The following is a 66,612-nucleotide window of genomic DNA, read 5'->3' as shown; positions in this document are numbered from 1 at the left end:
TTTTCCCTCAGTCACTAGGGTATGGTAGTGGAGGAGACGTAGAGGTGATAGGAGAGGAAGCAAAGAGGGAGGGGGAGAATAAGCACAGACAAGAAAGTTCAGAGAGAAAATGTAGTGGAAGATCTGTAGAAGGGGGAGGCATGAGGAGTTGGCACTCATTAGGTTCAGAAGCCTTTTTTAAAAAGTTTAGAGACAATCTCTAAAACTTTACTTCTTTTTTTTTTTTTTTAAAGGAATTTATCTGTGCTCCTCCTAGGAATTCTACAGCCAAATCTTGATTCTTGGATGTCTCCTCTCAAACAATTCTCTTCTCAACCCAACAACCCTTTCATGCTGATCCCTATAAAATCAGTCATGCCTCTCTCAGGCGACAAAAGAGAGAATACATGACAATGAGTCAGTTTACCACTAAGCCTCACATTGTTAACACCTCACGCGTTCTGCTTTTGCTGCCGCTTATTATTATTAAATTACTTTTACTGTACATTTCCTTTCCTTTTTGTTAAATTTTCATTTATATTTCATGTCCTTTTGTTTTTAAAGTGTTTATTTATAGACTAAAGAGTACATTAGACATGTACTGTATATAAGAAAGGTTAAAATGGAATCATTTGGTGATCTATAATGAATTAATGCAATTTAAGTTATTTCTTTTATATATATACTAGAGGCTCGTTGCACGAAGATTCGTGCAATAGGCCTTCCTTCCCCTGGCTGCCAGCACCAGTTTTCCTCCAGCACCTGAGACCCAGGCCTTCACTCTGGCGCCGCCTTCAATGTTCGCTCCGGCCGGAGCCTTCAGTCTTCACTCTGGCCAGAGCCTTCAGTCTTCTCCACTCCGGCCGGAGCGCCGCTCCTGTAGCTCCCTCCGCCCCCTGCCCTCCCCCTCATAGCAGGCGTCCCGCCCCGCCCAGCCGCTCTGCACCTGCATATGCAAATTAACCCACCATCTTTGTTGGGTTAATTTGCATACTCACTCCTGATTGTCTGGTAGGCGTCATGGAGGTACAGTCAATTTTCTCTTTTATTAGTGTAGGCTAGAGGCCCGGTGCACAAAATTTGTGCACTGGGGGTGGTGTCCCTCAGCCCAGCCTGCGCCCTCTCCAATCTCGGACCCCTCGGGGGATGTCCAACTGCTGGTTTAGGCCCAATCCCACCTAAACCAGCAGTCGGACATCCTCTCACAATCTGGGACTGCTGGATCCTAACCACTTGCCTGCCTGGCTGCCTGATTGCCCCTAACCACTCCCCTGCTGGCCTGATTGACACCTAACCGCTCCCCTGCTGGCCTGATTTGACACCTAACCACTCCCCTGCTGGCCTGATTGACACCTAACTGCTCCCCTATCAGCCTGATTGCCCCCAACTGCCCTCCCCTGCCAGCCTGGTCACCCCTAACTGCCCTCCCCTGCAGGCCATCTTTGTGGTGGCCATCTTGTGATGACATAGGGGGTGGCCATCTTGTGATTACATGGGTGTGGTGACCTTGTGGTGGCCATCTTGTGATGACATGGGGGCGGCCATTTTGTGATGATGTGAGGGTGTGAGGGCCACCTAGGCTTTTATTGGTATAGATATCCTCTGGAGGATATTTTTTCCATTGACTTTTTTTTTTTTTTTTTAGAGAGTGGAAAAGAGGGAAGGAATGAGAAAGAGAAAGAAAGAGAAGCATAGATGTGAGAGAGAGAAACATCAATTGGTTGCCTCCTGCACATGCCCAACCAAGGCTGGGGATTGAACCTGCAATCCAGGTGTGTGCCCGTGACCAGGAATCGAACCTTCAACCTTTTGGTTAGAGGGCCAGTGCTCTAGCCACTGAACTACATCAATCAGGGCAATGTACATTATTTCTTTTTTTAAATATTTTTTTTATTTCAGAGAGGAAGAAAGAGGGAGATAGAAACATCAATGATGAGAATCATTGTTCGGCTGCCTCCTGCATGCCCCCTACTGGGGATCAAGCCTAAAACCAGGCATGTGCCCTGACCAGGAATCAAACCATGACCTCCTAGCTCATAGATCAATGTTCAACCACTGAGCCACACCCTCAGGCTACATTATTTCTAATGGGGAAAAACTATTCCATTTTCAAACAGCCTTCCAGAATGAATTAAGGTCAAGAACTGAGGTTCCACTGTAATTTCCAGCCAAGATAAGCTTTCCATTCATTCAGCTTAAATTTAGTGCCAACATTTTCTAATTTTGCATGCAAAACTTAAATTAGGCACCCAAAGAAAACTGCATTTTGTCTATCTTGAATTTATATATTTTTTAATGTTTTTACTGATTTTAGAGAGAGAGGAAGGGAGAGGGGTAAATAGAAACATCAATGAGAGAGAAACATCGATCAGTTGCCTCCTGCACACCCACTACTGGGGATAGAGCCTGCAACCCAAGCATGTTCCCTGACCGGGAATCAAACCGGTGACCTCTTGCTTCCTGAGTTGATACTCAACCACTGAGTCACACTGGCCAGTGCAAGGTTGATATAATTTTTAGTTAAATCTTCCCATTACTGTAAAGTACATGCCAGTAAAGGCTTCCTACTTATTGTGTATCTCCAGGTGTATTAATAGGGGCTGGGTAGTGGGAGTTTCAGGCCTTGAAGGCAGGATTTCTCGTGTTAATTTTATTTTGGGATCTGTAGAGTCTGAACAAATTTCTACGAACATTGTGTAGTGGGTCAAAGTGTGCTACTTATGGGTTGAGCTCCACAGGGCTCTCACCTCCTGAGAAGCATCAACCCTCTTATGTGTTTCAGATTTTCTCCCTGTCAGTCTAATACAGCCATGAGGACTCAGAGTCCTAGGTGACCAACCTGTATATGCACATCCCTGGATGAGTCAATTGCTAAATACAGTTGAATTGGAATTCCCTGTGAGGCTCCTGCACATCATAGGGGATGCCCCCTCACACCTCCACAGAGATTCCTAGTCACCTAAGAATACCCAAGATTTGAGCTGGAGTGGGGAACTGCCCCTTCAGACACAAACAATTTCAGGCTCTCATTTATTCAGCAAAAGGTTTTTTGCCTCCAAGGCCAAAACTTCCCACCCCCAGCCCCTATCCCCCATTAATACTCCTAGAGATATATAATAAGTAGGAAGCTTTTACTTGTAAGTACTTTACAGAAATGGGAAGATTTGACTAAAAATTATATCGACTTAAAATGGCCAAAGTGCAGTTTTCTTTGAGTGCTTAAATTAATTTTTGCATGCAAAAATTAGAAAATTCTGCTTCTAAAATTAAACTGGATGAATGGGAAGCATATATTGATTTGGAAATTAGAATCTTCTAGGAGGAGCACAGATAAAATCTTTTTTTTAAGTTAATAAGATATTTTAGAGACTATCTCTGAACTGAAAAAGGCTTCTGAAGCTAATAAATGCCAACACCATATTTCTTCCCCTTGTACTAGAATAGCTCCTCCACTATATTTGCTCTCTGAGCTTTCTTGTCTGAATTTGCCCTCCCCCATCTTTCTCCTTCCCCTTCTATCTCCTCTATATCTCCTCCATTAGCACTCCCTATTGGCCCAGGGGAAATAAGAATGGAAAGTAACACAAGGATATCTCCATGTGTCTTTGGGACCTGTCACTGTGGCAGTCTCCCTTCCTAGCCATGGAAGAGCATTTTCTTGTTTATTGGCAAAGCTGTCACCATTTAATTGGTATCATATTCTGACTTGCACAAGTAACATTCTTCACTTTTAAAACCCTGGAGGGTGCCTGGGCTATTGCGCAAAGGTCTGTTTTTCAAATGTTTCTGCGAAGCTGAACTAAATGTTGCAGTGGGTGATGGAAATATAAGGGATCAAGAAATCCAGGGACATGGGTGAAGTCTCCTATAGCTTCCTGCAGTGCACAGGACAAATGTGATTTCAAGTCAACAGCTCCAGGATTGAGTGGGAAATGATGTGATTAGAACAAAATAATGTTCTGGAAATTATAGAGGAAGTATTTTCAGTACAGGCCTGAATGTTTTTGTTTTTTTTTTAAATATATTTTATTGATATTTTTACAGAGAGGAAGGGAGAGGGATAGAAAGCCAGAAACATCGATGAGAGAGAAACATCGATCAGCTGCCTCCTGCACACCCCCCACTGGGGATGCGCCCGCAGCCAAGGTACATGCCCCTGACCGGAATCGAACCCGGGACCCTTCAGTCCGCAGGCCGACGCTCTATCCACTGAGCCAAACCGGTTTCGGCCTGAATGTTTTTTTAAGTAACGAATAAGTGAGTGCTTGTTATCTATATTAATAATAGCCTAGGTGGTCGTCACGCCCTCACGCATCACGCCCTAATGTCATCACAAGATGGCCATCACAAGATGGCCACACACACAGGGGAGGTGGGGCCTGGCAGAGGAGGCGGGTCGCAGCAGGGGAGGGCAGTTGGGGGCGATCAGGCCAGCTGGGGAGGGCAGCTGGGGGCCATCAGGCTGGCAGGGGAGGGCAGTTGTGGGCGATTGGGCTGGCAGAGGAGGGCAGTTGGGGGCAATCAGGTGGCAGGGGAGCAGTTAGGCATCAATCAGGCCAGCAGGGGAGCAGTTAGGGGGCCATCAGGCTGGCAGGCAGAAGCAGTGGCAATCAGGCAGGTGGGCAAGCTAGCAGAGAGGGATGTCCCAGATTGGAGAGGGTGTAGGACGGGCTGAGGGACATCCCCTCTCTGTGTACAAATTTTTTAAAAATATATTTTATTGATTTTTTTTTACAGAGAGGAAGGGAGAGGGATAGTTAGAAACATCGATCAGCTGCCTCCTGCACACCTCCTACTGGGGATGTACCGCAACCAAGGTACATGCCCTTGACCAGAATCGAACCTGGGACCTTTCAGTCCGCAGGCCGACGCTCTATCCACTGAGCCAAACTGGTTAGGGCATCTGTGTACGAATTTTGTGCACTGGGCCTCTAGTAATTAAATACAATGCTTGGTTCATCTGGGAAAGAAAAAAAGACAAGGATAATCCAGCAATTCTGGCAGCTTTCTTCAGGGAAAAGCCTGTCTCAGGCAGAGGGCGAACAGCTATTGTATATGTTCCTTGGACTAGAGCAGGAATAAGAAATTTAACTGAAGGTTTCCCTGACCCCAATGGGTTTGCAAAGGAATTTGATTTAACTGTTAGAAGATATGACCCCAGCTATTCTGACCTATTCCAATTAATACACCTTCTGGTTTCTGAGATCAATGAAACAGAAGAGCTGACTAAGGTTTGCTGGCATACTCCTGTAGAGGATTTTTTAAAATTAAGTGTATTGGAGTGACATTGGTTAACATGAACAAATAGGTTTCAGGTGTGGGTTTCTCGGTTATAAGATCTGTATATTGCACCATGTGCCCACTACCCAAAGTCAAATCTTCTCCTGTCACCATATATTAGGACCCCTTTCTCTTCTCACTCCCTTCCCTCTGGCAACTACCACACTGCTGTTTGTGTTCTCAAGTTTCAGTTTTATATCCTACATATGAATGAAAGCATATGGTTTTTAGCTTTTTCTGACTGACTTATTTCACTTAGCATGGTGTTCTCAAGGTCCATCCATGTTGCAAAACTCCTCAAGGATGAGAAGCTGCCACTATCAGATGGACACAGCTATCCTCAGATATCACCAAGGCCTGTATACCAATTGGGAAATAATGATTTTTTTTAAAAAATATATTTTATTGATATTTCACAGAGAGGAAGGGAGAGGGATAGAGAGCTAGAAACATCAATGAGAGAGAAACATCGATCAGCTGCCTCCTGCACACCTCCCACTGAGGATGTGCCCGCAACCAAGGTACATGCCCTTGACCGGAATCGAACCCGGGACCTTTCAGTCCGCAGGCCGACGCTCTATCCACTGAGCCAAACCGGTTTCGGCGGGAAATAATGATTTTAAAGGAACTTTCACAAGAGGCAAATAATATTGAAATTGAACATTGGTTGCAGGACATTCCAATGCAACTTTGGACCTGGCAACTTGACATTGGTAAAAACAAGTCAGCCACTTATGTTAAAATAACTATTGAGCCTGGCAAGTGTGGCTCAATGTTTGAGCATCAGTCCATGCACCAAGAAGGGTCACTGGTTCAATTCCCGGTCAAGGCACATGCCCTGGTTGTGGGCTTGATTCCAAGGAGTGGCGTGCAAAGGCAGCCAAGCAATGTTTCTATCTCTCTCCCATTCTCTCTTTCTAAAAAATCAATAAAGCCGAAACCGGTTTGGCTCGGTGGATAGAGCGTCGGCCTGCGGACTGAAAGGTCCCGGGTTCGATTCCGGTCAAGGGCATGTACCTTGGTTGCGGGCACGTCCTCAGTGGGAGGTGTGCAGGAGGCAGCTGATCGATGTTTCTCTCTCATCGATGTTTCTAGCTCTCTATCCCTCTCCCTTCCTCTCTGTGAAATATCAATAAAATATATTTAAAAAAATAAAATAAAAAAAAATAAATAAAAAATAAAAAATCAATAAAAACATATTTTTAAAAAACATGACTATTGATAATATTTGCCTCTACCTAATATTCATCAATATCTTTTAAGACCTGATGAGACTTATAATTTTATGTACAAGACCCTGAAATTCTCCTATCCTTCCAGTAAATAAAGCAAATAGGAAAGGATGGAGATTTGTATAGGATCTCAGAGCTATAAATAAGATGGTTATTCCCAGACATCCTGTAGTTCCAAATCCTCATATGTTCCTTATTATCAGCCATTCCTCTGGACTGCCAATATTTTTCAGTAATAGATTTATGTAGTGCCTTTTTTCAGCATTCCAATAGAAAAAGACAGTCATTATCTCTTTGCCTTCACCTGGGAAGATCATAAGTTTACTTGGACAGTAATGCCCCAGGGATATACAGAAGTTCCACCTATTTCTTCTAGATATTAAAAGCTGATTTAAATGATGTTAAATTTCCTAGATATTCCACTCTGATCCATTACGTGGATGATTTACTTTTATGCTCTAGAACATTTCTAGACTCCCAAAAGGGCACAATATAGCTATTACAACAGGATATAAGGTCTCAAAGGATAAGTTTCAAATTTGCTTATCTCAACTAAAATATATTTAGACATGTCATATCTAAAGATGGGCTACTGATTAACTTTGAAAGACTCAGGAATCCTATCTTTCCCTCTCCCAAAAAAGAAAGCAGCTTAGAGGATTCTGGGGTTTGACCTGATATTGTCAAAATTAGGTTCCAAATTTTCATTAATAGCCCACCCTCAATATACCTTATTAAAGTCAGATACACCTATGCTCAATTAATATTTGACAAAGGAGGCAAGATCATACAGTGGAATAACGATGGTCTCTTCAATAAATGGTGTTGGGAAAATTGGATAGATATATGCAGAAAAGTGAAACTAGACCACAAATTTACACCATACACAAGAATAAACTCAAAATGGGTAAGAGACTTTAATGTCAGTCAGAAAAACATAAAAATCCTAGAAGAAACCATAGGCAGAAAAATCTCCAATATCTCACATAGCAGAACCTAGGGCAAGAGAAACAAAGGAAAAAAAAAACGAATGGAACTACATCAAACTAAAACGCTTCCGCACAGCAAAAGAAACCAGCATCAAAATGAACAGGGAACCAACTAGATGAGGAAACATATTTGCCGCTGTTACATCTGATTAGGGGTTAATTTCCAAAATACATAAAGTACTCATACAAGTCAACAAAAGGAAGGCAAACAATCCAATTAAAACATTGGCAGAGGACCTGAATAGACACTTCTCCAAAGAGGACATACAAATGGCCAAGAGAGATATGAAAAAATGCTCAACACCACTAATCACCAGAGAGATGCCAACTGAAATGACAATGAGGTACCAGCTCACACCTGCCAGAATGACTACCATCATTAAATCAACAAACAACCAGTGCTGGTGCTGGTGAGGATGTGGAACAAAGGGAACCCTAGTACACTGCTGGTGGGAATACAGACTGGTGCAGTCACTATGGAAAACAGTGTGGGGTTTCCTCAAAAAAAGCAACTGCCTCCTGGCTGGCATGGCTCAGTGGTTGAGCATCAACCTACGAATCAAGAGGTCAGGGTTCAATTCCCTGTCAGGGCACATGCCCAGGTTGCAGGCTCAATCCCCAGTATGAGGTATGCAGGAGGCAAATGATCAATGATTCTCTCTTATCATTGATGCTTCTCTCTCTCTTTTTTTTTAAATTTCTTTATTGATTACCTTTTACATATGTTTCTTTATTCCCCCATTCTCCCCCCGCCCCCCCCCCCCTCATGCCCTCACCCCCCTGTTATCTGTGTCCATTGGTTAGGCTTATGTGCATGCGTACAAGTCCTTTGGTTGATCTCTCCCCCTTACCCCCACCCTCCCCTACCTCTGAGGTTTAATGGTCTGATCGATGTTTCTCTGTCTCTGGATCTATTTTTGTTCATCAGTTTATGTTGTTCATTATATTCCATAAATGAGTGAGATCATGTGATATCTTTCTCTGCATGGCTTATTTCACTTAGCATAATGCTCTCCAGTCTCTCTCTTCCTCTCCCTTCCTCTCTGAAATAAATTAAAAACTTAATTAATTAATTAATTAATTAATTAATTAACTTAAAAATTTTTAATGGTACTGCCATTTGATCCAGTGATCCCACTTCTGGGAATATATCCTAAGAAACCCAAAACACCAACCAGGAAGAATATATGCACCCCTATGTTCATAGCAGCATTATTTACAATAGCTAAGATCTGGAAACAGCCCAAGTGCCCATCAGTAGATGAGTAGATAAAAAAGCTGTGGTACATTTACACAATGAAATACCATGCAGTAAAAAAGAAGGACCTCTTATCCTTTGAGACATCATGGAGAGACCTGGAGATTATTATGCTAAGCAAAATAAGGCAGCCAGTGAAAGACAAATATTACATGATCTCACTTATATATGTAATCTAATTAACAAAATAAACTGATGAATAAAATAGAACCAGAGGCATGGAAACATGGAAGAGACTGACGAATCTCCAAGGGAAGAGGACAAGGAGGAGGGAAGGGATTAACCAAACAACTTATATGCATATATGCATTGTCTGTGGACAGACAAACGGTGGTGAAGGACTTCGGTGGTGTGGGAACCAGGTGAAGGGGGGCAATAGGGGGAAGGAGGGACATCTGTTAATACTCTCAACAATAAAATTTCAAACACACACACACACACACACACACACACAAATGAAGTCAGATAAAACTGATCCAATTCGCTCTAGCTCAGCAGATAGAGCGTTGGCCTTTGGACTAAAGGGGTCCCAGGTTCAATTCCGGTCAAGGGCACATGCTGGGGTTGCAGGCTCAATCCCCAGTGGGTGGTGTGCGGGAGGCAACCAGTCAATGATTCTCCTCATCATTGATTCATTGATGTTTCTGTCTCTCTCTCCCTCTCGCTCTCCTTTCCTCTCTAAAATCAATAAAATATATATTTTTTAAAAAACCTGATCCAATTCAATGGAACTCTGAAGGGAAACAAGCTGCAGTGTTGAGGCTCTAGGAAGTATCACCTAAAGCACCTGCTCTGGGACATCCTAATTATAAACTTCCCTTCTTCCTTTTTCACACATGAAAATAAAGGAAATGCTTTGGGAGTTCTAACTCAGAAACATGGACATCATGATAGACCTATAGGATATTATAGTCAGCAGCTAGACTCAGTAGCAAGAGGGCTCCCTCCCTGTATGAGGGCCACCTCTGCTATCGCCATGTTACGTAAACAAATAGAAGAGAGAGTTATGGGCTCTCCTTTAACTATTCATGTTCCTCATTCTGTTGAATATTTACTGAACTCTCATCACACTCAACACTTCTCTGTCAGTTGACTGGCTTCTTAGGAACTACTCCTGCTCTTTGCACCCAATATTACTTAAATTTGGTGTAATCATCTTTTTTTTTTTTTTAAATACATTTTATTGATTTTTTTACAGAGAGAAAGGGAGAAAGATAGAGAGTTAGAAACATCGATCAGCTGCCTCCTGCACACCCCCCACTGGGGATGCGCCCGCAACCAAGGTACATGCCCTTGGCCGGAATCGAACCTGGGACCTTTCAGTCCGCAGGCGGACGCTCTATCCACTGAGCCAAACCAGTCAGGGCTGGTGTAATCATCTTAATCCTGCAAATTTGTTTCCCTCTTTACAGCATAAAGACACCCACAATTGTGTCTTGCTTACTGACCACCTTCTTGTTCCCAGGAATTGTTTACAGGAAACTCCTATTAATAATGGTGACTTAACTTGGTTTACAGGTGGATATTATTTGAGAGATGAATAGGGAGGGACATTACTGAGCTGGATATGTAATAACTTCCATGGTGGACATAATCGAAAGTTCTTATTTACCTGAAATAAATCTGCCCAGCAAACTGAACTAATTGCTCTAACTTGGGCTTGTCAATTGGGCAAAGATCAAGTAGCCAATATTTACACTGATAGTCACTATGCATTTGGTGTAGCTTATGACTTTGGAATGTTTTAGAAGCAGCAAGGCTTCTTAACTTCCACAGGGCAGCCCACAAAAAATGGAAAACTGGTTATAGAATTATTAGATGTCATATAGCAACCAAAACAATTGGCAATTATCAAAATTCCAAGGCATTGTAAAGGAAATCATTTTACCAATGCTAGGCAGGCAGCATTGAACGGTCACATTATCCAGTCCTGAGAATGCTCTTTGCTTTCTATTAAATCAATAAAATATTATCTTTTGTAATTTCAACAGACAGCTACAGAAGAAGAAAAGAGAGCATGGCGACAAAAAAGGAGAACCTTTGACTCAGACAGACAGATAGCTATATCTTGGACCCAATCAGAAACCAATTGTACCTATAGCGGCCCAACTCCCTGTACTTCAACATGTACATGAGCTAACACATTGGGTTCCTAAAAAGACGATTTCATGGAGTAAGCAATATTACTGGAAACCTTCCCCTACTACAGCTCATAAAGTGCACAGCAGATTCTTTTGTTTCTTTGTTGTTTTTAATATATTTTTTATTGATTTCAGACGGGAAAGGAGAGGGAGAGAGAAAGACAGAAACATCAATGATGGGAGACAATCACTGAGCGGCTGCCTCCTGCATGCCCCGCACTGGGGCTGAGCCCTGACTGGGAATCGTACCGTGACCCAAGAGTGTGCCCTGACAGGGAATCCAACCGTGACCTCCTAGTTCAACCACTGAGTCATGCCAGCTGAGCAGCAGATGTTTTATCCGTCAAAAATATAACCCAGGAAAACCACTCCATTGATCCCAAGGACATCTCCCACTTCCTTTAGGTCTATTTAAGGCAGTAATTGAATTTTGTCCAAATGCCACCAGTTCAAGAATACAGATGCATGTTAGTCATGATTTGTACATTTTTCTCCCTGGGTTGAGGCATTCCCTTGCAAGAGAGCAACAACCTTAATGGTTGGTAAATTGTCCTTAGAATAAGTAATTCCCAGTTGGGGAATTCCCTCTGAGTTACATAGTGACCAAGGGACTCATTTCACTGGGCAAATAATAAAATCTGTCGGTAACATTTGGCCTATTCTACAGCATTTTCATTGTGCCCCTCACCCCCAGTCCTCCGGATTGGTGGAACATATCAATGGTACAATCAAAATTCGACTAGCCAAAATTTCAGAAGCCTTTAATCTCCCCTGGACAAGGGCTCTCCTTACAGTGCTCCTCAACCTGAGATCTCCTTTTGGTAAACATACGTTTTCTCCTTATGAAATAGCCATTAGCAGCCCTATGCATCTGGATGAAGGGGCATATGAACCAATTTTGCTAAAAGGAGACATTTTAGCCCTGGCCAGTTTGGCTCAGTTGGTTGAGCATTATTCCGTGCACTGACAGGTCACAGGTTCAATTCCTGATCAGGGCACATGCCCAGATTTTGGGTTCAGTCCCCAATCATGCAACAGGAAGCAACCAATTGATGTTTCTCTCTCACATCCACGTTTCTCTATCTCTCCCTCTCCCTACCTCTCTCAAAAATCAATTTTTTAAAAAAGGGAGGCATTCTACATTATTGTTGATGGTTTGTTAAGCAGCTTAAAGAAATTAGTAACTGATTCATTTCACAGTCCACTCCCGGGAGATAAAGATTTTAAAGATCATGGCTTATAACCAGGAGATTTGGTCTATTATAAAAGACATCAGCCTGGCGGGCATGGCTGAGTGGTTGAGCATCGACCTATGAATCAGGAGGTCACGGTTCAATTCCTGGTTGGGGCACATGCCTGAGTTTCAGGCTATTTCCGCGGAGAGTGGGGGAAAGGGCATGCAGGAGGCATCGGATTAGTGATTCTCATCACTGATGTTTCCTTTCTCCCTCTCCCTTTCTCTCTGAAATCAATATATATATATATATATATATATATATATATATATATATATATATATATATATATATCAAGTAAGAGACTCTCTCCAGTCTTGTTGAAGGGACCTTACCAGGTATTAGTAAGTAACCCATGTGCAGCCACACTCAAAGGATTTAACTCATGGATTCACATTTCTCATTTTAAAAAGGCACCTGACTATAATGAACATCCACTCTTGTCTCTGACACTCGCCTCTGTCTACAGTGGAGATCAAAGGCTTTTCAAGGATGAGAAGCCACTAACACGGAAAGCAGACAGCTATCCTGAGACACCAACCAGGCCTCTATGCTCACAAATTAATGCTACTCATACCTTGTTCTTATATAACCTAATTGTTATTAATTCAGTAAACATAAAATGATTTTTGTTGTGTTATTATCCTCCCTATGGTTTCCTAATGTAAACAACATCTGTCTCCCCACACCTTCTCCCTTATTAGATATGAAAATTTTAATTTGTGTACCTGCTAGTCTTTCCCACCTGCTAGACAATGATATTCTGATTATCAGTTGTGATAATGAAGTTAACGCTTTGTTGGCCACACATTGGTCTTCTCCTACTATTAATATTAGCTTTAGTACTTTTTTTCTGAAAATATCGATTAATAGGACCTACTTTGGGCAAATACCTCCAAGAACATCTCCCTAATAATTCCCCTGATATAATTATATATAGCTCTTATCTCGATGAGTATTGTATAGCTACAGGAATGGATGATGAAAATCTAAGAAAAATACCTGGATATGATGGGAAAAGGCTTGCAGCAACCTGTCCTATCTGTCATAGCATATCTTGTCCTCAGACCCACCAGCCATGCTCTTGTGAAACCAGAAAAAAATCAATGGTTCTCGATTTCAGAAATTATCAGCATTACTGGGTGCGTAGATATGTCTGTAACTACCCCACCCTTCTTGCACCCTGGGCACTTGTGGAGAGCCCTGTGGAATACTCCAACTCTAGCTCATTTTGGAGCTACTGCTACCCATTTAACCATAGCATGAGAAACTCAACATTTTGAGGTGCATTCTGTATACCTCAACTGCCCCCAAGCCATAGCTACCCAATGGCAACAATATTCCTGGCCCAACAATATTGGCTCTCTAAAAGAAATAAAAGGGGAATACTTGGAGGAGTAGTGTCAAGCATTGATATTCTGGGACAAGCTGAACTGGTAGTTAATTTAAAACATTATTCATTAGAAAAATGAATTAATTATTCATCTAAAATAGGTCCTATAGAAGGAATGATGTTTCTAGAAGAAGGGAAAGGGTGGGAAGCAGCATGGGAAGACAATAAGGCCTTAGCTCAATGGGTAGAACAGATTCAACAGACTATTAAAACTCATGCACAAACTCAACAATGGGAACATGCTTGTTCCCTAATTCATCAGGGCCTATTGTCTATGCTAAGGCGAATGGGATCCGAAGAGCTATGAAACAATGGCCAACTATCCTGGGTGCAGAAGCCCAGGCTAGACATTTATGGACTCATATGGCTCCCTTGGATTTTGGACATTTTTGCTGGAAAATGTGATCTTCTACTTTGTATCTTAAAACCCAGGCACCTCGGTTAGATCCCAAGCTTAAATTCTCAGTGCAGTAAACCCTCAATTTTGTGGACCTAGGATTTAATGGACTTAGGATTTAACAGACAAAATTTCTGGTGTGTATGTCATATGCGAAAATTAAAACCCTGTTAATTTTAAAAAATTTTTAATTAAGATTTGCTTAAAATTAAATTAACAGGTTATTTTTTGTTAATACTTCACTGTTATTTTTAACAAATTTTAGCAAATAGGCCATATGTTGGAAAAAACACTGTAGTAATTTTACTGACATAAATAAATATGACATATCTACAACTATAATCTAACATATTTAAATCCAAGAATCATCTCTCATAAACAATACTCGGTGAATGATTAGCAAGTGATCACATCACATCCTGCTTGGTAATCAGTTTTGTTGCTGCTTCGTATGACTTTCTGCAGCAGTTTTTGTTATTATTGTTAATCCTCACCCGAGGATATTTTTTCATTGATTTTTAGAGAGAGTGGAAGAGTGAGAAGGAGGAGGAGTAGTAGGAGGGGGAGGAGAGAGAAACATTTATTGATTGGTTCCCTCCCACATGCACCCTGACCAGGGCCAGGGATTGAACCTGCAACCCAGGTACATGCCCTTGACCAGGAACTGAACCCTCAACCCTTCAGTGCCCTCTGGGGTCGGGGTGGGGGGGGGGGGGGACACTCTAACCAGTGAGCAACACTGGCCAGTGTGTCTGCAGCAGTTTTAATGGCGTGCTGGCCTATGTTCCAATGTGTGCTAAGCCAGGCCCCAGCTGTGTGCATTTATTTACCCGCAGTGACTGGTGAATGCACCCATGTACTAGACCTACTCAGTATAGATTTAAAATTACAGTAATACAGCCGAAACCGGTTTGGCTCAGTGGATAGAGCGTCGGCTTGCGGACTGAAGGGTCCCGGGTTCGATTACGGTCAGGGGCATGTACCTTGGTTGCAGGCACATCCCCAGTGGGAGGTGTGCAGGAGGCAGCTGATCGATGTTTCTCTCTCATCAATGTTTCTGGCTCTCTATCCCTCTCCCTTCCTCTCTGTAAAATATCAATAAAATATATTTAAAAATAAATAAATAAATAAAAATAAAATTACAGTAATACATATAGAAAATTTTTCTGTAAAATTAAACTTTTCATACATGCTTAATTTTAATTACACAAATGCGTCTAAATAACTAAAAACAGGGGAATTAGCTAATTTGTCAATTTTCTAACATATGCATTTGGAAAACCTACTTTATTATAAAACAGGCTTTTGGCTTTAACAGACACCCCGCCACCTGAATTAGTCCATTATATGGAGGTTTAACTGTAGTTCAACTGGCTGGCTTAGGGACTATTCTCAATAACACTAGAATACTTCCAATGGGAAGGCCGGTGTGCTCAGTGGTTAGAGTGACACACCCGCCCTCCCCTCCCCCCCCACCCCCCCATCCCTAGGCACTGAAGGGTCGAGGATTCAGTTCCTGGTCAAGGGCACGTACCTGGGTTGCAGGGTCCTTTGTCTTGAGGCTTCATCTCTCTCTTGCAGACAGGAATCTTACGGGAGGTCTCAGGGAGGGTTTCAGTGGAATATTCATCAGTTTCTAGGTGTGCTCCTTCAGGGTCCTGGTCTCCACTGATTGGTCAGTGTTAGGGCAGGAGGTCATCAGTCATTGCAGCTGGTGCTGGTGTCAGCCACCTGGTTTTACTGCTTTTCTGGGCCTGGAGCTGAAATATTATCTCTAGGGAGGTGACCTTCTGTATCTGCTATAAATTGCTGTCCGTTTGTTCAGCTATCTATCTCGGTTTCCCTGTTCTACTTGTCCTGGCTTACTGGCCTGTCTCAACCTCACTGACCTCACTCCTACATTCAATCTTTACACATCAAATATTATGGAGCACCTCTTGTGTGCCAGGCACTGCTCTAGACCCTAGGGATACAGCTTTGAACCAAACAACATGGACCAGCATTGTAACCATCTTCTTCAACAGGTCCATCCCCCCGGCAGGCCTTTGCACTACCTGAAATTATCTTTTCCCCCCAGTGATTTTTAGAGAGAGTGAAAGGGAGGGAAGGAGGAGAGACAGAGAGAGAAACATCAATGTGAGAGAGACACATCGATTGGTTGCCTCCCAAAAACACCCTGACCCGGGCAGGGATCGATTCCGCAACCCAGGTACGTGCCCTTGATGGGGAATTGAACCCTTTGGTTCCAGCGCTGACACTCTAACCACTGAACACACCAGCCATGGTCAGGACAATCTTAATTTATGACTTCATTTGCCTGTGGATAAGAGTTCAGGGAGGAGGCGGGGACCATTTCTCTGTTACTCAGAGCTGCATCCCTAGGTCTAAAAGAAAGTCTTGTTTGTAGTTAGACCTCAATAACAATTAGTTGAAAGAATATTAGCTAACATGCCTTTAACACTTGTTCTATATTCACCTGGCCCTGTTTTAAATTGTGTACACAGGTGTACCTACCTAATCTTGAAAACTATCCCTATTTTACAAGAGTTTACAAAGGGACAGAGAAACTAGGCTGTGAAGTGACAATATAAGAAGTATTCAAACCTATAGCGAATTTTTGTGAGTTTGTTTGAGCCAAACTGTCAACAATTGCCAGGAAGCAAAAACTCAACGGATTGAGATAATGCTCCAGAGAATGGCAGTTTCGCATCTTGTTTTATACATTGCAATCAAAAGAGAAGACTTAAGTGGGTTACAGGATATTCATTTGTGATTAAAGAGGTGGGAGAAAGCAAAGTGGGAAACCTCTGGGATTGGATAAAAAGTAAAATGACAGACACATACTTTTTTTTACACAGGTGGTACAGGATAATTAACAGTCAACAATGAACATAATAATAAATGAAAGGATTTGTGGTCTCCAGAAAAGGGGAGTTACCCTGACATTCCAAAGGTATGCTATCCCGGATACAAAAGATAGACAGGCTTAGTTAAAGACAAGTTTGACTTTTGTCAGAAAAGATTCTAGCCTAAGACATGACTACCTGCCATAAACTGCTTTTAGTTAAAAAGTTTTAATTTCAAACCATCCTTTGTGGTTACTGTAGGTCTCTGAGTTTGCAAGGCTGCCCCAGAGTTTGTCAGGTTAGCATGTGGCCCCTTTTTGTCCACAGAACTCAGGTAGTCTGGCTTCAGACTTGATGGCCCTAGCCACTATAGTACTGCTCAATAAATGAATGATTCAACCGATCATTCAGACTGGCCTGGGTTCAAATCCCAGCTCTGTCGCTTGTTAGCTGTGTGGCCTAGGATTTACCTCTCTGAACCTCACCTTCTTTATTGGGAGAGGTCAAGCCCCTCCTCCTAGTTCGCGGTGAAGATGTCAGGTGCGGGAGGAAACTGGCTCAAAGACACCATGCAGTAACGCACAGGCAAACACGAAGGGAGCTGCCCTGACGGCTTGGAGCGTCTGGGAGCTGGACGCCGATAACAATGAAAAGGGAGGTGGTATTTGGGGATGGCAATGGCGAGGGGGGTACGGGGGAGAACGCAGGGGGCGGGGGTGATCACCGCCAGGCTCCGGGTGTGGCCTCCTAGAGGCTGCCAAAGTCTCCGGCTTCCAGGTTCCCACAGTTTGTCCACGCCCTACTTGGGGCCCAAGGCGCTGTCTCCGCCCCCCCGAAAGTGAGAGACTGAAGAGAGTGTGTCCCTCACACCAGCCGGCGGCGGTGGTCTGGGAGAAAGAAATCTGGCGGCGGGGAGAGAATCCTGCCGGTAGGCAAGGGTGGGGAGCTAGCTGCCCCGCCTCCCCCCACCTGACTTAGTTGGGAAGAGAGCTGCCCTACGGCGTGGAGCGTCTGGGAGTTGGGGAAGGAGCCAACCTGCGGAGATGGAGGCGACCGGCACCTGGGCGCTGCTGCTGCTGCTGCTGTTGCTGCTGCTGCTGCCGCTGGCGCTGCCCGCAACCCGGACCCGAGGTCGCCTGCCCCCCGGGCCCGCGCCGCTGCCGCTGCTGGGCAACCTCCTGCAGCTCCGGCCTGGGGCGCTGTACTTGGGGCTCTTGCGGGTGAGGAGCGGTGGGATGCCCTGGCTAGGGGCTGGGGGGGGGGGGGGGCGGGGGGGGCCCAGGAGAGGGAGGGGGCTGCGAGGAGAGAAACGTGCCGGGCAGAGAGGTCTTCGGGTGTTCTAGGGAGGAGGCCAGCACGGGATCCCAGGCAGGGGGCCGCGGTGTCCTGGGGTGGGGCGGGAGCAGGGATCCAGGACCGGGCGTTGCCTGGGGAGAGATGGGGCAGAATTGTGGAGTGGGCGAGGAGCAGGGAAGCGGGATCCTGTAGCAGGGGTCCCAGGGCAGAGGAGCCTTCAGAATCCTGGGGCGGAGGGGGAGCGGGCAGGGAAGCTGGGAGCCAGGAGAGACGCTGATAGTGTGATGGTGTTGGGTTTGTCCCCAAGGGTGGAACAGCTGGGGAGATACCGGTGAGCTCTCCCAAGGACGGGCAAAGAGGAAGGGGACCCTGGAGGAAGTGGAGGCAGAGGCTGGAGGGTTCCAGGAATCTGCCTGCAGAGCATAGAGGGGTGGAGGTGAGGGGTAGGTGGAGCTGAGAGCTCCTGGGACAGAGAAGGGTAGGAGAGCAAGAAAGAAGGTGAGGCAGTCCCAGCCTTTGGGGGTGGGGAGTGGGTGGAAGAAGCCAGAGGCTCCCCATTCCACAGGAATCTGGGCGCCTTCCAGGCATTGGGGGGTGGCGGTGTCCTGAGAGGGATGGTAGATGCTCAGCAGTATGTGCTTCAGAATTTGAGGATTTAGCAGTGACAGAAAAGGGTGGCTGCGTTGTGGGTGCGGAGAGTTGAGGAGCTATGGGAGGCCAAAGCGGCAGCTACCCATTTCTGCTGCCTCACACCTGAACTGGGAGGGGAGGGGAGGGTTCTGGGTTGTCCCCAAGTCAGAAGTTAGGCTCTGCAGGAGGTGAGAGGATAGCGGCTAGCCAGGGTTGCTGGGAGAGTTTGCAGACCTGGGGGAAGGTGGGTAGTTTCTAGCAGGTGGCCCATCCAGCGACAGGGGCCATGATGGAGACTTGGAGACTGGAACCAGCACCACCCCCTTTTCTCTCCCTGCCCCCAGCTGAGTAAGAAGTATGGACCGGTGTTCACCGTGCACCTGGGACCCTGGCGGCGCGTGGTGGTCCTGGTTGGGCACAAGGCTGTGCAGGAGGCCCTGGGAGGTCAGGCTGAGGAGTTCAGTGGGCGGGGGATGTTGGCAACACTGGACCCCACCTTTGACGGCCATGGTGAGTCATGAGTGGAGCCTGCTTCCGCCTGCGTGTGACCTTCCTGCAGGGCTTAGTGTCCCTGGACCTCTGTTTCCTCGTCCATAAAATGGAATGATAATAGTGCCTGTACACAGGGTTGCAGTGAGGATTGAATGAGGCCTGGGCTTTGCACAAAGCAAGCATTTGGTAGTCACCAGTGTGCGGTAGGGTTATCTCTGGTCCAGGTGAAATCCCCAGGGCTGGGAGGGAGGGGCAAACTTTCAAGGCACTAGGCATTAACTGATGTGTAAACACCAAAGGTAGAAACTATTATCTGTGCTGAGACTGAACGCCAGAGTCCCGCCCAGCAGTGACTAAACAGCCGGTCTGGCCTGGCTCCCCCACAGAGCCTCACCCGTGGGGAGACAGACCTGTCACCAGAAAGTGACAGTCTGGAGAGGTCAGGAATGAGGGAGGGGCTGGCAGAGGGGTCAGGGCCAGGATGGGGGAAGCCCTGGGACTCTAGGAATAGGAGGAGGCTCTTGACCCAGCCTGCTTGCTGAGGGTGTCCAAGGTGTCTTCCTGAAAGGTTGGGAATCTGAGCGGAGACTCACAGAATGAGTGGGAAAGGTGTTCCTGGTGGGGACCAGCTAGCACAAAAGCATGGAAGTGAGAAGTGTTCACCCATTCAGCTGACAAGTTTTCATTATGCACTGGGTACTGGGGACACAGAGGTAACTGAGATAGATGAGGTATCCGGTCTGACAGTGTGAGGGGAGAATGGGGAGAATGGGAGAAATCTGGGAAGGCTTCTCAGAGGAGATGACATTTGAGTTGAGACATGAAGGATAAATGGAGTTAGTTCAGGGAGGAAGGAGAGCTGAGTGATCCAGGCAGGGGGAACAGGCACAGAGGGGGAATCCTGACACCTCTGAGGAAGTGAGAGAAGGCAGTGGGATTGCAGTGGGATGAGTAATGAAACTGAAGTTAGTAGTGTCTAGTTGTGCAGGGCCTGAGTCCTGCCACCGCGTTTGGGCTTTGGGCTTTCTGGAGGAGCGATAGATATTAAGCAGGGAAAGGGTACAGAGTTAGAAAGGTCCCTGATTGCTGTGTGGGAGCCCAGGGAGGGGACTGGGCTGGATCATGGCTGGGCCTTGGGGTTGGAAGGGAGGGGGGCGTGGAAAGGAATCCATAGCTCCAAACAGGGGTGGGGGTGGCGGGGCTAAGAACAGGGAGGAGGAGAGATGCTGAGGCCAGTTGGGGACACAGTGGAGGGGTGGGAGGGCGGGGGACACCTGGGAGGAGGCATCCAAGAGGCCATTACAGGCCAGAATTCTACAAGCAGGAACACTGAGCTCAGAGCAGGGACGGGTCGATCCAGGGCAGGTCTCTGAGATGAGGGAGGAAAACTGCCACTCCATCCTCTTCCCTCCCTGTTCAACCTCCAGACAATGTGAGGCAGGGACCACACAGTGCTCCATAAACTTTAATGGAAGGAAGGACGAAGAGGAAGGAAGGATACAAGTATGGGTGGGTGAAAAGAGGAGTAAAAAGAGGAAGGAAGGAAGGAAGGAAGGAAGGAAGGAAGGAAGGAAGGAAGGAAGGAAAAAAGGAAGGAAGGAAGGAAGGAAGGAAGGAAGGAAGGAAGGAAGGAAGGAAGGAAGGAAGGAGTCTTCACTCACCTGGTTGATCACAGAGCAGGAGCCTGGATGATCCCAGTTACCAACTTTTCAGGAAAATGTCACCCCTGCCCCAAGGACAGGTATTTATTAAGCACCCACTGAGTCCTTATCACTGGACTCCGTAGATGTGGACTCAGGACAGGCCCGAAGAACCCCCTCTGGGCACTTCACTGGGAGGAAGGGGTAGTCCTAGGGAATGGAGAGAGGGGCCAGTCCCTCCTTGAGTCTAGCCTTCCGTGCAGGGGTTCTCTTCTCCAATGGGGAGCGGTGGAGGCAGCTGAGGAGATTTACCCTGCTCGCTCTGCGGGACCTGGGCATGGGGAAGCGAGAAGGTGAGGAGCTGATCCAGGCTGAGACCCGGTGTCTGGTGGAGGCCTTCCAGGGAACGGCAGGTGAGCAGGGCAGGGGCAGCCCAGGGTCCCTGGGGTCCTGAGTGAGTGTGGGGAGGACCCTCCCAAGATGGCTGGGCTGGGGCTCTATGCACCTCCACCTCTAGCTCCTCCTTTACCTCTGTCACTGTCCTGCTCTCTCCCTGAGAGAGTCTCTGTGTCCCTGGTATCGTCACATCACTTTTCTGCCTCTTTCTCTCTCCACTTGTTTTTCTCTCCTGTAAATTTCTCTGTCTCTCTCCTTGCCTGTTTGTCTGTGTCCCTATTTGTCTCTTTCTCTCTGTCCTTGTCTGTTTCTCTGTCCCTGTCTGTCTGTCTCTGTCTCAATGCCTTTCTCTTGGTGGTTGTCTCTGGCCCCCAGGGCGTCGGTCCTCTCCGATTCCATCACAACACTCCTCCTTGCCCCCTCCCCACCAGGACAGCCATTTGACCCCTCCCTGCTGCTGGCCCAGGCCACCTCCAACATTGTCTGCTCCCTCACCGTGGGCCTCCGTTTCCCCTACGAGGATGAGGAGTTCCAGGCTGTGGTCCAGGCTGCTGGTGGCATCCTGCTGAGGATCAGCTCCCCTTGGGGCCAGGTAAGCAGTGAGACCCCTCTCCAACCACTTTCCCCAAACGTTCCTGCCTACCTCTTCCAGGTAACCCCCAGAACACCCCATCCACCTGCCCCTCCACCTTGATGCAGGGCCAGGCCCCATGGAAACAGCTGCCCTTCTCCCCACAGACCTATGAGATGTTCTCCTGGCTCCTGCAGCACCTCCCAGGCTCCCGAACCCAGCTCCTCGGCCATGTGGGCACCCTGGCCACCTTCGCCATTGAGCAGGTGCAGCGGCACCAGGGGAGCCTGGACCCCTCAGGCCCTGCACGTGATGTTGTGGATGCCTTCCTGCTGAAGATGGCAAAGGTGGGGGAAGGTGGAGGTTTGGAGGCGCTCCTGAATGGGGATGGCGGCCTGGCTGCCTGCCACCCAGGTGTGTCTGTGCATGTGTGTGTACATCTCCCCTTTATGGTGCATTGTTCTCTCTGCCTCTCCCCACCCCACTTCATGAGTATCTGAGTCTCCTGCATTTCTCCTTTCTCCTCCCTCCAACCTCACCCCCATGCCCAGTGACCTGCCACTAGCAATGGCCACCATTGCTTCACCCCACTCCCCACCCCTGCTCCCCCTACCCACACAGGACACTTCCTGAGACTTAGTCATTTCCTTATGAAACCTTGCATTAGCCAATCATACTAATAAAGTCTGCTTTATTAATTATATAAGAACAATTTATTATTATGTGAGAAAATGAAAATCCAGGGAACTCCTGTGGAAATAACTAAACTTTGGAATTATGGGAGCTATTCAGGGCCACATCCTTTGAATAAATGCAGCCACCTTGTTCATGGAGAGAGAATTTTTTCTTATCTGTGTGGCCCCAATTCTTTTTTATTTTTTTAAATTAAAAAAATAATTGTAGTAAAATATACATAACATAAAATTCACCATCTTAACCATTTTTGAGTGTAGAGTTCACTAGTGTTAAGTGTGTTTATATTGTTGTGCAACCAAATACTCCTTCCAACTTGTAAAGCTGAAGTGCTATCCTCTCAACATCGCCCCATTCCCCCGGCCCCAGCTCCTGGCAAGCACCAATCTATTTTCTGTCTTTATTAATTTGCCTTCTCTGGGTGCCTCATGTAAGTGGAACCATACAGTATTAGACCTTTTGAACTACTTTATTTCATTTAGCAAGATGTCCTCAGGTTCATCTATGTTGTAGCAAATGATGGGATTTCCTTTCTTTTTTTTTTTTTGTATATTTTTATTGATTTCAGAGAGAAAGGTAGAGGGAGAGAGAGATTAGAAACATCAATAATGAGAGAGAATCATCAATTGGCTGCCTTTTGCACACCCCACACTGGGGATCAAGCCCACAACCCAGGCATGTGCCCTGACCAGGAACTGAACTGTGAGCTCCTGGTTCATAGGTAGATGCTCCAACACTGAGCCACACTAGCTGGGCAAGGGATATCCTTTCTTTTTAAGGCGGAATCATATTCCATTGTATGGATAGACCACATTTCATGTATGCATTCATCCAGTGAGAGGCACTTGGCTTACGTCCACCTTTTAGCTATTGTGGCTCACACCACTGTGAATAATCTCTTCGAGACCCTGCTTTCAATCCTTTTGGAGATAAGTCCAGAAGTGGAATTGCTGGATCATGTTGTTATTCTATTTGAAGTTTTTTGAGAAACTGCGATACCATTTTCCAGAGCAGCTGCACCATTTTACATTCTCACCAATGGCGACAGTGGTTCCCATTTCCCCACGTCCCACCAACACTCATCATTTTCTGTTTGCGTGTTTATGGTGGTCATTCTCTTTCATTTTTAAAAACATTCCAACCAGACAGAATCATATCAAGAGCCCACATCCTGGCTTTTCCAAACATTTATTTAAACTCCTTGACAAAACTTGAACTTGCTGTGCTACCCCAAGCCCAGCTGGGCAGCCCCCGCCACCTGCAGGTTGTGTTCTCTGAGCCCCTCTGCCCGGTTTCTTCCAGGAGGAACGTGATTCAAACACAGAATTCACTGACAAGAACTTGTTGATGACCGTCATTTATCTGCTGTTCGCGGGGACGGTGACCATCAGCACCACGGTCCGCTACACCCTCCTGCTCCTGCTGAAATACCCTCAGGTCCAAGGTAGGAGCCTTTTCTGGCAGCCAGGCCCTGGTAACAGAAGTGAGAGCTGGAGAGGAAGAGTGTCCAGGAGAGCGGACAGTCTGAGCCAGAGCCTGGAGGTGACCACGAGCCTGGCATCTGGGGTGTCCGAGAAGCGGAGGGACTGCTGGCTGTCGAATGAGGCGTAGTGAGGAATGAGGCAGGAGATGTCTCGGGGCCTTGTCCCTTAATCCTGGGCAATGGGGATCCATGGAAGGATGTTGAGCAGGGGGAGGTGGGGTCAAATTAGCATTTTAGAAAAATTCTTTGGGCTTCCATGAAGTAGGAGGGAAGCCTGGGTGGGAGAGGACAGGGCTGGGTCAAGCTGTGGGGAGAAAAGAAGGGGCCAAGTAGGCAGGTGGCAGAGAAAGATGGGGAGGGAGACATCCAGAGACAGACCCAGGGCTCTGGCCAGGGGCCTGGGGGTCCAGGGGGCTACCCCAAGATGGGAACAGAAAGGATGAGAGACTGTCTCAGGGAAGACACTGAGGCTAGTTTGGGGCACCTTGAGTGTGAGGGGCCTGGGACTACCTATGAGGAGGCACCCAGGAGGGTTGGTATAGGAGATGAAAAACAAGTTGGGGTCCTGAGAGCACAGGCAGGAACTGAAGCTGGGATGGTGAGGAGCAGTATAGGGCTGGTAATAAGCCCCAAGGAGCCCTGACCGGTATGGCTCAGTGGATAGAGCATTGGCCTGCAGACTGAAGGGTCCCAGGTTCAATTCCAGTCAAGGGCATGTACCTTGGTTGCGGGCACATCCCCAGTAGGGAGTGTGCAGGAGGCAGCTGATCGATGTTTCTCTCTCATCGATGTTTCTAACTCTCTATCCCTCTCCCTTCCTCTCTGTAAAAAGTCAATAAAATATATGAAAAAAACAACAACACACTTTATTAAAAAAAAAAAAAAAATCCCCAAGGAACCCCAGCGTCTCACGTTGGCCAGGTAAATGCTGTTGAGCCAGTGGGGTGGGCTGACCTGGAAGATGGAACCTGGGGTCCGGTGGCCTTGGTGGAATAGAGTCAGCTGTGATTTCAGCGCTCTGGGCCTCAGTTTCCTCATTTGGGAAATGGGGATAGATACTGGTTCCCAGCTCACAGAATTGCTGAGGGAGTTAAGACAGGAGAGAAGCAACGCCCAGCACACAGGATGTGTGGGACCCAGGCTCAGGGAGGGCTGGGGGGGGGGGCTTTTCCTCTTACCCACCAGCCTCATCCCTAACCACAGCTGCTCAAGAAGATGGGGCTTCCAGGGAGAGGCCCCTACCCCTCCTCTGACCTCCAGTCCTCCTCTTGCGGGCAGAACGCGTGCACGAGGAACTGACAAGGGAGCTGGGTGCTGGCCGGGCGCCAGGCCTGGAGGACAGAGCTCGCCTCCCATACACGGACGCGGTTCTGCATGAGGCTCAGCGGCTGCTGGCGCTGGTGCCCATGGGGATACCCCGAGCCCTCACGAGGACCACCTGCTTCCGAGGGTACACCTTGCCCCAGGTGGGTCTGCCGTGCAGCCATGCCCAGTGGTATATCTGCCTTAGGCCTAAGTCTATTGTTATCTGTGTCTCTCTGACTTTTTCTGGATCTTGGTCTTTCTCTTTCTGTATCTTTCTCCTCTCTTCTCCTTCTCCTCCTCCTCCTCCCCATCTCAGTTCCTGTCCCTTCACTAGAGAGCAACTTGGAGCCAGCATCACCAGGGGGCGATGTCTCCTCAGAAACCTAAGGTTCCTTCTGACTGCTTCCTTCTTTTTTTTTTTTTTTTAAATATATTTTATTGATTTTTTACAGAGAGGAAGGGAGAGGGATAGAGAGTTAGAAACATCAATGAGAGAGACGTCAATCAGCTGCCTCCTGCACACCTCCTACTGAGGATGTGCCCGCAACCAAGGTACGTGCCCTTGACCGGAATCGAACCTGGGACCTTTCAGTCCGCAGGCTGACTCTCTGAGCCAAACCGGTTTCGGCAAACTGCTTCCTTCTTGAGCTTCATTGTGGTAGAATCAATCCTTGGCAGTTGCAATCCAGTCTTTTATCTGGGACCTTGGGCAAATCACTTCCCCCTCTGAGCCTCCATCTATCCCTCTTCTAAATTGGGAAAGGTAATAGTATTAACCAGGATTGCAAGGAATCTTATGAGGCTATGCTTGTAAAGCACCAATGTGGCTCTCGGTACCTGGAGGGTGGCAGTCTTGTGCATGAGGCAGCAGCAGGGACTATTGTTAACACAGTGACTGTGCAATGACAACCACTATTGATGGTGACAACAGCAATAATGATTGAGGACCTGCTCTGTGCCAGGTGTTTAAATTTCAAAGCAATCCTACACCACTAACATGCCCATCTTACAGATGAGAAAACTGAGGCCTTGAACGGTTAGAAGAGCCCAAGCTAGAGCTCAGTGGATAAGAGCATCGGCCTGCGGACTGAAGGGTCCCAGGTTTGATTCTGGCCAAGGGGACATGCCTAGGTTGTGGGCTCGATCCCTCAGTGGGGGGCGTGCAGGAGGCAGCTGATTGATGGTTCTCTCTCATCATTGATGTTTCTATGTCTCTATCCCTCTCCTTTCCTCTCTAAGATCAATAAAAATATATTTTTTATAAAAAGGTTAGAAGACTTGCCAGGCTCACCCAGCCCACAAGTGGTCAGAGAAAGATATTACCCAACCCTATGCTTTAACCACTGCTATCTGCCTTTCTCTTATTTTAATAGCAATAGCATGACCCTATCTTTTCCTGTAGTCCCCTCACCTTCCCAACTCAGAGCCCATTAGCTAGAGTTCCTAGCAATGGAAGTCCCTTGCTCTCCTCACTCCCTACCTTCCTTCACCCTCCAACACAGTCCTGGGAACATGGCAACTCTGATCTCAGCTGAAGGGGCTGCCACCCTCCCTGAACTTGGGCAGAGGGAGCCTCTGTAGACAGCCCTCACCCACCTGCCCTTGCCTTCACCTCCAGAAGACCAGAGTGGCAAAAAGCTGGCCTCCAGGCCTCCAGAATCACAGCATACCTCAAAGTTTAAAACAATCCTATATTCCTATATAATAAAAGGCTAATATGCAAATCGACCCAAGGGTGGAATGACTGGTCGATACCACCAGAGGGCAAACACTCAACGGAGGAGCTGCCCCCTGGTGGTCAGTGCACTTCCACAGGGGGAGTGCCGCTCAGCCAGAAGCTGGGCTCACAGTGGGGAGCTGGCCTAAACTGGCAGTCGGACATCTCCTGAGGGCTCCCAGACTGGGAGAGGGCGCAGGCAGGGCTGAGGAACGCCCCCACCCCCAAATGCACAAATCTCGTGCACCAGGCCTCTACTTTAAAAACAACAAGCTCTGGCCCTAGCCGGTTTGGCTCAGTGAATAGAACATTGGCCTACAGACTGAAGGGTCCCTGGTTCAATTCCCAGTCAGGGCACATGCTTGGGTTGCAGGCTCAATCCCCCATAGTGGGTGTGCAGAAGGCAGCTGATTAATGATTCTCCCTCATCATTGATATTTTTAACTCTCTCTCCCTCTCCTTTCCTCTCTGAAATCAATAAAATACGTATTAAAAAAATAAAAATAGCCCTGGCTGGTTTGGCTTAGTGGATAGAGCGTTAGCCTGTGGAATTGAGGGTCCCGGGTTCGATTCCAGTCAAGGGCACATGCTCAGGTTGCAGGCTCGATCCCCAGTGGGGGGTATGCAGGAGGCAGCCGATCGATGATTCTCTCATATCATTCATGTCTCTGTCTCTATCTCCCTCTCCCTTCCTCTCTGAAATCAATAAAAATATAATAAATAAATAAATAAATATAACAAGCTGTGCTGTGTCAAATGTTGCCTTGGGCAAGTTGCTGAAGTTCCTTGGGCCTCAGTTTTCCCATCTTTAAAATGGGGATCATATTAGTAACTTCCTCCCAGGCTTGTTAAAACATATAGTGAGTTTATATGTGCGCTTGTGTGTGTGTAAGCGGAAGACATGTACCTATTACATGTGAGGTAATATACATAAAATGCTTAATCAACTGCTTGGCCCATAATAAGCTTGTTACATGTCGATGCTATTACATTTTGTGAACTGGTGTCTGCGACAGTGCAGCTTCCTGTGCTCTGCCGCCCAGAACCTGGGTGGTGAGAGGTATTTGCAGTTCTGTTATGATTTCCCCTCAGGGCACTGAGGTCTTCCCCCTTCTGGGCTCTGTCCTGCATGACCCCGAAGTCTTCACACAGCCAGAGGAGTTCAACCCAGACCGATTTCTGGATGCAGATGGAAGGTTCAAGAAGCAGGAGGCATTCCTGCCCTTCTCCTTAGGTATCTACTGGGCCAGTTCCTGCCACCCACTGGCTGGGTGTGAGGAGGCTAGCCCAGCCCCATCTCCCTCTCCCCTCCAGGGAAGCGGGTCTGCCCTGGGGAGGGCCTGGCACGAGCGGAGCTGTTCCTTCTCGTCACCGCCATCCTGCAGGCCTTCTCCCTGGAGAGCCCGTGCCCAGTGGGCGCCGTGAGTCTCCAGCCAGCTGTCAGTGGCCTTTTCAACATCCCTCCAACCTTCCAGCTGCAAGTTCGGCCCCGCTGACCTCCATCCCACCCCATCGCGTGGAACAAATGAAGAAGAGGGTATGGGAGGTAGCAGCCTCGACCTTGGGCCTGGACATGACTGTGACCAGAGCCATGTCTACACCACGGGAAACCACATTCACACACCTGTAGTTGTTTTTGAGAGTCAGTCACACAGATACTTGTCCACAGGGCCACACTCACTGAACCACACACCCATACACAACCACAAGGCAACTCAGCCACGCAAGCTTTCTATAGACATAAACTTAGTCTTTCTGGAGTCATAACCACATGCCCAGATAACCCACCAACGTGCATACAACGTAAGTCCCCTGGACTCACAACCCATGTAGGGGAGTTCAGCTGCCACCTCTTCACTCATCACACTTAACAGTACCACCGTCTCTAGGAGCCTGGGGCAGGGAGCATGCACCTTCCTGGGTCATGTCACCTTGCAGAGAGACTGTCCTCAGCCCTCGAGGAACCACACCTTATGCAGGCACGTGACTCACCAGCCACGTGCTCCCAACCACTGGACCACACAGCCAGCTCACACCTGGCCTTGTCCTGACTCCCAGATATCTTCCTGCTGAGACAGTCACACCCTGGCCTTCACACCTTCAGCCTTCAAGGACCCTTCCAAGCACCCTGATCCCCAAATTCTCCCAAATACAAACATACCCCCATTGTGCAGTTACACAGAGCTGGAACCAAGTAAACTAGGACACATGGGGACCCTCGGACCAGGTTATATAACCATGTTGAAAGGCTCTCCTGCCCCCTCAACACACACTGACCCACCATCCCTACTCAAAGTCCCACGTAGAAACGGGGGAAGGGGCTAGAGGAACAAGTGGGGGACAGATTCCAACTCCCCGTGTCAGGGAAGAGACCAGATCTGCTGGCCTTGTGACTCGAAGGTCCCTGATTTGTAATAAAAGTTTGTTTCTGGCCTGTGGTCCAGCCCCGTGGCAGAGCCTGGTGTGTGTGTGACAGAGTCTGACATTGTGAGTAAGGGGCGGGGATGGGGGCGTCCACCCCTCCCTGGAGGCTGGGCGGGAGCTGAAAAACATGGTCCCCGCCCACCCTGGCTGTTGACATCAGTACCAGATGTGGGGAGGAGGGGCCTGTCCTGGGCTTACTTCCCGGGAGGCTGAGGGGGGTGGGGAGAAGGTAACCGCCGAACAGCTGGCCTGGACCCTGGACGGGGTGGGCCTCAGCCAGGGAAAGCCTGAAAATGGCCCATCCAATCCCTGCGAACTCCCATCCAAAAGCAGATTCTGGAACACAAACCCTGACCCTACTTCCGCTCTTTTAAACCCCTTTCCTCCTGCCTTCTTTAAGAAACCAGAAGCATCGTTTTATTTGTTAGTTAGTAAGGAAGTTTTCAAACACAGAAGTAGACGAGTACAATCAGCCATCTCATTTAATAACCATCCCCTTCCTGCTTTCTATTTCATCCACTTTTCTGCTAGTTTTATGACAATTTTCAAAATTCCAAATTCCAGTAAAGCCGAGGGAATTATTGGGGAACTGCCATGTGCCCCTGGATTCAGTTTGCTTTAGTACATTTCTCTCCACCTGTCCATCCAGCTCATTTTTCTAGGAATTTCAAAGTAACTTGCCAACAGTTTATCTGACCCCTGAATGCTTTAGCAATGCATGTATCATTAAAGTTTTTTTAAAATTTATTGATTTTAAAGTAAGAGAGGACATCGACTTGTTGTTCCACTTATCCATGCATTCATTGATTAATTCTTGGATGTGCCCTGACCTGGCATCAAACCCGCAGCCTCGGTGTATTGAGACAATGCTCTAACCGACTGAGCTACCCAGCCAGGGCCTAAAGTTTTGCATTTGGGTTTTTTTTCCCCTGATGTAATCACTTTATTTTTTGGCTTAAGTTCTATAGAGGTAGCCCAGAACAGTGATACGATGAGATTGGAATCAGATCCTAACTTTGCCACTTTCCAGCTGATCACAGCCTGACTGAAGCTGTAGCATCTGAGAGATGTATTAAATTTCAAAAAAGAAATGTGAAAAATTGTGGGACTTAATAGAAACAAAATACCAGCTAAGTTCTGGGATGTTACTAGTACTATTACTGCGTTTTAATATGTCAGTGCTGTGGGCAAAAAAAGGGACCACATACTAAACCTGATAAGCTCAAGGGAGGCCTGCATGATGGCCTTGTAAACACAGACTGAAAGTAACCACAAAGGACAGTGTGAACATAATTCCTAACTGAAAGCAGGTCATGGCCCGTAGCCTGTCCTGGGCCTGTAGCTTCTTTGACAAAGGTCAACCTTTCCTTAAGTGAGCCTGTCTTTTTGCATCTAAGGCAACATACCTTTGAAATGTTAGAGTAATCTTTCCCAGACCCCTCAGGGCACACCCAAGGAACCAGAGCTGAGAGCCCAGAAGCCCCTGTTATCTTGTTCTTCCACATACCATCTCTATGCGCTGTAACTGCTCACTACCCTGTAAAAGAAGCAGGCATCCGTTCTACTTTTCATCCAGTCTCAGAGATCCCCCTGCTCCACCCTGCCACCCCTACTTCCGCCTTTGCTTTCTCCCATCCCCTAAATCCACCACCAATAGATTTCATGTAACCCACCCTACACCTCCTCCTCTGATTCTAAGGTATAACATAAGCTGCAAAACTGCCATTCTCTGGAGCTTTTCTCAGTCTGTTGAGATTTTGATTCCCTGCAATTGTCATCAAATACACTCATAAAAATTCTTTACAGGTTTGGATGTGTCTCACATCAACAGTGCGATGTGAAAAGGAATGAATGATGTTTAATGTTTCCTCCTTTTAAATGAAAGCGATGACTTGCTTTCTTTTGCACTCAAAATTCACATCCAGGGAAGCATGGGGTCAGGAATACTAACAAACTTCTTTCTGCAAGGAAGGATGGACCTTGAACTGCATCAGTGTGAAAGGTGATACGCGTTATGTTGGTTTTAGTTTGGGCGTGTGTGGTAAAATATGCATCACAATACCATTTTAACCTTTGGTGTACAATTCAGTGGCATGATATACATTTATAATGTATCTGTATCCAAAATTTCATCCGCAACAAAGAGGCTTAACTTTTTTTTTTTTTAATATATTTCACTGATTTTTTACAGAGAGGAAGGGAGAGGGATAGAGAACCAGAAACATCGATGAGAGAGAAACATCGATCAGCTGCCTCCTGCACACTCCCTACTGGGTATGTGCCTGCAACCAAGGTACATGCCCTTGACCGGAATCGAACCTGGGACCCTTGAGTCCGCAGGCCGACCCTCTATCCACTGAGCCAAACCGGTCAGGGCGAGGCTTAACTTTTTAAAACAATAACTCCCCCCTTTAAATTTTGCTTTTCAAAAGTTACAACCACAGGCGCTCTCCCTCAGGACACATGCCCAGGTTGCCATTCCCTTCCCTCAGTCCTTCCCCCACAGCCACACATCCCCCAGCCTCTAAGGGACCTCACTGAGGTGAGGCCTGCAACCAGGGGAGCCATGGGCAGCAGCACCTCTTCCAGGGCTCACCCCCTGAACGTGTCTCCAAGGCCCGCTTTTCTCTGACTTCCCAGGGAGCCAAAGCAGCCCAGCCTAGCTCCCCTGTTGCTTCTTCCACGCCCTTCCTTGTTCCACAGTCCTACGTATGATTTTGCTGCCATCAATAAATTCTTACTTGCTTTTCTACAAAAAGAAGAAAAGGTTACAACCGCAATACCTATTTTTACACCCCTCACTGTTAGCAGCTCTTCAGTGTCCGTGTTCATGTTTCCCTGGCAATCTCCTAAATGTATTTATAACTGGGTGTGTTCAAACAAAGACCCAAAGCCTCACCATACAGTGCCTTCGTTTAAACCCTCTTACATCTTTGAAATCTGCAACCATTCTCTAACATTTTGTGTGCCACTTTTTGTTTGTTTGTTTCAGAGAGGAAGGGAGAGATAGAAAACATCAATGATGAAAGAGAATCATTGATCAGCTGCCTCCTGCAGGCCCTATACTGGGAATTGAGCCTAAAACCCAGGCATGTGCCCTAGCCAGGAATCGAACCCTGACCTCCTGATTCACAGGTCGACGCTCAACCACTATTAGTAAGCCACACCTGCCAGGCACCACTTATTTCTTGAAGAAATGTGTCCTTTGCCCTGTACAATTTTTCTTTTTCTTTTTATTTATTTTATTTTTTTATTTTTAAATTTTTATTAAGGTATTATATGTGTACATATCTTACCATTGCCCCCCCCACCCCACTCCCATACATGCCCTCACCCCCCAATGTTTTGCATCTGTTGGTTATTCTTATATGCATGCATATAAGTCCTTCGGTTGATCTCTTATTTCCCCCACCTCTCCCTAACCTTCCCACTGTAATTTGACAGTCTGTATTTTTTTTTATTTTAGAGAAAGAAGAAAAGAGAGGGAAAGGGAAAGAGAGAGAGAGAAACATTGACGTGAGAATGAAACATCAATTGGTTGCCTCCCACACGTGTCCTGACTGAGAAAGGAACCCACAACCTAGGTATGTGCCCTGACCAGGAGTCGAACCCACAACCTTTAGGAGGTCATGGTTCAATTCCCGATCAGGACACAACCTTTTGGTGCACAAGACGATGCTCCAACCAACCGAGCCACACTGGCCAGGGCTGTACAACTTTTCATATCCTAGACTTGGCTGATGGCATTTTTGTGGTGCTACTCAAGATATCCTTCCATTCCCAGGAATCCCCTATAAACTGGGACTTAGGTCAGATTCTGGCTCATTCTGTCAAGAGCTTCTTCCTGGAGGTGCTGACCCATTCTTGGAGCATCAAATCACACTAAACAGTGGTCCTTGTAGTGCATCCAGGCCCTGATCTCTCTGGTAGAAAGTTTTCTGTCAACCTTTCACTTACTGGCCTTGGCAGAGGGACCCTTTAAAACCAAATCGAGCCCGGCTGGCATGGCTCAGTGATAGAGCATTGACATGTAAACCAGGAGGTCATGGTTCAATTCCCAATCAGGGCACATGCTCCCTCTCCCTTCCTTTCTGAAATCAATAAATACATATATAGTTCTAAAAAATCGAATCAGGTGTCTCTCTCTATTCAGAGCCACCCAGTTGGCAAGCCTGGTGCTTTGTTGCTGGGGGTCTACATGGGTACAGCCACTATGAAACACAGTATGAATTTCTTCAAAACAATTAAATATAGAATTACCCTATGACCCAGAATCCCACTTCTGGGTATATACCTAAAAGAAAAGAAATCAGTGTCTCAAAGAGATAGCTGGACCCCCATGTTCATGGCAGCATTATTCACAACCTAAATGTTGCTCTATGAACGGATAAAGAAAATGGGATATACACTTGACTCTTGAACAATACAGGGGTTAAGTGTGCCACCACCCCACCCTACACACACACACACACACACACACACACACACACACACACACAGTCAGAAATCCTCACAGAGCCCTGGCTGGTTTGGCTCAGTGGTAAGAGTTTCTGCCTGTAGACTGAAGGGTCCAGGTTCTATTCCGGTCAAGGGCACGTACCTAGGTTGCAAGCTCAATCCTCAGCCCTGGTCGGGGCACATGTGGGAGGCAACCAATCGATGTGTCACTCTCACATTGATGTTTCTCTCCCTGTCTCTCCCACGCCCTTCCACTCTCTCTAAAAATCAATGAAAGAAATATCCTCCAGAGAAGTGGTTGCCAACCTTTCAGACCTCACGGACCACCAGTTGGCGACCGCTGCTCCAGAAGATTAACCCCCCAAAAAAGAAAGTCCTGATATAACTTTTTGTCGCTGTTAACCCTCACCCTCCTCCGCTATTTTTCACTGCGCTTGGTGCATCCTGATAAGTGCTTATCTGGTTGTTGTTTCTCTTCCTCTTGAGATATGAGCTCACTGTGGAATCTCCAGCCCCTGGCACAGGGAGCATTTCTACCCACTTATCCATCTCATTTTTTAAGGGATTTGGAAGTAAATTGTGCCCTAGCCAGTTTGGCTCAGTGGAGAGAGTGTTGACCCACAGACTGGAGAGCTGAGGATTCAATTCCAGTCAAGGGCATGTACCTCAATTCCAGGCTCAATCCCTGGCCCAGTCGGGGCATGTGCAGGAGGCAACCAATCAATAAGTCTCTTACATGGATGTTTCTCTCTTTGTGTCTCCTCCAGCCCCTTCTATTCCACTCTCTCTAAAAATCAATGGGAAAATATCCTTGGGTGAGGATTAAAAAAACAAAACAAAAAACAAAGAAAGTAAATTGCAAGCACATGGTAAGTGCTCAGCAAATAGTTCTGTAACTGGACAATCAATGGGTCCGGGCTGCCTGTCACTACTGGAGCCAATTAAGCAGAGACGGGGTTGAATCATATATGAGTGTTTATTCTAATACTGCCAGCAATATGGGAGAGCAGCAGGTCATCCACAAAAATCTGCTCTGCAACCCCCTATAAGCCAACTGCTTACTAGAGTAAGACAAAGATTACGTGGGGAAGTAGGGATTACAGGCATGGGGAAGTGGGCTATGCAGGCTGGGGTAGGACTCCATTGTTTGGGCAACAAGGTTGTTAATCTTTCCATGATAATAGGCAGTTCTTGAATGAGAATGGCTCCAAAGTTGATTCCCAGGTCCAAGGTTGACTCCCAGGTCCTGGGAGCTTACAACTCCCAGCCAGGTCAGAATGACCTTTCTTTAACCAACACAAGGCAATAGTGGTTAACAGAGCATGATAATATTTCCCATAACCATAGCTAGTCCCCAATATTCTATCTTTGCCCCTAACAGTTCTTGAGTGAACAAACAGATATTCGAGTTGGTCATGCACACAGCCAGGTCCACTGAGCCCTAGATATGTAGGTCTCCTGACCATATTCAAACAGGTGGGTAGACGTTTACACATATTTGCATCCCCAAAATGCCACAATAATGAATTGGCCACTTTATGGCAAGACGTTTACAGGGTAGTGGAGATGCAGTGGTCACCAGGATAGATCCAGTCCCTGCTCCCCCCCAGAGCCCACAGACCAGTAGGAGGAGACAGATATGAGACACATAGTCACACTAATAAATATATAAAATAAATATACAGCAGTCCCCCCTTACCCACAGGGGATATGTTCCAAGACCTTCAGTAGATGCCTAGAACCACCAATAGTACTGATCCCTGTATAGACTGTGTTTTTTCCTATACATACATAGCTATGACAACATTTAATTGATAAATTAGGCGCAGTAAGAGATTAACAACAGTAAGTAATAATAAAATGGAGCAATCATAACACTGTACTGTAATAAAATTATGTGAATACTTTCGCTCTCTAACAGATCTGATAACCCACAGCTATTAAGTGTCTACTGGGTGGGGAGTATACACAGCATAGATACGCTAGACAAAGGGATGATTCACGTCCCAGGGACCACACCAGATTTCATCAATCCACTCACAATAACATGCAATTTAAAACATGTTAATTGTTTATTTCTAGAATTTTCTATTAATATTTTCCGGCTGTGGTTGACCGCGTGTAACTGAGACTAGGAAAGTGGAACCATGGATAATGGAAGACTACTGTGTCATGGCAACCCATGCAGTGTTGTTAGAGAAAAGGACAGAGTGTTGTGAGTGAAGAGTGGGACCTAGATTAGACTGGGAAGGGCCAGACCATGATACAATGGAGAGGGGATGCTGAGATGTGGCTGAAGCATATGTAGGGGTTGGGGACAAAAGTCTGCAAGAGGATGCCTCAAGCCTTCCATCAAAGGAAAGAAGTCTGGGGACAGGAGAGGAGGGTCAGTAGACATGAGGGGACCTAAAGCGAGCTGTCTGGAGTTTTATCTTGAAAGGTTTGGAGAAAAGGAGGGAAAGGGTGATTTGGGATTGAGACACACTCCTCTTGCTGTGAGCAAGTTAGAGGAAGGAAGAGTGGAGGCAGGAAGACCAGGGAGGAGGCCAGAGCAGAGGTGTCAGGGAGAGAACAGGCAGGGCCAGGTGGGGGAAAGGTTTGTGAAGCTGAGTCCTCCATGGGACTAGGTAAGTTACTGTCAGGTGAGGGGGTTCAAGAGAACCCTGAAAGTCAGGCTTGGGCGGCAGGATGGATGCTAAGGCCATCACTGAAATAGGATGCAAATGAGACAGCTCAGGGAAGCTGATGGTGAAGAGCCCTGAGTGCCAGGCTAGGGAGCTGGGAGCTCGCCCTGAGGGCAGTAAGGAGCTAAGGTCAAGCTGGGAAGGCACAGGGTTGGATGAGAATCTCTGAAACATCCCTCTGGTGGCTGAATGGGAGATGCTTTGGAGAGAGCAAGAATGGAGGCAAGGAGGTCAGGGAGGAGGCCAGGACAGGGGGCCGGTGAGAAAGGATGGGGCTGCATTCAGACGGGAGGAGGGGCAGATGGGAAACATCAGCAGGCTGAAAGGACAGGACTTGGTGATGAGCTGTAGGGATAACAACACACAGAAGCTTTAAGGGCAGAGAGATGGCTGCCCAACTCCCCCCCCCTCACCCCCCCCCCCAGAAATGCAGGCTTACAGAGACCTCCATGTGCAAAATACATAGGGGCATAGAGATGGACAGGCAGCAGAACCCACACACAGGCACCACGTCTGCAAGGACCATAATGCAAGTGCACAGAGAAACAAACAGATGGCATGCCAAAAATAAAGGGCACCTGGTCAGCCGTCCTCATCATGTGCAAAGAAGAACTGCACGTGCGCTGGACCAGGATATCCTCCCTCCGTTTATTCCCATCTTACAGATGGACAAATTGAGGCCTAGAGGGGCCAGTCACTTCTAAGATCACCAGTTCCTGGTAGGGCTGGGATTCCAGCCCAACTCTTCAGGCACCCTCCCTGAGGTGTTCCCACAGGACACCCTGGGGTCTTGTTCCTTTTTTTAAAATAGATTCTTTTTTTTTAATTTTATTGATTTTTAGAGAGAGGAAGTGAGAGAGACAGACACACACAGAGAGAGAGAAACACCGATGTGAGAGAAAAACATTGATTGACTGCCTCCACGTGCCATGACCGGGGAGGGAACCCGCAACCTAGGCATGTGCCTTGACCAGGAATAGAACCCACCACCGCTTGGTACAAGATGATGCTGATGCTCCAACCAACAGAGCCACACGGGCCAGGGCGGGTCCTGTTTCTGTGCCCAGGTGGGTCTCTTGGGCAGGAGGCTCCACATCTCCCTGAGTGTACTCCGGATGCCACCCAGCAGGTGTTCTGCAGGTTCTGGTTTCCAAGGTTTCTCCAGGAATGGAGTTCCTGACCTGGCTTGTCTTCTGAGTATGTCCCATGGGCTGGCAGCTGCCCCTGCATGTCTCCTCCTGCCCCAGCCTCTGTGTGTTGATGACATCTGACTGTGAGTGTGTGTGTGTGTGTGTGTGTGAGTGTGTGAGTGTGTGTGTGTGTGTGTGTGTGTGTGTGTGTGTGTCCTTGGAAGAGGGGTGAGGGGGAGAGGAAGAGGAGGAGGAGGGAGAGGAGGGGGAGGGGGAGGAGGGGGAAGGGAGAGAGGGGGAGGAGGGAGAGGGGGAGGAGGGGGAGAGGGAGGAGGGGGAGAGGGAGGAGGGGAAGGGGGAGGAGGAGGAGGAGGAGCTGTGAGTGTGAGAGGAGTGCCTGACTGGGGCTGGGCTGGGGGTGGAGGCCGGGGAGGGGGCATCGCAGAGGCTGAGCCGGGCGTGCAGTTCTGAAGGAATGTTTACGGGACATCAAGAGAGCCCAGGGCGACAGCGCCCTGAGCCGGGTAGAGAAACACAGCCTCCCTGCCTCTCTGGCCCAGGCTTAGGGGTGAAGCCACCAGGGCTCCTTCCCCTCCTCAGCCTCCCTCCAGGGTCCCTTTAAGACAAGGCTGGTCCTCTCCTCTCTGAAGTTAACCCCTCGAAATCCCAGTGGCCCCCTCGGCTCCCAGCCCAGTGGGTGGAGGCAGGGGGAGCCAGGGGCGGGGGAAAGGGTTCGGAGGTCTGGGAGGGAGAAGAAGACCAGGGAGCAGGGAAGGCGGCCACGGAGTGGAGTGGAGTGGAGCCGGTGAGGAGCCCTTCCTGTGCCAGGCGGACAGAGCCAAAGCCGGGGAGCCCGGAGCTGGGGGGAGGGCCGGGGACAACCCGGCCCTGCCCCCTCCCCCTCCGTGTGCCCAGCAACTTCTGAGGAAAGTTTGGCAGAGATCGCGCGGTGCCCCGAGGATGGGCAGGGTCCCGCTGGCCTGGTGGTTGGCTCTGTGCTGCTGGGGGTGCATGGCCCCCAACGGTGAGTGATGGGGGCCTGAGGGACAGGACTACCTGTGGAGGGGCTGGGGTAGGCGGGAGAGGAGGGGTGGATGGCAGGTGGTCCCGAGTTGGCTCAGGGAATTTTCTTGGGACAACAGAGAGGGAGACAGGGAGACGGGGAGACACAGAGACAAACCCAGAGAGGCCCAGGGGACAGGACGGGGCTCTGAGAGAGGAACAGAGGGACAAGAAATAGAAACTAGGAGGGTCAGAGACGGGAAGAGATGCACACACTGAGAGACAGACACCAAGGAGAAGCTGAAGGCAGAGGTGGGGGCTGGACTTGAGTGGGGGCCCTGGGGAGAGGCTGAGATGGGGGCTTCCAGGGAAGGAATGTTCCAGAAAGGAGTACTCAGACCGGCAGCGGGATGAGGAGGGCTTGGGAACCTTAGGGGAAAACCCTCAGCACAGTCACCCCCCCCCCCGCCACACACACACACACACACACACACACACACACACACACACACACACACACTTGTCCCTGCCCCACCATTGTCTGTCTGCTCCATCTCTGGGACCAGGCTCTGTCTCAGGCTCCAGCTCTACCATCTCTGTGCCTCTCCCTCTCCCAGTCTCTGCCTTTATCTCTCCTTGTCTCTATCAATGTCACGGCCGTTTTCTCATGTGTCTCTCCCACCACTTTCCCCCGCAAGCGTGTCTCTTCATCTCTCACCCTCTGTCTCGCTCTTTTCTCTGTTCCTTTCTGTCTCTGACTCCCCCTGCTCAACTTTTCTCTGGCTTCTCTCCCTGCCGTCTCTCCTTCTCTCTCTCTCTCCCTCCCCCTCTCCCTCTCCTTCCCTCCCTTTTCTTCCCCGCCATCCACCAGCCTGACCTGTCAAGTCTCTGGAGACCCTAAGGGAGGGCAGCGGGGCCAGAGCTGGCCCTGCCCGGCAGCCCAGGACGTGGGAGGCCACCAGATCCCGGGCCTTCTTCCCAAAGTTGAGGGATGGAGGCTGGACCCCAATCCCCTGGGAAGGCGCCCATCCTCCCCTCAAGGCGCCTCCCTCCAGCCCCCGCTGAGGTCACTCTCCAACTATGTGGGCCTAAAGGCCTGGCAAGGTCGTGGCTGCCATAGGCAGGCCCAGAGGGGTGGAACTGAGGAATTGGAGGGAAGTGGAGTTTCCTAAGCCAACTCTTCCCCATCTCCCCGCAGGCTCACAGGCTCAGGAGGACCCCTTTGTGAGGAGCCCAGGGAACATCACTGGTGCCCGGGAACTCGCGGGGACCCTTCAGTGTGAGCTTCTGGTTCATGGGGAGCCCCCTGAGGTGACCTGGCTTCGGGATGGACAGACCCTAGAGCTGGCAGACAGCACCCAGATCCAGGTGCCCCTGGGCGAAGATGAGCAGGATGACTGGAAAGTGGTCAGCAAACTCAGGTGACCAGCCTCTCCCTGACCAGCCACAACCCCACATCCCCCTGACCCCTGACCTCTGTCCCCCACCACCTCCATCACATGGTGGGTGAAAAAGTCACAGCAGGAGTTCCACCGGGGTGGAACCCCGGCTTGGCCACTCGCTGGCTGTGTGGCTGTGAGCATGTGACGTAGCCCTGGGTTTCACTTTCCTCTTTTGTAAAAGGAGTTAATAAGAGTGCCCACCTCTTAGCTCTTATGTGTTTCCAGTCCAGACCCACATCTTTCAGTTCTGATGCTTCCCTCCCAGTGTCCAGCTCTGATCCCAAACCTCTCTGTCCCTGTCAGGATCTTGTCCCTGCAGCTCTCGGACGTGGGATGGTACCAGTGTGCAGTGGTCCTGGGAGAAAGGACCTTTGTGTCCCAGCCTGGCTACATTGGACTGGAGGGTGAGCCCTGGGCTTAGAGGTCATGGGAGGTCAGGAACCCCAGGGGTCAGAGGGTGCTGGAAGATTCAGGATATCTCCCAGGGTCATACATACTAAGAATGTCAGAGATCTTAAGGGATCAGGAAGCTTGGGTCCATAAATTATTGGATTATACACTGAGTGGCCAGATTATTATGATCTCTGAATGCCTAATAATTTGGCCACTCAGTGTGTGTGTATATATATATATATATATATATATATATATATATATATATATATAAATATATATATTAGAGGCCCAGTGCATGAATTCATGCATGGGTGGGGTCCGGCCAGCCTGGCCAGAGGGCTGGGACATGGGCGGTTGGCTGGCCTGCCTGCTGGTCGAACTCCTGGCCGAGGGGACAATTTGCATATTAGCCTTTTATTATATAGGATATACACTGAGTGGCCAGATTATTATGATCTCTGAACGCGTTCAGAGATCATAATAATCTGGCCACTCAGTGTATGTCCTGCAGAAGAAGACATCTTGGGGTGGCGGGGGGAAGGGGGAGGTGGTGGTGTTGGATATCCTAGGGTCAGCCATGGTTGGGGTAGGATATTTTTCGAACAGATAAGGAGTCAGAGGCATGACTTAACCCTCTTCCCATTCTCAGGGGCCTCCCTTCCTCATTGGTAAAATGGGATGAGAAGTCAGACATTCTGGAAAAGAATGAGGGGCTTATATGTCCTGGGGGTCCAACACTGGTTGGGGGAAACAGGTATTGGGATGATGTGCCCTGGGGGTAGAGGCCTGAGGGGACATACGGGTTAAAGAGCCTGCAGCCTCCAACAGCCTGGCAGTGAGTCAGACACCTGGGAGCTCAGAGAGACCCAGCCTCTACCATCACCCCCCACCCAGGCCTGCCCTACTTCTTGGAGGAGCCTGAGGACAGGACTGTTACTGCCAACACCCCCTTCAACCTGAGCTGCCAGGCCCAGGGTCCCCCAGAGCCCGTGGACCTGCTCTGGCTCCAGGATGCTGTCCCCCTGGCTCCGGCCACGGGCCACACCCCCCAGCACATACTTCACGTTCCAGGTGAGTCCAGGGATGTGACCAGCTCACTGTAGCGGCCCTGGCAGGATGGGAGTGGGAGAAGTGTGCCCTTCATGCCCCTGTGTGAGTGTCTTCTGGTCCCTCTGTCCTTCTCTGTCTCTCTCTTTTTTCCTGTATCTCTGCCTCTGAGTCTGTCTCTGCATCTTTGCCCCTGTCTACCTCCTCATTTCTCTCCATACACTTTCTCCATTTCCTTCTGTCTGTTCTCCATCGCTCTCTGTTTCTCCGTGTCCTGTCTCTCTGCTCTTTCTCCCTCCAACTACCCCAGCCTGGCTCTGAATAGAATTCTTTGTCCTGGGTTTCCTCTGAGCTGTTCCATAGCCCAAGTGTGTGTAGGCCTGATGGCCCTTTGTCAGCCCTTGACCCCAAGCAGGGCACCCGAATCAACCGTGCCCTCCTCTCCTCCACCTCTCCCAACCTGTCCACCTCTGTCACTGAAGAGCTCCACTGGTGGGGATAGAATGTGAAGCAAAGAGAGGGGGTGAAATTGGGGGACAGAGAATGACAGTGAGAGAGAGAGAGAGAGAGAGAAAGAGAGAGAGAGAGAGAACCAGAGACAGAGAGGGCAGACCACAGAGAGGTAACCCAAGATGGGGCAGGACCAAGCTTGGGGTCACACAGTGGTCCATGGCATTGCAGGGGGACCATGGGCACAGGGGGGGTTCCCCTTCATTGAGAAAGGAGAGAGAGGAATACAGAAGGGGAAGGCTCAATTAGAGGGAGGTGGCTGGACTCTGTAGGGTATCAGCTTCCAGCACCCCCAACCTGCTCCTCCATCTGCTGGGATGGGGAGGGGACTCCTGACTGAGGGTCTCCCAGGGTGGTGGGAGGGGCCCACATTCCCAGCATTCTGGGGACCCTGAGTGTGCAAGGGAAAGGTGGTGAGCATGCCAGTCCCCAGAGGGCTGACTCAGGCCAGTGGCGCTGGGGACTGAGTCAGCTTGGCAGGACCCCAGAGAGGAGGAGGGAGAGGAGGCTGGTTCCCCAACTCCATCCCAGGAAGAAGAAAAAATGGGGGGGACCACAGGTGGGAGAGGGACTGTGCATGTATCAGTATTTGGTACAGCTGTGAGAGTAATCTGTGTGTGTATTAGTGTGGGGGGGTGAGGGAGGTTCTGGGTGTGTATCCATGACCCTTTGGATCTGTGTCTCAGTGTCTGTCAGCATCAACCTCTTTGGATGATGGCGGGGGTGGGGTGGTGTTAGCAAGGGCCAGCTTCTGTAGCTGTCTCAGTGTGTGGGGGGAGGAGTGTGTATGTGTGTGTGTGTGTGTGTGTGTGTGTGTGACTAAGTATACCATGTCAGCCTGTGTCTGCCTTTGTGTTTGTGTGCTCACAGCTGTGATGCACTGTATGAGGGTGGAGTGTGTATGTGTGTTGGGGGAGAGATGGCAGAGTGAGGAATCACAGTGCGTTTTGTGGCTATTTCCCATACCTCCCTATATAGAGGAGACAATGTCAGCTCACGGGTGTGCACCTGTGGGTGTGAGTATCATGGAGTGGGCTTTTGTTTCCATGGGATTAGATTGTGTCAATGGACAACTTAGTGAGTTTCCACTGACTGTGGTTGTCTGTGTGTATACATATCTGTGTCCATGGATATCTTTGGTGTCTGTGTATTTGTCACAGGGTGAGAATGTTGGTATGTGACTATGTCCCATGGATCCGGTGTGTGTGTGTACGCGCGTGTGACCCACAGTAGACAGCAACAACACCCTTCTGCCTCTGTCTGCTCTCCCTGAGTACCAGCCCGGCCCCAGTGCCCTCTGGGTGGATGAACATGGGGTGCTTAGCAGCCAGTGTGTAGATGTGTCTGTGCTGCCTGTGTGCACACGTCTCCCCTCTTGTGTGTCTGCCACAGCCCTCGTGTCCATGCAAGTGAATGCTGTTGTATCAGTCTGTGTCTCGATGAATGTCTTCAGCATCCTGAGTATGTCCAGCTGTGTTTTGAAATCTTGGCTGTATTTTTGTGCGAGCACGTCCACATCAACTTCTACGGGTTCTGGTGTGTATTATTTGTCCACATCAACCTCAATTTGTGATTGTCCCTTGGTGTGTGCCTCTCAATAGGCAGGGAGGTTTGTGTGTCTGTCAGCTGCAGCCTAAGTGTATGTGGTCTTGCTAGGTGTTTGTAGTTAATGTGTGCACGTTTGATTATGTTTATGTTTGGTCTCTTCCTTTAAATGTGTCAGCCCGTGTGTATGTAAGTCACTGAGTGTGTATTTGTGTCACTGCGTATTTGCCAGAGCATCAGCCTTGTGCGTAGCTTATTGAGTGCCACATTCTCTGTTTTTGTGCCAATAACGGTCCCTGTGTGTTAAGTGTGATTCATTGGGTGGGAGGGCGGGGGGGGGGCCTGTGTTAAGAAATGTTAGCCCATTTGTGTGCATCTGTCCCTTGATCTGACTCAGGGCGTGCCCCCTCTCTCCTTCCATCCCTCTCTTTCCCTCGGAAAAAACACAGGGTTGCGGGGAGGAGCAGGAGCAGACGGGAGGTGAACAGTGCATCTGGAAAGCACATCTGGAGTGGGCCTGCTCCAGCTGTGAGGGAGAGCCTGCTGCAGGGAAGGGGTCCCAGGCCCCTTCATCCCTGCTCTCCTCTCCCTCAAGGTGTTGGTATCCGAGCCTGGGAAGGGGGATCCTGGGCCTCTCCCCACAAGGCCAGCCGGAAGTGCAGGGGGTGGGGCCTGGTGACTCACTCAGACGGGGCAGGAATGCTGTGGTCGGAACAGGACCCAGCTCCAGAACCCCCATCCTGCCCCAGGGCTCCTCTGGAGGACAGTGCCAGCTCCCACACAGTGACCCTGGCGGCCCCCACATGCCAGGTGGCTGGAGGGGACCCAGGTTTCCCATCCCTGCCGGCTGCCCGCCTGCCCAGGGCTGTCCTGTCCCTCCCCCAGCAGCAGCGGCTGGCTGCGGGGGCTGTGGGGGCAGGCGGGCACCTGACCTTGGCTGGGAACTAGCGCCTGGGCAGCGGAACTGAGGAGCTTCCCTGCCCACCCCTTCGGGCGAGTGGCCAGCCAGCTTTCCCTCCTTCCACTCCCTCTGCTGACTAAGAAAAGGAAACTTTGTGTCTGCGGTAGATGGTGATGAGAACAGGCACACAGGCGCAGAACAAACCCAAGAGGCACACGCAAGCACTCAACATCCACAGACACTCACAGGTCCACTAACACGCTGGTACAGGCATAGGCAGACAGGCACGAGCTACAGTTATACATGCAGACTTAAGACTTAGTCCTCCTTACATCCTGTCACCCAGGTAGTGTGTGTGTGTGTGTGTGTGTGTGTGTGTGTGTGTGTGTGTGTGTGAGTGTGTGTCTCTGCCTGTGTTCCCACCATCATCACACCGGGGAGGAGAGGAAATCCACCCAAGACACTCGAAAACAGTTATTCATGACATGTATGTTAACTCACCCTCAGAAGTACCCATGCTCACATTTCTGCATACACAGCCAGAAACACTTGTACGTACACAAATGTATACACATAAATTCATTCACTCATTGGACAAGCATTTATAGAGCACCTATTGGGTGCCAGGCCATCTTAGACACAGGCGATACAGCGGGGACAAGACAGACAGAAGCCCTGCCCATGGAGCTGACATGCTAGTGGAGCTGACATTGTGATGAGAATAGCCAAATGGAGAATAATAAAGCAGGAAAAAGGCTAGATATGGAGGGAGGTTCCAAATTTATTTCTTTTTAAATTTTTAATATGTTCCCATTCATTTCAGAGAGAGGAAAGGAGAGGGGGAGAGACAGAAGCATCAATGATGAGAGAGAATTTGACCCGCTGCTTCCCAAATGCCCCCCACTGGGGACCGAACCTCGACCTCCTGGTTCAATCCCTGAGCCACACCGGACACGCAGTTCTGATTTTAAACAAGGTGGTCAGGGACAGAAGGACTGCGAAGGTGGGATCTGAGTAACAATGTGAAGGGGTGGGGAGTGAACCACTTGGATGTCAGTGGGAAGACTGTTCCAAGAAGGGACAGAAGTACCAAGTTCCCGAGGTGGGAAAATGCTTGATGTGTGCTTCCCAGAAACACCAGGAGGCATGTGGCCAGAGCCCAGGAGAGTGAGGTGTGTGTGAGTGGGGGGCAGGGGGGGGGGTTGGTAGGAACCGAGCTTATAAACAAACTAGAGGCCCGGTGCATGAAATTTGTGTATGGACGTTCCTCAGCCGGCCTGCGCCCTCGCAATCCAGGACCCCTCGGGGGATGTCTGACTGCTGGTTTAGGCCAGATCCCTGAAGTAGGACATCCAGCAGTTGAACATCCCTCTCACAATCCGGCACTGCTCGCCCCTAACTGCTTGCCTGCCTGCCTGCCGGCCCACCCCTAACCTCTCACCTGCCTGCCTGCTCAGTGCACATCATAGCGACCGGCCGTTCCACCATAATGGTCACTTAGGCTTTTATATACATAGATAAATACCTCTACATTTACACACACCCATGAGAACCTGTTTCTTAGGTGTGTGCTTATTAGATGTATATGCCTCTATGTGTGTCTGTGTGACTCAGAGTGTGATTGTGTCTGTGTTTCTGCATCTAGGTGAGTGTGTGCATCTGTCTGTGTGTCTAGCTATGAGTATGTGTGTTTCTGTATGTGAATGTGTTTCTTTGTGTGTTCATGGGTATAACTGTGTGCATTGGTGTAGGTGACTTGTGTATAATTATGAGTATGTGTTTCTATGTGTGCCTTTGTATAACTCTGAATCTGTGTGTCTTGCTGTGTGAATGTGTTCCTAAGTGTGCCTATGTGATGTGTGAGTACAATATGTATCTCTGTCTGTGCATAAGTGTGTGTACAAGAGTGTGTGTCTCTATGTGTGTGTATGTGTTACTGTGTATATATGTGAGTCTATCCATGTGTGTGCCTGTGTCTGAATATATGTGTCTATGTGGTGGAGCATTAGAGCTGAGGCCCCCAGGCCTGTCCCAGTGTTTGGGATAGAGGCCTGTGTTCCCAACACATTGCCTCCCTTTCCATAGTCTCCCTCCAAGCAGGTGCCCCTAAAGGTTAGACTGGCCCTGTCAGGTGGGGCATGGTAGGGGCACCTCTCTGACACTGGGTCCTGCCCTCATATGACTCCCCAGGCCTGAACAAGACGTCTTCTTTCTCCTGTGAAGCCCATAATGCCAAGGGGGTCACCACATCCCGCACGGCCATCATCACAGGTGACAGAAAAGGGAGCTGGGGAGCAGGGTGTCAGATGGTGTGGGACTGGGGTCAAAGGTCAGAGCTGGGGTAGAAGGCAGGGTGAGGAGCTTTGGGCAAAGGCCCCCCGGGTCAGTCCTTCCTCTCATCTCCACAGTGCTTCCCCAGCGGCCCCATGACCTCCACTTGGTTTCCAGTCTGCCCACAAAGCTGGAGGTGGTTTGGACACCAGGCCTGAGCGGCATCTATCCCCTCACCCACTGCACCCTGCAGGTGAGACTCAGACTTTCCTAACCTCGGGCCCCCCTCCACCCACACCCACAAGCCCTCAGCATCTCCCTGGATAACCAGCCCTTCCCAGCTTTGTGGGTTGAGAGGCAGTAGAGCCTCAGGTTAAGGCAGCTGTCTTGGGTTCAGATCCTAACTCCACCAGCTGCTGGCTGCATGAGCTCAGGTAGGTGACTGTGTCTCAGTTCTCTCATCTATAAAATGGGCATAATGGTAGTACCACGGGAAAGGCTTGTTGTGGGAATTCAATAAGTAAATGCAAGTGGAAATGTGTAATAAACTCTTAGCTGTTTTCAGGGGTTTTTTTAGTACCAGTGATATTGACTAGTCAGAATGGGAACCCTGAGACAGCCATCTCAGTCACCACTGGCTACCCCCAACCCTGCTTCTCACACCTCAGCCCTGACCACTCTGGTTGTCACTGCCTGGGGATGAGTCTGTCTCCCCACTGGACTGAGCTCTGGGAGGGCACAGCCAGGCTGTCTCAGTCACCACTCAGTCCTCATTATTGCCTGGCTCAGGGCCAGTCAGAAGAAGACTACCTGACAGCTGAGAAGGGCCAGACCAGCCTTCTGCAAGTTGCTCCTCCTCTAGTGTAAGAAAAACAAACACACAGACATGTGAATACAAGATCCAGTTCTGGCTTGAAGATCTCTGTGATTCGGAAGTTGGAAGGGCATTGCCCATGATAGGAGATGATGATTAATAATGGCCAACTTTCATTGAGTGCCAGCTGTTTGTTGGGCCTTGTGTTACAGCTTTACACACACACCCTTGTGTGTTTGTGAAATATGGTCTGTGTTTACAACCTTTTTTCAGATGAAGAAACTAAAGCTCAGAGTAGTTAAGAAACTTGCCCAAGGTCACAGCCAGGAAGTGGGACTCGAACCCTTGTCTCACCAAACCCAAAGGATGCTCCTTACCTCCTTAGAGACCCCTTAGAGCCAGTACTTGATTAAACAGCAGCTGTCTTTCTTACAATTGTGTGCCTTGGACACAACCTCATTCACTTGTCATTTTAACGTTAAAAGTAGTGGTTGTTAATCTTCCCATTTTCAAGGTAAGGAACTGAGGCCCAGGGAGAGGAAATGACCAGTCCTGCCCACTAGCTAAAGAGGATGAAACTGACTCAATCCCAGAGACCAGGCCAATTTGGGAGACCTCAAATGCCAGGTCAGGTGTCAGCTGTACCCCCACCCCACACCCATCCAGTGTCCGCAGGAAAGCAGAAGTGTGTCCTCTTCCCTCTGCAGGTCTCACTTCCTACTGTGCATAGGCTGGGGCTAAAGGGTTTGAATGGGAGGGTCACAGGCATCCCAGGGAAAAGAGAAGTGGGAGTGGGCATGTCTGCATCCTTGTCCCCTCTGTCCCAGCAGAGGTTCCTCTTCCCGGCTGTCACTGTGGGCCAAAGAGCAGGCAAGGGGACAGCCTCCCCTCTGCCCACCTCCTCCCCAGGCCTCTGGGTGGTATCATCTCCACATGTGGGAGCCCTGTGACTTTGAGCATGTGGCTGAGCCTCTCTGGGCTTCTGTTTCCTCATCTGTAAAATAGGAATGAAAAAAAGAAATTGACTCCATAGCGGGTGGTAAGAAGTCACTGAGTTCACCCAAACATGCACTTGACAGGGTGCTTGACACATAGTTAACACTCCAGAAATGTTAGCTGTTGATGTGGTGTTCAAACCAGTTTATGTGCTGCACAGGGGTATTCCCCAGCTGTCGCCCTGCCATCCTGACCTGGCCGTTCCTGGGGACCAGGTGGGTGTGCCAGCCTACGCCGCTGCGCAAGGTGTGTGGAATTGGACACTTGTTGCCAAGGCAACCTCACACGGACACACACAATACTAATAATGGCAAACACTCAATGCATACAGACACTCTTCTAAATGCTTAGCAGCATCATTTCAGTCAACCCTTCGAAGTAGGGAGGCGTTATACCCCATTTTACAGATGAAGAAACTGAGGTTCAGAGAGGGAACGTCTTGCCAGAGGTAGCTTTTGCAAGTGATGACAGAACTACATTGTGCAGCTGGATGGTCTCCTCGCTTTGCAAATGCAGGTGCCCAGGGAGCACTAGAATGAAGCTATCACACACACACACATCTTCTCAAAGTTGTGTAATCACAGGGACCACCACCGAGCGTTGTCTGACTGCTCATGTGATTGCATGGCCATCCTGTCCTCAGACTCCTTTTCTGTCCCCAGGCTGTGCTGTCAGATGACGGGGTAGGCATCAGGCTGGGAGAACCAGATCCCCCGGAGGAGCCCCTCACCATGCAAGTATCTGTCCCTCCTCACCAACTACAGCTGGACAGCCTCCGTCCTCACAGTCCTTATCACATCAGGGTGGCATGTGCCAGTAGCCAGGGCCCCTCACCCTGGACCCACTGGCTTCCCGTGGAGACGCCTGAGGGAGGTAAGAAGGGGCTGGTGGTGTCCCTCCCCCTCCCCCTGGACCTCGCTCACATCAGCGCCACCCCCAGCATCTCCTCTCACCCGTTTACCCCAGGTGGCCTCCACCTCCTTCCTGTTCAGTCCCCACTCCTCAGCACAGCACTGGCATCTCTCCTGGACCTCTTCCCTATGCTTCGCTCCAGGGAGGCCTGCATGAGTTGCTTGTGCGCATGCTCTTTGCACCCTGCCTTCACTTCCTGGGGTCAGGGAGAAGTCAGGAAGAGGTAGGGGTGCCAGCTTCCCCTCTTCCCTGTCCTCCAGTGCCTCTGGGGCCCCCTAAGAACGTTACCGCCATACGGAATGGGACCCAAGCCATCGTGCGTTGGCAGGAGCCAATGGCACCCCTGCAGGGCACTCTGTTAGGGTACCGGCTGGCCTATCGAGGCCAGGACACTCCTGAGGTGGGTGCTGCTAGCGGGGGTGGGGCGGAGGAGCTGAGGAGGAGGGAAATGGGGAGGAGAAGATGGCAGGGCAGATATGGACAGTGGTGCAGGTTGGGTAGTGCATAGGAGAGCACATTGTGGGAAGGTTAAAGAGGTCTGGGGGAGGGGGAGGGAATGGCTATTTATGAATCATTGTAAAAAGTGTTTCAGTAGACATGTTTCCTTGGTCATTTATCCCAGGAGCCTCCATGTTTTACCATGACAACGTTACAGCAGATAGTTGTATAGCATCTTGAGGAAGGGATGCCTTTTCTAATTTGCACAAAGTTATTATCTGTGCAAACAGCATCCCTGGGGTGGAGAAGTAGGGTGGGAAAAGGAGGGTGGGATTTAAAGGGGATGGAGAGATGAGAGTGAAAGATGAGAATTCAGTTTTCAGCATAAGTACTGTGTGCCAGGCACCGTTGTAGACTTGAGGACACGGCAGAGAACGAGACAAAGTCCTGTCCTAGTGGAACTGATATTGTAGTGGGCACAGGGATGGAGAATGGAGATAAAAGGAGTGGGGATGAAAAGGTAGGAAGAGGAAGGGAAGAAGGTATTGGAGATGAGGAGATGGTTTCCAGAAGGTTGGGGAGTTGAGGCCTAAGCGTTAGGAACCTGGGGCTCTACCCTGATGCTAAGTCTGGATGTCCTAGGTGCTAATGGACATAGGACTAAAGCAAGAGGTGACCCTGGAGCTGCGGGAGGACAGGACTGTGCCCAACCTGACAGTGTGTGTGGCAGCCTACACCGCCTCTGGGGATGGACCCTGGAGCCTCCCCGTGCCCCTAGAGCCTTGGCGCCCAGGTAACTCCAAAGCCATGTCAGCCCCCTTCAAAGTACCCACAAGAATTTTATCTCCCCTAGATGCTCCTGACTTGCTCTCTGCAACTTTCAGTGTTACCCCAATCTAGGCTGTTCCTACTCAGAATCTTCCTGAGCCTCGCACCCTCACCTGCGTCACACCAGTCTTGCCCTCCTTGAGCATGTCCTCCCTCTGTCCTTTCTCCTCACAGGGCAAAGACAGCCAGTGCACCAGCTGGGTAAGGGCTTTCGCATCCCCTCACCTCCCTCCCTTCCCTCAATGCCCAGTGAGGACCCTATCACCACACTTATAAGCTTTACACATCCCTTTCATGTTTCTCAGACTCATCACTCTAATCCTCTATTTCTGGGGTTTGTGTGGTCCTTGATGGAGATGCCTGGAATAGTCCAGCATATTGTAGGTACTCAGTGAATGGTAGATGGGTGGGTGGGTGGATGGATGGATGGATGGATGGATGGATGGATGGATAGGTGGATGAATGGGGTGGGTAGGAAGGAAAGAACAGTGGATGAGTTATCCCCTTCACATTCATCCTTCTCAAATATTTCTTAACAATACTCAAACATTCCTCCTACACCCTTTTTATCCTCCTAGCACTATTCCATTCCACCTCTTATAACTCATCCCACTATCCTTAAATATTTTTCACGTCTCCCTGCATTTCTTTGCATACCCATTCCACACTAACCCACCCTCTTTTCATGTTTATCCCATTATAATTCTTCATTCCTCACACATGCCTCCAAAACCTAATACTGCCCACACCTCTCATTCACAAACTCTGTGCACACTTTTTACACACTCACCATATATCCCACATTGCAAATACTGAAAAACTTTCAGTCCACATTATCCCACACTCTACAACTCTCCTTGTATACTCATCCAATACTCTTTCCATGTTACTCCCTCACCGCTAGGCAATCCTAACCCATTCCCATTCTCTGCACACACCCACACAAACTCCTGGCACACTTAGCACATTCCCATTCTCTATTTCTTACACACCCACTCCCACCCTATTTGCACACCCTTTTTATTCATCCCTGGCTCATCTGTCCTTTCCACATATTTTACATGCTCATTGCACACTCTTCTCACACCAAAGTTAATTCTTACAAATCACTGCACACTCCTTGAATCTAAAACTCCTTGAATAATCCTCACTCACACACACCACAATTCCTTCAACACCCATCCACACCCTTACACATTCCTTTGCACACTACACCCCTTTGCACATTTACTTTACTCTCATCCTCGCTTAGTGAAAATCCATCACACAGTCCTCAAAAATATTCCTTGATCATTTATCCCAGGAGCCTCACTGTTCTTGCATACTTATTGCACATGCCTCATACACCCATCCTACACTGCATGCATTCTCTCCCCTATTCGCCTGTTTTTCCACACCCAAGTTCTCCCTTCTTGTACAATTATCACATATATCACACACTCCTCTACTAGCAATTTACTCACACCCATCTCATGCTCATCAGCCCTCCTTGCATTATTTTTGTTGTTATTGTTAATCCTCACCGGAGGATATTTTTCCCATTGATTTTTAGAGAAAAAAGAAGGGAGGGAGGGGGAAGAGAGAGAGAAACATTGATGTGAGAGAGACACACCGGGTGGTTGCTTTCTGCACTCACCCTAACCTGGGCCAGGTATCAAGCCTATAACCTAGGTATGTGCTCTTGACCAAGAATTGAACCTGTGACCCTTCGGTCCACAGGCTAATACTTTAACCACTTAGCAACACTGGCCAGGGCCCTCCTTGCATTATTATAACCCATTCCACACAACTCTCTCACTCCCATTCCACACTCCTTTCACACTCATCACACACTCCTCAACTGTCCTCAACTGTCCATCCCACTCTTAAGTCACCTCACCCACCCTACAAGTCTCATGCTCCTACTTTAACACTCACTCATATCACATTCATTGCATGCCTTGCCCAGCCCAGCCCAGTCTCCTCAGATACGTGAATGCACCTATGATAGACCTAATCAAATATATCCACATCTGCTCCCTCCAACATCACCCCTTGGGTCCCAGGGAGATGGACGCAGGGCCTTAGCCATGACCTGTCCCCCATGCCCTGACAGTGAGTGAACCTCCAGCCCCCTCCTTCTCATGGCCCTGGTGGTATGTACTGCTGGGAGCAGTTGTGGCTGCTGCCTGTGTCTTCATCTTGGCCCTGTTCCTCATCCACCGGCGGAAGAAGGAGACCCGCTATGGGTGAGTTGGAACTCTGTGAGTAGGGAGGCTCACATGGACTAGAATGGAGAACTTGGAAGCAGGGAGACCATGGAGAGGCTAGTGCAGGAGGAGAGATTACCAAGAACTGGAATTAGGGTGAGGGTCTGGGGAATGAATGGAAGGAAGAAGGTAGCAGTCCAAAATATGCTCAGCAAATGCTGGAGGAGAGGAAAGGCAGGATTTGGGATTGGGACGGTGCTTGCTTTCACTGCTAGTGGAAAGAGGGGGTTCCACATGGCTCTACCCTCACCTCCTCCCCATTCCCCCCAGAGAGGTGTTTGAACCAACAGTGGAGAGGGGCGAGCTGGTGGTCAGGTATCGCGTTCGCAAGTCCTACAGTCGCCGGACCACTGAAGCCACCTGTAAGTGAACTCCGTGCCTCCCTGCCCTGGTTTGGGGATAACAAGTGTAGAGATTCAGTCTTCTGTATATACGTGAACCAAACGAAGGCCTTGGAATACTAGGATGTGAGGACCACAGACGCTAAGAACAACAGAATTGTAGAATCACACAGAAAAGCCTTAGAACAATAGAATCTTAGACACAATAAATCTTGGAAGACCAAACCTGAGCCATAGGCTATTAGAACAATGTGTTGATGGTTATAATGACAATGATAATATGATTATAATGCTGATAATGACAGCCAAACCTAACATTTCCTATGTGACAGGCACTGTTCTAAGTGCTCTACACATGTCACTTAATTTAACCCTCAGAGCAATCCAGTGAGGTAGGTGTTATTCCCCCTTCACTTCACAGATGAGGAAACTAGCATAGAGTGGTTAAGACATTTGCTCAAGGCCACACAGCTTGTCAGTTGGAGAGCTGGGATTCTAACCCAGGTGGTTTGGCTCTGAAGTCCATCTTCTTTACTGCCTCTTAGAATTATAGTATGTGAGAGAGGTAGAATAGATCTTGGCCTAAAAAATTATAGGCTCAGTACTATAAACTCTTAGGAACTTGAAAATTATAGAATCTTAAAACTATAGGCTCTCTGTTAGAGGATTGTAGAGTTATGGAGGGTCCCAGCTACGGAGGAGCTCAGCGGTCACCCAGTCAAATCTCTTCATCTTTCCATTTGGGGAAACCTAAATCCAGAAAAAAAGGCGGGGGGCAGAGTTAGGTCTCTTCCTAGCACACAGTGAGAAGGCTGTCAGGCCCCAAGGAAATTTCAGAAGGGCCTGGAAAAGCCATTAATTTAAGAGGAGAAGGAAGAGGGAGTGAGCAGGTCACACTCATCTAATGGAATCACATGCAGCAGCAATTCTCAAAGTATGATCCACTCCCTGGGGGGCACTGAGATCTTTGCAGGAGGTCCATAAGGTCAAAACTATTTTCATAATAATATCAAGATATGTTTTGCCCTTTTGCACTCTCACTTTCTCACAGGGATTCCATGGAGTTTTCCAGAAACTTTCTAATGTATGATGATGTCATCACTCTGATGGTTGACAGAATGTGTGCTTATGTATTCTTGTGTTTTAAAAATCCATTCGCTTTAATTTTGAATACAGTAAATATCAATATACAGGGTATCTCAAAAATGTATACACACTTTGTTGTTGTTTTAATCCTTACCCAAGGATATTTTTTTCCATTGATTTTTAGAGAGAGTGGAAGGGAGAAGTAGAGACAGAGAGAAACACTAATGGGAGAGAAACACATGGACTGGTTGCCGCTTGCATGCCCCTGATCAGGGCCTGGAGCCTGCAACCAAGGTACATGCTCTTGACCGAAATGGAACCTAGGACCCTTCAGTCTGCAGGCTGATGCTCTACCCACTGAGCCAAACCAGCTAGGGTTATACACACTTTGAATAATTATTCATTTCAATGGGTTAAATCTGAAAAGAAAGAAACATCAGTTGAGCTATCAGCAGTTAAAGTGTGTATACATTTTTGGGGGACACTCTCTACATAACCCACATAAATGAGAGCTCTTTGCCGTTCTCCATACTTTTAAGAATATAAAGGGGTCCTGGGGCCAATAAGTTTGGGAACTCTTTCTATAGAGCAATGAAAATGAATCAGTTATAACTACAACTGTGTCGTAGACATCGGGTTGAGTGAAAGAAGTCAGACACAAAATAGAATACAATATGTGATTCTATGTTTATAACATCCCCAAAAGGAGAAGGCAGATCTGTTGTAAGAGAGGTCAGGAAAGTGGCCACCCCTGAGAGGGCAGGTCATGGTCTGTTCTTGACCTGGGTGCTAGTTAGACTGCTGGGTTGGTTTGCGAAAATTCATTGAGCTATTCACTCACGATTTCTACAGATTATATACCTCAATAAAACATTAATAAATATTTTGAACAACTGATATGGCAGAATGCTAACCAATCAATGTGCCCACTGATGTGAGATCATGTGACAGGCTCCAACCTTTTAGGTGCCCTTCTTGGGGAATATTCAAGGGGTCTAGAGGAGGAGCTAGGTAGGGAATGGAGGGTGCTCAGGACAGTAGCTATTTCTGAATGAATGCAGAAGTATCTCAGTATTTTAACAATGGCCATGTAAATGTCAGCCCAGCTCTATGGCTCTGTCATCCCCACTCCCCATGCAGTGAACAGCCTGGGAATCAGCGAAGAGCTGAAGGAGAAGCTGCGGGATGTGATGGTGGACCGGCATAAGGTGGCCCTGGGGAAGACCCTGGGAGAAGGTGAGTCCCCCTGGCACACGTATATATCCCCCTGAACTACGGAGTCCTTCACTTCCCCACGTCCACCCAACCACAAGAAAATGCAATCCCTATGAGCCTCCCCGAGGTCAGTGTCTCCCTCTGGTCCCCTACAGGAGAGTTTGGAGCTGTGATGGAGGGCCAGCTCAACCAGGATGATTCCATCCTCAAGGTGGCTGTGAAGACAATGAAGAGTGAGTCTGTGCACACATGTGCATACATGTGGGACCCCCATCCCCTAGCCTCTCCTTCCCATTGCCCCAAAGGAGGCAGAAGAGCAGAAGAATTAACAGCAAATTGGCTTTACCACAGAACCTCAGTGTTTCCAGGCAGGAAATGAAGTCCATGCTAGGTACTTCAACAGGAGAAATTTAATATGGTGAGATTACTACAAAGGTGTAGGAAGGACTGAAGGAACACCTGGGAGGAGTGACGCAACCTGGAGATTAGCAGCAGCAGTAGTCACCCCACCTCTAGGCCTGAAGGGCAGAGGGAGGAATGACCAGGATTACCAGAGCCCATGGCCAGGGATGCCTGTCAGCGTTTGGGAATCACAGAGTCAGAGGAAACCTCGTGGGAGCTTGAAACACAAAGGAGACACAGCCACCACCAAGGAAATACTGGAAGCCTTACAAGACAGGGTGAAATACCCTGGCTTCTCCCCTCCTCCTTCCTGCCCACCTGCCAGTTTCCCATTAGTGCTTCCCATTGGCAAAGTCCAACAAGAAACCAGTAGGAAAGGGAACCTGGGAAGTGTAGTTTTCAAGGGCCAGCCTCCTGTGATACATAGCAGAGCAGGAAAGATCTGAAATGAGGTACACCTGGCTTCATCATTTTCCAGCAGTGTTATCTCAGGCAAGTGACTATCCCTCTCTGAGCCTCCCGTTCCTCGTGTGGATCATAATGGCCCTACCTCCTAGGATGTTGTGAGGCAAAGCACTTAACGCTAGATGTGGAACGTAGTACATGCATTTGATGTGCACTGTGACTATACTATTTACATCATCAGAGAAGGTGGGAGCCAGGCCAGGGCCACACAGCACAGGAAGTCCACGGCAGGAAAGCATTTCCATACAGGGAAAAAGCATAGAGGGTCAGGCTGGGGCTGGAGGTGAGGGAGGAACAATCCTTTCTGAATCACTGGGGCCAAAAGCTTGGGTTATGCAGTCATCACTTAGTCATTCACTAACATCTCCTATGTTCTTTTTTTAAAATATATTTTTATTGACTTCAGAGAGGAAGGGAGAGGGAGAGAGAGATAGAAACATCAATGATGAGAGAGAATCATTGATTGGCTGCCTCCTGCATGCTCCCCACTGGGGATCAAGCCCGCAACCCAGGAATGTGCCCTTGACCGGAATCAAACCTGGGACCCTTCAGTCTGTAGGCTGATGCTCTATCCACTGAGCCAAACCAGCTAGGGCTCTCCTATGTTCTTTTTTTTTTTTTTTTTAATATTTTATTGATTTTTTTACAGAGAGGAAGGGAAAGGGATACAGAGTTAGAAACATTGATGAGAGAGAAACATCGATCAGCTGCCTCCTGCACACCCCCCACTGGGGATGTGCCCGCAACCAAGGTACATGCCCTTGACTGGAATCGAACCCAGGACCCTTCAGTCCGCAGGCAGACGCTCTATCCACTGAGCCAAACCAGTTAGGGCTCTTCTATGTTCTTGACCTGGGTTTCAATTCCAGCTGTGTGGCCTTGGGCAAGTCACTTTGCCTCTGTGAGCTACTTTCCTGAGCTGTGAAACAGGAAAAATCACATAGACCCCCACTGCTATTGGAAATGTGTTGGGACATAGCCTACTGTAGTTTGTGCACGTGGACCCGGAGCCTGACTTTGAATTCTGCCTATTCCTTTTGCAAGCAGTGTATGCCCTCAGGCAGGTTCCTTAACCATTCTGTGCCTTGGTTTCCCCCCTTTAAAATAGAGAAAATAATAGGAACACTCAGAGGATTAAATGAGTTAATATATGTAAAATGATGGGTATAGCACCTGGCACTTAGCAGTCATGTTTGGTGAAGAAGAAGAAGATGATGATGATGATGATGATGATGATGATGATGAAGGAGAGGAGGAAGAGGGGGAATACTCCCTCCCCTGCTTCCCCTCTCATCCGCTCCTTCTTACCCTCCTTCCTCTCTCCCCCAAGTTGCCATCTGCACAAGGTCGGAGCTGGAGGATTTCCTGAGTGAAGCTGTCTGCATGAAAGAATTTGACCACCCAAATGTCATGAGGCTCATTGGTGAGGGACAGCAGATTTAGGGGGCCTACAGGCTTTGTGGGAGCAACACTAGAGGGAAGATCCCTCTGGCACTGGGAAGATCAAAGCTCTAAGCTCCCTGTTTCCCCCTCCCTCAGAGTCAGCAAACTCCCCCCTCCTTCTCTCGCTCACTTGGAATGTGACCTGTGACCTTTCCCAGAAATAGCTGAGGTCCCCAGGAGGACTGGGGAAATATCCTTGGGAACACTGCTGGAAATGTCTTCCCTGAAGCTTGGTCCTTGCCACCCCTAAAACAATTTGGAGGCCAGATTTGAGGGAGAGGGACAGACTGAGCTGGGAGAGGGGGTGGCTTCCCTTTCTGTCCAGCTGGAGTGACAGGGTTGCCTGGGGGACTCAGGCGTCTGTTTCCAGGGTTCCGAACTAGATGGCTTCCCTGCACCTGTGGTCATCTTACCTTTCATGAAACATGGAGATCTACACAGCTTCCTTCTCTATTCTCGACTTGGGGACCAGCCAGTGGTGAGGGCATTTAATCATCTACAAGTCTTAATAGTCTACAAGTATTAATTGAGCACCTACCAGGTACCTGGTGCTACTCAGACACTGGGAAGACCATGGTGACCAAGAACTGGCTCTCATGGAACTGTCTGCCAGTGGGGGGACAGCAATAAACAAGTTAACAAATAAATAGGCAAGATAATTTGAGTACTAGGAAGGAATTATAGAGTAAGATGAATGAGAGGAGGCCAGGCAATTAGTTTGGATAGACAAGGAGGTCTCACTAAGGAGAGGAGCCAGCTGGTGGGAGGTGGGGAGATCTGGGAGGAAGCAATCCTGAAGGGAACATGGGCAAAGGCTTGAGGTGGGAACAAGCATGGCTTGTTTGAAGACTATAAAGGAGGCCCCTGGAAGGAGTGTATGTCAAGGGCAAGAACAGTAGGAGATTAAGTCACAGAGGAAGGCAGGATGGGATTATATAGGGCCTTGTTAGAAAGGGTTAGATTTAATTCTTGTAGCCATAGGAAACCATTGCAGGGTAGAGCTAGGCACACACAGGAAGGAAAGGGGGAAGGAAGGAGGGATGGGTCTCAGGAACTCAACTGACCTCTTTCCTGCCCTGGTCCCCTAGTTCCTGCCCACTCAGATGCTGGTGAAGTTTATGGCAGACATTGCCAGTGGCATGGAGTATTTGAGTACCAAGAGATTCATACACCGGGACCTGGCCGCCAGGAACTGCATGTGAGTGTTGTCTTCTAGGGGCACCCTAAACCCTATAGGGAGCTCGTTTCCTCCTTCTCAGGATGATAGCGGGGGCTGGACACACACACATATCCCTTGCACAGGTCAGAATTCAGGACTGGCATAGAGAGGTCAGCAAGGGGATTGGGGAAGGCTTACTGGAGAAGATGGGCCATGAACTGAAATCTTAAAGGAGTATTTGAATGTGGAGAGAGAAGAGGCAAGAGGGCTGGCTCAGTGGGCAGCATGAGTGAGCAAAGGGACAGAGGTGACCAAAGAGGGTGGTGACATTTAAGCCTCATCTCTGTCCCTTTCTATGCTGAGTGTCTTGTCTGGGGCTGCCCTTGGGGAGGGGCCAAAGTGGATAAGGAGACTAGAACCCTCCCCCCATTAATGGAAGCGTGTGGCGTGTGTGTGTGTGTGTGTGTGTGTGTGTGTGTGTGTGTGTTTCAGTGGTTTGTTCTATTTTTTGTTTTCTGTATAATATTCCTTGTATGGATGTCCCATAATATTCTGTTTCTTAATCTGATTCCATGGGTGTGTTTGTGAAAATTCAGATTTGTGCACATATATTATACATCAAGAAAACAGTTTTGTTTTGTTTTCAAAACAAATAATCAAACTCAAGGAGCTTAGGAAGGACTTTAGAATCTGGCAAAAAGCCAAGCTGGGAAGGCCCTCAGTAGCTTTTTGTCCCGCCCTCATTTTATGGAGGAAACAAGAAGTAACACAGTTCCTTCCAAATCTGGGGCAAGGAGGAGAGACAGGCCCTAATCCCAAGCAGGACAGCCAGGCTGGAGATAGAGATGTATCTGAGAGTGAGGGTAGGCTTCCTGGTGGAGGGAGCCCATGTCATGACCCTGTTCCTCTCCCCAATCCTGGCAGGCTGAATGAGAACATGTCCGTGTGTGTGGCGGACTTTGGGCTCTCCAAGAAGATCTACAATGGAGACTACTACCGCCAGGGACGTATTGCCAAGATGCCAGTCAAGTGGATCGCCATCGAGAGCCTGGCTGACCGCGTCTACACCAGCAAGAGCGATGTGGTATGTGCACCTCTGATAGGAATAGGTAACAACAGGAGGGTGTGGCCTGATCATCTCACACTGCACCTGGGCTCACAGGGACCTGTCCATGTGGGCTACTCATGTCTGGGTTATGGTGGGTGACTATGCTACGGATGTGGACAGGTCCATGTGTGCATGGTGGCAGGTTCTACATGGGACATGTAGACAGTTAAGGTTAGAAGAGGTGGTGGTAAGTATGTATACATGTGTATAGGCAGGCTGTGGAGGGTGACACATGAGACCATGTGTCCATTAAGTGTGTAAATGTGTGCATGGGTGAGCATGTCTGTGTGCACAAAAGTTACTTCTATGAGGGTGTACCTGTGCCAAAGTGGTTCTGTGAATAGCTGTGATGTACCCACAAAGATAGCTATGTGCACATGTGTATATAAATGTGTGTTTGGGGGTGTCTTTGTGCAGGAGAAACACTCTGATTCTCTCCCCTCTGCCCTCCACAGTGGTCCTTCGGGGTGACAATGTGGGAAATTGCCACTCGGGGCCAAACCCCATATCCAGGAGTGGAGAACAGTGAGATTTACGACTACCTGCGTCAAGGAAACCGCCTGAAGCAGCCTGTGGACTGTCTGGATGGACTGTGAGGACCCTTAGGACCCCCCCCTCCCCCCCCCCCCCCGATCCCTACTTAATCCCAGATTTCATTCCAAAACATACCCAGGACCCTATAAAACCTGTACAGAATCCCTCAGACTGTTGAGGAGGCCACCTGCCCTCCTCACCACTGCTCCACAGGGGTGTGAATTAGCAAAAAGTGCCCTTTCATCCTTTGCCTTGTGCATGGCATGCAGGCTGGATTAGCCTCCTCAGCCAGTTATCCATGAGCGGTGAATACACAACTTTCCCTGGGGGCTCTGCCTCTGAGATTCACCCACTCTCAAAGAATTCTAATCCATCCCAGACTCCTGAGCACCCATGCTTTCACCAGATGCTCTTCAACACCCAGGACCCTCTGCAAAATCCTTCAGATTGTTATATTGAGCTTCCCCAAACCCTCAAGTCTCCTCTGAGAGGTTCTCAGACTTCTTTAGGACAGTGCTTATCAAACTTTGTCACCTGCTGACACCCAGAAGAGCAGAACATTTATCCAGTATGATGTTTCTGGGCCAGGAGAGGATAGCCTGGGGCTGCAGACTCCCCAAGTCCTCCTTGGGTGTCCAGGAGCCAAGGGGAGCAAGAATAATAGCTAGTGTTTCTATAGAACTTACTAGAAGGCACTGTTTTAGGCGCTCTGCATATATTAACTCATTTGGTCCTTAAAATGGCCACATGAAGTATTATTATTTCTATTTGTAGGAGAAGAAACTGGGGCCCAGAGATGGTAAATCACTTGCCAAAGGCTGCAGAGCTGGTGTATTAGTTACCCATAACCCCAAATCCAGTAGCTTAAAATAAGAAGCATTTATTACCTTTAGTTTCTGAAGGTCAAAGTCTGAGAACAGGTTGGCAGGGTGATTCTGAATTAGGATTTTTAATGAGGTTACAACCAAGATTCAGGGTGATTTTGAGTCAGGGTTTCTAATGAGGTTGCTGTCAAGATGGGGTTGCAGCCATCTGATGATTGGGACTAGAAGATTGTTTTCAAGGTAGCTCAATCACATGGCTATGGCAGGAGACCTCAGTTCTTTTCTATGCAGACCCTGCTATAGTGCTGCTTGAGCTTCCTCACAACATAGTGGCTGGCCTCCCCCAGATGAGCATCCTATGGGAAAGAGCAAGGAGGAAACCACAATGCCTTTTACAGGCTAGTCTCAGAAGTCACACACAACATCACGGCTGTAAGTCAGAATCAAGTCAAGAAGTCCAGTCCACACTGAAGGGGAGGGAAATTAGGTTCTATCTTTTGAAAGAAAAAAAAAAAGAATTCGAACACATATTTTAAATCAACACAGCTTGCAAGTTTTTGATGCCAGTCTGTTCTGGGGAGCCACACTGGAAAGCTCTGCTGTAGCAAACTATCACTAGAATACCATCCCATACGTAGAGAGGTTTTCCAATACCCTTTCCAGCTCCCAAGTGTCCCAGAAATCCTTCAGAAACTCTTGAGAATTCTTCAGTCCCCATAGATGCCCCAAACTGTGATAGTTCCCTCCAGCGCCATGAAATGTCCTTGGTCCCCTGAGTGTCCTCAATTTTCCCCAAACTCTCAGAATGTTCCCCTTCTAAGTCCCTGCTCAGTCTCCCAACCCTCACTCTGCTGTCCTAGGTATGCCCTGATGTCCCAGTGCTGGGAACTAAACCCTCAGGACCGGCCAAGTTTTTCACAGCTACGGGAAGATCTGGAGAACACACTGAAGACCCTGCCACCTGCCCAGGAGCCTGATGAAATCCTCTACGTCAACATGGATGAGGGTGGGAGTCATGCTGAACCACTTGGAGCTGCTGGAGGAGCTGACCCCCCAACCCAGTCTGATCCTAAGGATTCCTGCAGCTGCCTCACCGCGGCTGAGGTCCATCCTGCTGGGCGCTATGTCCTCTGCCCTTCTACAGCCCCTGGCCCTACCCTACCTGTTGACAGGGGCTCCCCAGCACCACCAGGGCAGGAGGATGGAGCCTGAGACAACCCTCTGCCTGGGACTTCCTCTCAGGACCCAAGCTAGGCACTGCCACCTACGTTCCCATTCCAGACCTTACTCCCAACTGCAGCTCTCTCTTCCTACCAAATCCACTTCCATCTCACACAATCCTCTCCCTTTCCACATCTTAGTGTCCCCGTGTGGGGAGGGATTTTTAGGGAGGGGTTGGACTGAAATCCCTAAGGATCCTCCTAAGTCTAACATTCCAAGATTTTGGATTCTAAGGTTTAAAGAGCCTAAGTTCTAGGTTTCAAAGATGTTATGAGTCTTAGGTTCTAAGGATCTGAAATTCCAAATTATCTAATTTTAAAGTGTTAGGTTCTAAGACATGAAAGCTCTAAGGTCTATATTTGAAAGTTCTGAGATTCTACGGTACTAGATTTTCCTGCTTTTAAGATTCTTGATAAAACCTGTAAGTTTTGGGGTTCTAAAGTTCTATTATTCTAGGCATAGGAACTAAGACTCAATGATGCTAGATTTCATTTTCCTTAGGGTATAAGACTCTAGATTCTATAATTCTAGATATGGAGGTTTTAAGGCTTAATGTTCTAAAATTTGATGTTCTAAGCCAGTGGTCGGCAAACTGCGGCTCGTGAGCCACATGTGGCTCTTTGGCCCCTTGAGTGTGGCTCTTCCACAAAATACCACAGCCTGGGCGAGTCTATTTTGAAGAAGTGGAGTTAGAAGAAGTTTAAAAAATTTGGCTCTCAAAAGAAATTTCAATCGTTGTACTGTTGATATTTGGCTCTGTTGACTAATGAGTTTGCCAACCACTGTTCTAAGCCTTTTAGAGTATAAATCCCCTGGCTGACTCTAGACTCTAGAGCATGAGGCTTCAAGATTTTATCCTTTCAAGTTGTAAGATTCTAATGATGGTCAATTAGAGTTTCTAAGGCTTTACGACCCTTGAAGCTCTTGTTATGAGATTCTGGATCCTACAGATCTAAGATTCTAGATTCTGCAATTCAAAAGTTCTAAATATCTACAGATGGAGGTTCTAAAGTCTAAGTTTCTCAGATATGGTGTTCTAAGATTTAGTCTAAGAACCTAGATTCTCTGTGTTTAAGATTCAAGATAATATGTTCCAAGGTCCTAGATTATTAAAATCTAAGATTCTAATGTTCAGTTCTGTATTCCAAGGCACTCTAGATTCTACTGGTCCAAGATTCTGGGTCCTCAGCATCGAAGGTATAAGACTCTACAGTTAGTTGTAATTAACTAGATACCAAAGTTCTAATAATTTCTAATGTTGGGCACCTTTAGGCTCTATGTTGCATTCTGCCTTTCTAGGATTTTAGTTAAGGGTCCAAGAATCCATGATTCTAAATCTTAAGATTCTAGACATTGCAGTTCTAAAATTCAAATGTAAGATTTTAAAGGTCTACAGGTCTTGAACTCCAAGGTTCCGAGGTTCTAACTTTATAGTATTCTTCTGTGTGACCCTCCCGAGCCACCTCTGCTTCCTCCTCCCCTCATGTGGGGGTTTACCCTCCTCAAGCCTGTGCAATGCATTAGGGATGCCTCCTTTCCCCAGGGGACAATCTTCCTCCTTTTGGGCCATGCTGGCCCCCTGAGCCAGTCCCTCATATCCTCCTGTACAGAGTGTGGACTCTGACACCTCCAAAGGGGCTTATATCACATAAAACTTTGTAACCACACTTCTATCTCTTGTCTCTCTCCACAGTCATGTGGTCTCCCTGGAACTCAGTTTCCCCATCATAAAAAGAAGGGTTTCATGGGATCCAGGAGTTCTCCCCTTTTAAAGAAGATAGAAATGAACATACACATAGACAAAAAGTCACACAAAGAAAAGCAGACTCTCCAAAACCCCTACTGAGGAATAGGCACATAAATACAGGGTCACATAGAGACACCCATTAATGGGCATACACCTGGTCACAAATACAGAGATACTAAAATTCAGACACAGAGTAACAGACAAAATTATGGATACAAACAAACATGATGCACAGGCAGATACTCACCAACATTAGGAAGAAATTAAAGTAACACAAAGAGTCAAGTCACACAGAGACATATAGAGTACAACAGGTACTCACAGACCCAAACATTCAGATTCACATAGCAACACAGGCACAGAATGTCGCCAACAATCTCCAGCCCACAAAGGAACTCCTGCCAAGACAAGCCCACACTGTGTTTTGCACGCAGGGCAGACAAGTTCCTGGGTGTGTCCCACCGCAAATGGAGGAGCCCTTGGCAGCGCCCGGACGCCCCCCGGTGGCTGCTCCTGGACACTGACAACAGTTCAATCCGGGCCACAAACTTTTTTAGGATAAATCTGTGGGAAGCTGGGAGGAGAGAGGAAGTCAGACGTTGGCCAGGGGCGGGGTGTCTGGATTGGAACCTACGGGCCCACGTGAGTGTCTGTCCCGCTTCTGAGTGGGTGCTGTGTGTCTAGATTGCTGTAGTGTAAGCTTGTGTTGTAATACCCCGTGACTTTATCATTTGGTGCCTCCTGCCTGTGCGGACCTTAGTGGGCATAGCTACACTGCAGTTTGGTGTATTGTCCCTTGAATTGATGCATGTGATCTGATCTCACGGTCATGTGTTTATCTGTGGTGTGTGTGCCTTTGTCCACATAGAGGTTGTGTGTGGCTTTTGTGGGTTTAAGGTGAGGCTCAGTGGGCAGCTGGCGTTTACATGTGTATCTCAGTTGTACATCTTACAGAAATTTTGTGTCCGTTCAGTTCCAGGCGACAGGTGGTGCAGGGTTAGATACTGTGAAACGGGCGCTTATATTTAGCTCAAAACACACAGGCTTAGCTACCACCGACCTGTGTGTTTGAGCTTGTCAGTACAGACGCTAAACAGCCAGATATACTGAACAGCAATTTAAAGGATTTGGGGTAGAGACCCGAGAACTTCTGGAGGGCTTCCCGGAGGGGAAGGCTCTATGGTCACATGCAGAGCACCCATTCCACATAGGATGCAACCATAGAGGAAGACGGCAGCAAAGCTATAATCGTGGAAGGAGGCGCCCTGAGATTTACTTTCAAGGGGAGAGGGTGCGATTTTCTTTACTTTTCTCACGCTGTTAGTCTAGCCTCTATTATCAAATCTTCAGGACTCATTGAAGTCAACTAGTATCTTCCAGATCAAGAATAACTTCTCTAGCCCAGCCGTAGTGACTCAGTGGGGGAGCATCTACCTATGAACCAGGAAGTCACGGCTGGATTCCCGCTCAGGGCACATGCCCGGGTTGCCCCCTCGATCCCCAGTGTGGGGAATGCAGGAGGCAGCGATTAATGATTCTCTCTCAACTTTGATGTTTCTTCCTCTCCCTCTCCCTTCCTCTCTGAAATCAATAAAAGCATATTTTTTTAAAAAAAAAAGAATAACTTATTTACTTAATCACTATTTCATATACCTCCCTCCACAGTGAAATTTGTGAGGCTATCCGCTGAAGAATAGCCAATCTGGTTAGCTTTTCCTAAAGCGAACCAACTGTACGAGCTTTAGTGAGATAAGACAATAATTGCGATTGGTGAACAGATTGTTTTGAAACCGCCCTAACGGTAAGGGGCGGGTCCCTCGTGAATTCCTCTCTTTCCGGTTTCTTAAAGGCAATAGTGAAAGAGAGGGGGGTGTCTGTTGACCCTCCACTTCATTGGTTCTAGTGAATTTACCCGCTTGGACTCCTCTAGGGGCGGGAGATTTAGACCAATCAGGATATGTGTTATAGAGATCCTAGTTTGATGCTGGGGCTACGCAGGAAAGGCTGTGAGGCGCGCTCATTCTGAGATCTCATCGCTGATTGGCCT

At 48.5% G+C, this 66,612-nt stretch overlaps 2 protein-coding genes across 3 annotated transcripts; both read left to right on the top strand.

The window, feature by feature from the left end:
• The first annotated feature begins 17,590 nt into the window (after positions 1-17,590).
• CYP2S1 (cytochrome P450 family 2 subfamily S member 1) lies at positions 17,591-29,423 on the top strand. Of its 2 annotated transcripts, none has more exons than XM_080644475.1 (9): positions 17,591-17,970; positions 19,021-19,186; positions 21,072-21,221; positions 21,636-21,796; positions 21,943-22,122; positions 23,771-23,912; positions 25,230-25,417; positions 28,066-28,207; positions 28,288-29,423. In XM_080644475.1, exons 1-9 carry the CDS (start codon positions 17,794-17,796, stop codon positions 28,467-28,469), a joined length of 1,488 nt encoding a protein of 495 aa, XP_080500601.1. In that variant the 5' UTR covers positions 17,591-17,793; the 3' UTR covers positions 28,470-29,423. The 2 variants fall into 2 exon arrangements, with proteins under 2 accessions (XP_080500601.1, XP_080500600.1); XM_080644474.1 differs by having other exon boundaries at positions 17,593-17,970; positions 28,359-29,418.
• Positions 29,424-38,035: 8,612 nt separating this feature from the next.
• AXL (AXL receptor tyrosine kinase) lies at positions 38,036-64,490 on the top strand. Its single transcript, XM_080645112.1, has 20 exons — positions 38,036-38,693; positions 39,870-40,092; positions 40,417-40,517; positions 41,404-41,580; positions 46,703-46,783; positions 46,921-47,036; positions 49,256-49,466; positions 49,766-49,905; positions 50,586-50,736; positions 50,946-50,972; positions 52,867-52,999; positions 53,291-53,382; positions 55,588-55,683; positions 55,818-55,895; positions 57,860-57,952; positions 58,329-58,450; positions 59,061-59,170; positions 60,056-60,215; positions 60,695-60,831; positions 62,458-64,490. The coding sequence occupies exons 1-20, from the start codon at positions 38,630-38,632 to the stop codon at positions 62,807-62,809; spliced, it is 2,664 nt and encodes an 887-aa protein (XP_080501238.1). The 5' UTR covers positions 38,036-38,629; the 3' UTR covers positions 62,810-64,490.
• Positions 64,491-66,612: the final 2,122 nt, after the last annotated feature.

Source organism: Plecotus auritus (genome assembly GCF_963455305.1).
Source record: "Plecotus auritus genome assembly, chromosome: 10".
Taxonomy (NCBI): Eukaryota; Metazoa; Chordata; class Mammalia; order Chiroptera; family Vespertilionidae; genus Plecotus; species Plecotus auritus.
This window is presented reverse-complemented; position numbering and strand designations above follow the sequence as displayed.

What these genes read in the sequence shown, in the direction of transcription:
- AXL (XM_080645112.1), top strand. Translation starts at nt 38,630, where the DNA reads ATGGGCAGGGTCCCGCTGGCCTGGTGGTTGGCTCTGTGCTGCTGGGGG. An exon ending in CCGCACGGCCATCATCACAG is followed by an intron (nt 46,784 to 46,920) that starts GTGACAGAAAAG and finishes TCATCTCCACAG; the next exon opens with TGCTTCCCCAGCGGCCCCAT. An exon ending in GGGGAAGACCCTGGGAGAAG is followed by an intron (nt 55,684 to 55,817) that starts GTGAGTCCCCCT and finishes GGTCCCCTACAG; the next exon opens with GAGAGTTTGGAGCTGTGATG.
- CYP2S1 (XM_080644474.1), top strand. Translation starts at nt 17,794, where the DNA reads ATGGAGGCGACCGGCACCTGGGCGCTGCTGCTGCTGCTGCTGTTGCTG. An exon ending in CCCCACCTTTGACGGCCATG is followed by an intron (nt 19,187 to 21,071) that starts GTGAGTCATGAG and finishes CCTTCCGTGCAG; the next exon opens with GGGTTCTCTTCTCCAATGGG. An exon ending in TCAGCTCCCCTTGGGGCCAG is followed by an intron (nt 21,797 to 21,942) that starts GTAAGCAGTGAG and finishes TTCTCCCCACAG; the next exon opens with ACCTATGAGATGTTCTCCTG.